A 72,089-nucleotide genomic window follows, 5' to 3' on the forward strand; every position below is an offset into this window, starting at 1 on the left:
TTGGAACTCCATGCATGTTTAGCATAGTTGCCATGTAATGCCTTGTTTATGCCTTAATGTGCCTTAGGTTGTTAGCCTTTGTTAGAGCATGTTTTAGGCTTAGTCTTGTGAAGATTATGTGCTTATTTTGCCATGTTCTAGGTCTGTCCATAAGTATTTGGGTTGATTTTAGCATGCATTATATAGCTCCTTTGTATTTGGGCTTGTTGGCCTTGAGTATGTGCATGTGTAGCATGCCATCTTTGCATTGTTTTGGTGATTTGGGATCATTCTACATGCCATTTCAGTCCCATTTCCATGCTTGTTTGATTGCCTTGCATGCCTCTTTAATGCTTTGGAAGCTTGTGTAGCAATGCTCCAAGTTTCGTTGTTTATGCATGTCTTTGTTTTTTGAGTCACTTAGATGCCATCTAAGTAGTCCTTTAGCTTTGTTTTAACATGCTAAACCTCTGATTTTGGTCCTTCTTTTCATGCCATGTTTGGTCATGTTAAGTGTAGTTCAATGCCTCATTGATTTGCTTTGAACACTTAGGCCATTTGGTGCATGCTTGGCTTGATTTGTTACTTGGTTTGGCACCATGTATTAGCATGATTTCAAGGCTTATAATGCATGCTAATTGTTCATGTTTGTCCCTTTCAAGTGTGTTTGAATGTTGCTTGATTTGTGCTTAAGTGTTGGTCCTTATGTGCATGTGTGTGTGTGTATGCCATTTAGCCCTCACTCTTTAGCACTTATGGCCACTGTTTTAGGTCTATTTTAGAGCTGCCTAATTCATATATAAGTCCATCTTTCCATTTATTTGCATTGCCATATGTATGCTTGTATGCTTGCATAAGTGCTTTGCCATGCCATGTTGCATCCTTAGCTTGTATGCCTAGGTTGCATTGCATCTTGCATGCATTCCTTGTCCCTTGACTTGGGTGATAGGGATTGGGAGTTTTGTTTGTTTGGTTTGCATACATTTGAAATCAAAGTTGCATACTTGGTTCTTTGGGCCATCATGCATGGAAATGCGTGATTGGTGGTCCGAGAACTGAGGCACATGTCCCTTTGAGTCATCACAATGATAAGGGACATGGTTGGTGCATACATGCCTTGAATTGTGTTGCCATGCTTTGTTTTGCCCTCTGTTGCTGTGAGTTGCAGGTTCTGCAGGAACACTCTGCCGACCGGTAGTGTAATGTGCCGACCGGCACCATTTTCTCTGCCGACAGATTCAATTTTGTGCCGATGGCCATACCACACTGCCGGTGGCAATTTCAATCAGCCGGTGGTGATCCTCTCTGTCCAAGGGATCAGTCCTGAGGCTTTGACAGCCTCCAGAGGAGGAAAGGAAGGAAAACAGAGGCAGCCCATGCATGGTGGCGCGCTTCCCGAGGCGTTTTCCTGCTTTAATTAATTTATTTAATTTGTTAATTAAATTAGTTAATTTGTAATATTAATTAGCTTGCGTAGTTAATTAATTTGTAATATTTATTCGGTCCCTCCGAGTGAGGGTAAATCTGTAATAAGTGTGTGTGGGTGGTGTGTATGTCTTCCAACCCCACTTCTTTCTTCCCTTTTATTTACCTGCTTACGGTGGTAGATTAGGGCATGTTTAAATTCAGCATACCTTATGCTATGCATGCGTGCATTCATGCATTTTGTATTACATGCATTAGGCTCGGTACATCATGCTAATTGCATTCGTACTTCAAATCAAAAATTGAATATGTGATAATTGTGCATTTTCACATAACATGTTTAGGATAGCCGAGCCTATTCTAGTAACATTTTGTATGCAATGCATTAGGCACTTCACATGGACTTGGATCATGCATGTTTGCTAACAAGTTCTTTGTTTTGGCACGGAGTACTATGTAAGTATTTTCGCTTTAGCATATCACATGAGTGTGAATATTGCCATGACAGCATGCTTAACATGTGGCTAGATGCTTATGTGTTAAACTGTTTTGAATGCCTGTGGGTGAAGGTTGGATTGTTTGAGTTGGAAAAACTCATTGAAATCCGTATTTTAGCCTACTTGCGAGTAGCAAATTCTAAAGCATTTTCAAACCGAACGGATATGCAATGTTTATTTCCAAATTAGGCAATCTAGTCTATACTTGTTTGCTGTGCGCATAACATAGTAATTCTAGGCTAATAATTGGTTTTAGAACACGTAAAGTTTTCAAAAAAGGATATCACGGTTAGTAGAGGCCGGTCTTCGGACCGGGCGAAAGGGGGTGCTCATAGCTGACCTTCCCCGATCGTACCCAAGCTCTCGAGCCGAGACAACTCCGGTGATGACGGACATGTGGCCTTCGGCACCGAGTCAGGGTTTCCTAAATTCTCCCACAAAAAATATTTAGGTGGCGACTCTGTATCTGGCAAAGCAGTCCATGTTTGGCACTACTTTTTCAAAAATCTGTTTCTCAAAACGATTTGCCAGATTTGGACTCTTTGGTTCAGATTAAGAACCGTGACACAAATCGAGTCCGAACTGTAGCAGCGAGGTCCCCCCCACGGACTTGTTACACCAAGTTACTACAAACATTTCTAAGTGAAGAGCGAGTTTCAATACCTTTTGTAGGGTCACCTAGGATTAAATCCTTAGGGTGATTATGAACAAACTTCCATTCTCTTTTCAAATCATCATTGTTTTCTCCTTCTTCTTGAGGTGGGAAAATAGATTGTTCAATCTCTTTGTTCAACTTACATGGTTGGTTTTCTTCTTTGTAGATACTTGAATCTTCGACATTTGGTTCTAAATCTATATTATCACTAACAATTTGCTTTTGAATAGAGATGTTAATTTCATCAAATGCCACATGTATAGATTCTTCTACAACAAGAGTTCTTTTATTAAAAATACGATAAGCTTTGCTAGTTAAGGAATAACCAAGAAAAATAGCTTCATCAGATTTTGAATCAAATTTACCTAAGTTATCCTTGCCATTATTATGCACAAAACATTTACAACCAAAAACATGCAAGTGACTAATGTTGAGCTTTCTATCATGCCAAAGTTCATAAGGAGTCTTTTTTAGAATAGGTCTAATTAATGCACGATTTAAAATATAGTATGCGGTATGAACGGCTTCGGCCCAAAAATATTTAGGAAAATTATTTTCGTAAAGCATTGTTCTACTCATCTCTTCTAAAGTTCTATTCTTCCTTTCTACTACACCATTTTGTTGAGGAGTTCTAGGTGCTGAAAAATTATGTCCAATACCATGCTCAACACAAGACAATTCAAATTTCGCATTTTCAAGTTCTCTACCATGGTCGGTTCGAATATTAGTAATAAGAAAGCTTTTTTCATTTTGAATTCTACGACAGAGTTTTGTGAAAGAAGAAAAGGTTTCATCTTTGTGTGCTAAAAACATAACCCATGTAAATCTTGAATAATCATCAACAATAACAAGACGTTTACTACCTAGACTAGATGTCCTTGAGGGACCAAATAAATCCATATGCAATAGTTGTAAAGGTCTAATTGTAGAAATATGAGATTTTGATTTAAATGATGTTTTAGTTTGTTTTCCTTGTTGACAAGCACTACAAAGATGATTTTTTTCAAATTTAATTTTTGGAAGTCCAGTGACCAAATCCTTTCTCAAAAGTTTAGCAATTAAATCCATATGAGCATGACCAAGTCTTCTATGCCATAACCAACTATTTTCATTATTAACATATAAACATTTAACATCACTAGTATAGAGATCATTAAGATGAAAAACATAAACATTATCATGGCGATTACCAACGAATAAAGCTTTATGATCATTTGTGTTTTCAATTGTGCAATGTGATTTATCAAAAATAACTCAATTACCTTTATCACATAGTTGACTAATACTAAGTAGGTTATGCTTAAGTCCATCAACAAGTAAAACATTTTCAATAGAAGGGTTAGGAGAAATACCGATGCTACCAATACCGATGATTTTTCCTTTCTTGTTGTCTCCAAAAGTAACAAATCCTCCATCTTTTGATGATAGTTTAGTAAAGAATGATTTATCTCTGGTCATGTGTCTGGAACATCCACTATCAAGGTACCACTTCCCTTCTTTAGCTTTGGACTTAAAACAGACCTACAAGATGACAATCAAGTGTTGGTTTTTGGTACCCATAGTTTCTTGGGTCCTTCTTGGTTAGTTTTGTTAGATCCCTTAACAATCCAAATCTTTTTAATTCTCATGTTTATATTATTTTTGAATGGACAAGAAGATAAATAATGGTCTTTCTTTCTACAATAATGACAAGTAATATGAGGGTGAGTCATGAGAGGTGCCTTTTCAAAAATTGTATTGAGATTCTTTTGTTTTTTAATAGGGTCATATCCAATGCCCGCCTTATTGAAAACATATCTTTGATTTCCAAGAAGCATGTTAAGATTGTCTCTACCTTTTACAAAATTTTTAAGTGTTTTTGTTAAATCATCAACATTGTTTTGTAAAGCAGTTTTCTCATTAGCGATGATGTCAAAATTATTTTTCAAAACAATTTTTTATTTCTTTAATTCTTCTACATTAATAGATAAAGATGCAACAAATTTCTTCAACACATTATTTTTGGCACAAACTTTTCTAAATTCATCTTGTAGTTCATGGAATGCACTTTCAAGTTCTTCATAACGAGTAGTTACCTCATCTTGAGTAGAGTCTTCATCTTCAAGAGCCATGAGATAAGTTGGCTACTTCATTTTCAATTTCATCACTTGAGCTTTCATCTTCACTTCCTCCCCAAGCTACTACAATGGCCTTTTTGTTTCTTTTGTAGTCTTTTCCATGGTTCTTCAATTTTGGACAATCCATCTTCATATGTCCAGGATTTTTGCACTCATAGCAAATTATAGGCTCTTTCTTGTTATGTTTATTGTACTCTTTCTTGAAAGGCTTTCTTTCTCCATAATTGTTTTTCTTGAAGTAATTTTTGAGATTTCTACTAAATATGGCATAGCTTTCATCTTCACTAAAGTTTTCTTCTTCATTTGATGAGGCTTTAAATGCAATTCCACTTTTCTTTTTGTTTTCAACATCCTCATGTCCTTTCATGGTGATCTCATGAGTTATAAGGGAACCCATAAGCTCATCCAATTCAAGTGTGGAGAGATTTTTGACTTCTATAATGGCCATGACCTTTGCTTTCCAATTCTTTGGTAAACACCTAAAAAATTTTCTTACCAACTCACTATTAGTATAAGTTTTGCCAAGAGATTTCAAAGAGTTTACAATTTCAGTAAATCTAGTAAACATACTTGAAGGTGAGTTTGGCTTTAGCATTGGCTTGCAATAATTTATGATCTCTCTCATCACATTCATCTTCAGTTTTAGGTACACTAATATTGTCTACTAATTTGGTAGGAATTTTTGGACCTTTGGTGACAATAATCTACATGACATAATCAGTGGCTTGTAGGTATAGGGTCATTTTATCCTTCCAATGACTATAGTTGTTTCCATCAAACAGTGGTGGCCTATTTGTGGCTTGTCCTTCAGCTAAGGTTGCCATGGATCGAAACTTCTAGGTAGTTAAATCTAAAACAAGAGTCTAGGCTCTGATACCAATTGTTACCCAAAAGACAACCTAAGAGGGGGGTGAATTAAGTTTTTACAATTAAAAATCAATAATACCCTAATAAAAATTATGACTAACACAATAGATAAATATAGTTAATGAAATAAAAATAATTAAAACAAGTGTTCTAACAACTATGTCAGTTAATGATTTTAGCACAGTGAAAATGTGAAATATAGCTACAACAATTTAAATAAAATAAAGAGATAAAGGAGAGAGAGGCAAACAAATTTATAGTGGTTCGGCTTCAACTCGGCCTACATCCACTCCTCAAGCTTCACTTGAGATTTTTCACTATGCTCTAGCTTCACGGGGGTGCTAGCAACCTCTTTACAAATGGAGCAATCATCTACGGATTTTACACAGACTTTCTAAGTCAAGAATACTTAGTGTACTACACTCTTACAAGGTTAAAAAGAATGTATTTTTTCTTTCACAGAAAGCTACAAGAATTATCTCTCAAAGATAGATATAAAAATGAAGTTTTGATTTTTCTATAAACCTCATACAGGAAAGATGGGCTTAAAACTATACGTCTCAGTGTATAATTTTTGAAAGATGATGTAAACTAAAATTGAAGAACACACTTCTCAGAGAATTTCTCAGAGAATAGATGTGAGTGATTATAGATCAAAGAATATTTTCAAGTTTTTTTGTAACTTGTTTACATTAGAGGCTTTGATATATATAATGAAAATTATAACCGTTTATAGCCGTTATATTCATTTGAATTTATAGTCGTTTATAGCCGTTGTAGTCATTTAAATTTATAGTCGTTTATAGTCGTTGTACTCCATCATTACTAATTTGAATATCTTCCACTCCATTTATTACAAATTTGAATATATTCCACTTGAATTTTTTTAACCTTTTGAGTTACTGCTGTGCTGGGCTGTTTGAACCTCTGTTTTTGGGCTGTTTGAACTCCTGATTTAATCAAATATTAAATACATTCTAACAACATTTATGATAAAGGTTTAGGTGAGAAATAATAGAACAAAATAAATTTTGATTTTATTAAAACATAAAATCATCAAAATAAATGTTGATTCTATTTTTCTCTTTCAAATAAATCATCAAAATAAATTTTGATTCTATTTTTCTCTTCCAAATAAATTAAAATATAATTAAATAAATCATCAAAATAAATAAGTCTAACAAGTTGTATGGAGAAATTGATGAGTATAGCATGTTGATATGCTAATATTGAGAATAGAAATGATGGATTGTTGATGGTAAATCCTTGGAATATATATATCTCTTGTGCATGTATATGTTGGATAGGAATGTTATGTTTTATTACAATTGAGAATTGTGTTGTTGATGTTGGGAATTATTGAGAAATTGTGAAAATTAACAACATATATATATATATATATATATTGCATTATCATTTCATTTCATCCTCATCACTTTTTGAATTGGTATTGTTGAGGTTTCATTGTAAAAGAATTGTTTTGTGAAAACAACTATCATTTTGAATCGTGTTGGGGTAAATACGTGTGGTAAATCCAAATAAGGGGTGTAGTTGGTTACAAATTAAGTTGGCATGAGGTCTATAGTGAAAGACCAAAAACTTGCGAGGTAGGTTCCAAACTTCCTTCTGATTAAGAGCCGATAAAGTGGCCTTGGCAGTGCTTGTTATGCCTACTTGCAGATACCAACCTAAGAATTACCTGAGTCATATCCACCACCCCTTATTGATATATTGAAATTATTGAATTAATCATGTTTTTTGAACGAACATCTTGCGTAAGATTTTCAAATGGAAAAAACTTACATTTTTGGCATGGCATATGCATCCATCCCTAGAGATTGCTTAAAATATATATACTTTTTTAAGATTTCTCTCTTGGGCTTTATACTTACCCCTAGTGGAACCATTTGCTGGTAAAGATGATGTGACCTCACCGAAAAGAAGGTGTGGAGGATTATTTTGAAACACGAGGCTCATTTACTTGTGATTCTTTTTGTCAAGACAAGGGCTAATATTTGTGGGTTGTGATAACCACTTAATTGTAACCAGGCTTAAGCCTTAGAACTTGTAGCCCGTGGGGCATTATTTTGTGTTTATATTACTTAACTATTGTCACTACATGTTATGGATTTAGATTCTAGAAAGCAATGAATGTATATTTGCATGTGGTGTGTTTTGTAGCCTCTTGAGCATGTCATGAATACAAATTTGGAGACTTGATGATTAAATGGATGATAGAAATTGTACATCTTGTTCACATGTGAAGTGTGTAACTAATCGAATAGTAGATTGTATTAATGAACTAATATGGGATTATCAAAGGTTCATTAATTTGGGGTGTTACAATTTTTATATTAAAAATAATATAAAATGTTTTATATATATGTGGGTGTTGTGCCTTTTTTCATTTCTAAGGCACATTTCCCACACCAACTCACTTTGACCAACAAAGAGTCACCACTTAATTTTTAAAGGAGAATTAAAAAAGCCTTTAACAATGAAAATTAAGTTAAGGACTAGTTCATCACAACCAAGAAAAATTTCAAGTTCAGGAGCTTAGGTACAAAAAGGGGAAGGTCATTGAATGATAGCACATTTTTTGCCCAATCTGAAGATTGGCCTCTACTAACTTTCTATTTTATGATTTTAGTGGTTAATTATTCATACAAATTCATTTTAAATCCTTAACTAACCTACAACTCTGTGATTTGAAAAATAAATATCACCTAACTTAGATTCTATGAATAAAACCATATAATTTTCCACAAAAAAAAAAAAAAGATTTTATTGCAAAACATGGATTTTTAACGACATTATCATATTCATGAACTAAGTTAAGCAATACTCATGAAAAACATACAAAACACACAATTTTGCATAGATAAACATAGAAACTTACATTATTTAAAAGATTATACAAATAACAAGCACATGCTATGAAGGAATAGAGAACTTACCCGTATGCCCACTTTCAACGTCTTACATGCAATACTTAAAATAAATATGGCCTAATCATGCAACTAATACATACAAAAATGCAACCTAGGCTCGGTTTAAGGGTTCTAACATTACTTAATGCACAAATAACACACAAAATAATGCAAAACTAATGTACATAATGCTTAAATCGGCCCATATGCATGCAGAAATAAAGACTAAAACACCCTAAGCATATTGTTCTAAGAAGAAAAAGAAAACAAAAACATGTGAAACAAAGCGAAAAAACGGATAAAACTAACACCCTACATGATGGAATGACAAATTAACACCCTAGCATGGTTGGATACCAAAATAAAACTAAATGCAGTACTGAAATTAATAAAAAGGGGTTTACCTACTAGACTGCTTAACCCAAAGAACGCGTGAAGATAATAACAAGAAAATGTGAGTTTCTTTCTGACAAGCCTTCCTCAAACTTGAGTTTCTAAACGTGTTCGAGTTCTTCAAGCCTTAGAACGTTTCCATGTGTTGTAGAGTTGTTGTGTGTGTTATTTTCAGAGTCAAGGCACAGAAGGGCGAGGGAAAGAAGGTGTTTTTGCTCTTAAAAGCTCACAAAATGGCTCCAGAATCTTAACCACTTGAAAGGGAGGGGGAGAGGTTTTATTTATAGGCTTGAGGAGGTGTGGGGGGCAAGGTAGGGCAATCTCCATCACTTCCTTTGCTGCGTCCCACTGAAAATGCACTAAGATTGAGTTTCCATATCTGTCTCTGGCACGTTTGGATGTGCGCATTCACAACTAACGTGTGCATTCACATTTTTCCTTGGTACATGTGTCATGCATGCATGCGCAAGTGCGGGGTCCCATGCCCTTGTCTTGCTTGTGGCTTAAGTAAACCCAAATTGCCTTCTAATTGATTTTTGGAGAAAACTGGTCACTAGTTTTGAAAAATATATTTGATCAAAGTATAGCAGGGCCTTTCTCTCTTTCTCGGGGTTAAAGAGTTAGTTTTTGGCTAAAAATTGGTTTAGGAGTAAAATTGTCATTTTGCAAAAATTTGATTTTTGTCCTAAATGAGTTTATACAGCAACTCCATACAACTTTAAATATTCTAAAGATGAAATAATTACCATTTCATCATCGGAAGGCTTGCAAGCACTCGAAATCTTAGGGTCGGTCAAAATGGGATATCTATAATATGTATATTTCATATATAGAATAATATTTAACTAGCCATTTGAGTTTGATTATGAAGCCAAAACGTTTTTTTCATTATTGAGTTTCGAGTTGAACTTGAGCGAAATTAATATTAAATAGCCAAGCTCAAGCTTGTTTTCTGAGTTCAATAAACAAACAAGCCAAGCTTGATCCCTAGAAAACTTGCCTCAATTCGGCTCAATTTATTACCAACCTTACTTATGTTATTTTATCCCTTGAACCATAAATTTAAATTATTATCCCTTTGACCTATTGATATTGGTTTACTTTACCCCAAATGCTTGATATTTTTGATCGAATATTACACTTGTCCGTATACTTGTGATTGATTGAGAGTATTAATTTACTTTGGCTCATAGGAAGGAGAAAAATATTGAGATATCATGAAATAAAGTATAACCAATTATTTTTAAAATATTTAATAAAATATAAAACGCAACTAATTGTAGTAAACTACTACATCTTAATACAATCAAATTAAGAAAATCAACTGCACAAAAAAATTTGTGTGTCCACAAGTGTAATATATTATCAATTTTTATTTTTATTTTTACTTTTATTTTTATTTTTGGATCAAAATTACTAACTCTATTGCTAGTTTAAAATTAATCAAATTAATGTCAATTAAAGGAAGATTGTTCAAATTGATAGTGGTAAAGTAACACAAACAAATAACTCAGTATTCACTTTTCATAAAATTGAAATTTTTTATTTTTCATATTTTTTTATTTTTACTGAATTTTTTTTAATATTTTAAGTAATTTTTTAAATTTTTAGATACACTTAACATAAATATACTTAAAAAATATAATATTTGTGAAAAAAATCTTTAAAAAATTCACTAAATATCAAAAATCTTTAAAAAATATTTTAATATATATTTATATTTTTTAAAATATTTTTTACAAATATTTTACTTTGTAAATACATCTAAGTAAGGTGCATCTAAAAAAATATTTAAAATTTTAAAACTATTAACAAAAAACAAAAAAAAAATGAAAAACAAAAAACCCAAACACAAATTTGAGGGGTGAAAGTATTTTTTTTTTCCCCACTATAAAACGAAAATAAATAAATAAATAAATATATAAACTAGGTACACAATCATACAAGCAAAACTCGAATCACAATTGTATGTATTTTTCCTTGAGAATTGCAATGTCATGTTCCAAAAACATATACTACACGGTAAAAAAATCTGGAAAGTAAGCGAGATTTGTTACTTCAAATGAAAAGGTTGATCTAATGAGAGATTCTTGTATTGAAATTCTTTGTGGTACTATAACTTTAGTTATGATTGGGTTTTTCTTTCCCTCCTAATATATATATATATATATATAAATATAAAGGTTGTAATTGGTAGGTTATAATTGGTATTATGATGTCATAGAATTCTTGTTTTCGAAAATACTCTTGCTGTGTTTGGTTAGGGGATTTGGGGAGGGATTTGGAAAAGGAAAGGAAAAAGGTGTGTGAAATTATGTGAAATATAGGCATGATTTATTCACATTTCACCTACTTTTTTCATTTCCCTTTTCAAATCCTTCCTCGAATCCTCCAACTAAACACAGCATTAAGAGCAGTTACCTTTTTCTATAAATGTACATCTATACATTATTTTGTAATTATACAACCATATGGATATGCACACCATGTAGGTATTCATCTATCTATCTATCTATCTATATATCATATACAAAGTGAAGTCTAAAAATAATGTGAACGTCACATATTTTATATTCTAAAAATGCCCATGACAGTTTGAAAATTGTCACGAAGAAAAAATTATTCAAATATTCAAAATTTCAATCATTCATCGTATTTTTTTCTCAATCACATGTATTTGCACATGCATCACATGTGTATTATCCACTAGTTAATATATAAAGCAAACACATCTATTGGTGTAGACGTTGCATAATTTTTTTGTTTTTCCAAAAATGCCTCCAAAACATGATAATTGCCAGAAACTGGTTCAATTCTCTCCAAATATTTCGAATAAAGTTATTCGATCCAATTATAAATTGCTCAAACGTAGTCTGCTCATCTCTAGTGTGTATATATATGTATATCATGAGCTCAGCATAAAACATTGATCCTTCAACTTCAACCCAATTAACATCGGGGAAATTTTTGTTTCAAATTTTAATAATTCAATTCAACCTGGATTTCGCAACACTCAATTAATTCTGAATTTATTCTCACCAACGCATGAAATTCATCACATGATAATACCAAAAATCTCAAAACAATAGCAATTTTGACCTCTGTTGTACATGCTCTCATGTTCCATCATTAAGCTAAAGATGTGAGGAGGAGATTTTTCTAAGCTGAAAAATCACAAAACAAGCTAAAAGCATCATTCTTTCAACTTCTAATAACCAGTTTTTTCAATTTATTTAAATTATTTTAGCTTCGTAATTTAAAAGTTGCACCAAATATACCAACACAAATTCTCACAATATTTATAAAAAAAAATATAAAATAAAAACCTGTAAGTAACCCAATAAGCTGCACCAATCAAGGGATGATAATGTCTGGTTGCATATGAAAACAAACATGAATAAACTAATTCTCATTTCATTGAATGAAAACTTCAGAAGGGGGAGATTCCTTACTGGTCAATAGGGAAAAGGCAAACATGGAATTACAAATTTATCTTTCTCCCTCTTTCCCAAATACCAGAATTTCAATGGCCAACTATACAACCTCTACTTCCCTACAAGGACAAAACCTACAACATTATTATCCATCCAGGGAGAGAGAAGAAAGTGACTCGTGATCATCTTGACACCTCTCATCTCTTTCTTCCCTTTCTTTGTTCTGTTCTATGCAACAATATAGTCTCCTCAATATCTATTTACCTGCAAAATAGCAGAGTTCTATACAACGTCAAAAAACTAATAAAATTTTCACAAAGTATTAACAATGTGGCAGTGCAAAGAAAAAGGAATTTAGCATACCAATTGATCTTTTACAATGCAGAACTGCCTCATATATCGAGCTCTCAGAATCACACGACTTTCGCCAATTATCAACAGAGTAAGCTACACTACTCCGCGGAGATGCTGCAGGCGAAGGATATATCCAGTTTTGCATTCTTGATTCAGCAGCTCCAGCTCTAGACCCAGATCTTTGTCCTCGTAGTTTTTGACACAATGGCCTAATAAATTCCAAGTATTTCTGAAAAATTCGGTTTGATAATCTCCGACACCTTCTTAATGATGAACACCGAATCTTACTAGCTGAAAGGACATTGTTCTTCTGGACATGTGAAGAAGAGATCGGTGTCGTTGGATTGGAGTAAGCTTCCATCTTCAATGGCTTAACAAAAAGAGGCATGACGAAGCCGTTGGAGATGAGCTCATCGGCATGAACAAGAGTTAGAGGAGACTCTGAGATAGGAAAATCAAAGTTGATGTCTTGGGATGCTCTGAAGAATCTCTTTGAGGCTGTCAATTTTGGGTCCATGTCGATGAAGGAAGAGGCTTCATCGGATGCATCGTCTAGGCTTTCGAAAGATGGTTTTAGGTTCACTAACCAACTATATGAGAAGCTTTCAATGGAAAGAGGTTGGGAAGCATCCATGGCTGCCAATAGATCAGATCAGGGTATGCACAGAATGAGAGGTATAGTTTGAAGCTATGCAAGGTGGGTATAGGAAAGGACCTCCTATCATGGCAGATATGCCTATATATGTACCTATATATACACATAATAATAAATAATAGCTTACCACAATCATCCCCCATAACAATTGTATATGTGGTTGTCTTGACTAGAGACAATTATGTGAGAAAAATGTTTGAGACGTTCAAAAATCTCTCACAATTCAACCTACAATGATGTGATCTGACAGGTATCAGTTTTTTTGTTAATTATACACTCAATTATATGGGACCTACCATTTTTGTCACATCATTGTAGTGTAAATTGTAAGTCCCTAGCATTGTTGATTATGTTACTAGTTCAAAAAGAAAAGAGGAGGAAAGCAACAGAATTGTAAGCCCCACAAACGAAGATGGTGTCCCTTCACAACTTCATTACACTACTTTGTAAAAAATAATATAGGGTAAATTATACTCACCTCCTTTAAGGTTTGAAGAAAATACAGTTAATTTCACACTTTTGACATAATTATATTACCTTCTTTTTAGTATAAAACAACTTGAAAATAGATGACAATATCAATTTTTTATTCATATATAATTAACAAATTATTGATGAAAAAAAAAATAATTGTTATCTAAATTAAAACTTCAAAAAAAAAAAAAAAAAAACTAATATAATTATCTCAAAATATATTATTAACTATATTTTCTTTAAATATCAAGAAAGACGAGTGTAATTTATCCAAAACAGTAACAAACAATCAAAAGCAAAAAGCTCACGAGTGGGGTTATGGGGAAAAACAGGTTCATGCACCATCCTATAAAATATTCCAAGCCGCTTCCAATAAGTAAATAAATGGAAATGACTAAAATGTAGTCTTGCGCTATCCAACGTTTCTCGTCAACTCTGGAAAAAAAATGTACACTCAACTAGATCATGAATGTTTGGTACTTTTATTTAGTAATTTTTAGTTAGGTACAACCAGGTTTGAAAGGTTGACTTCATTATTATGAAGCTTGCATCGCAACTACTCAACATTGATTATTAATAAGTAATTATTACCACAACGTAGTAAGTAGTACTTGACATGTGATTATATAATGATTTCAAGAGGGAGGAGAAGAAATTATTGAACATGTTGTTGGGGAATTTTCAAAATAAAATTCAATGTTTTTTGAGTATTTCAAAAGCTTCCTTAATTATATTTGAATAGCTTGAAGTATACTTAGGAACTTGTCTTACTTAAGAGAACAAAACATGACATAAGATTTTCATTTGACTATGAAATTATGGAGGATGTTAGTGTGCAATCACAAGCTCACGCGCACAAGTAGTGATCTATGTGGTGCACTTTGCACAAACACATCAGTGCGAGACCTATGTGACATCAATTAGTGTTGACACCGGGCATGTTTGATTGGGTGGATTAGAGCATGGAATTAGGATTATTAATCCGTAGGCCCAATTATCCTATGTTTGTTTTAACATTTTGGTTTAGGATTATTAATTCAATGGATAACTAATCCAACAAATTTGTAGAATTATTAGTAATGGGGTAGGGGTGGGATTATTAATCTAATGGATATTAATCCAATTGGATAATGAATATCACACTAATTTAATAGGATTATTAATATTTCACTATTAATCTTGTGAATGAAACATGACCCAAGTGAATAGTTGTGTAGTTGATCTATTACTATACAACTGAACGGATCAAATGGCACCCGATTGTCATTGGGTCTCTCTCCAAGCAAGTTTTCTATGTTGCTATAACCCGATAGACACCACCTGGTAAGGGCAAATATTATCTTTAAAAAGCTTCGGCTATAATTCTATGATATTCATATTGCAATTTTAATTCAGAAATTCAAGTGCCCCCTTAATCTGTTCAATAAAGGTCATGCCATCAAGAATCATAGTATGCTCAAGCCTGCCCACTGTAATATTCTATGGCAAACTTCAGGGTTCAGACATTTCATCAAACACAAAAATAAATTTTCACATTTTTTCCCAGGATAACTAATAACACATTCCTTTAAAACAAATAAAAATAAAATACAAGAATTGCAGCATCACAACAGAATTGCTAGACATGGAAATTTTCGTTTTCTATATATAAACGAAAGAAAAAATTTAAATGATGCTCATCAACATACATAGCCATATTATTGACCTTGAATCAATAAAACAGATATGTCTGATATCTAAAGGATAAAAACAAAAATCACCAAGTTCTAATAGTAAGGAAATTTCGGGCTTTCATATCCACTAACGGTCTGAGTGGTGGTGAGTTCGACTCTTCTCAAGTTTAAACTCGAAAAAAAATTATGTCCTTTTCAATCAGAACTGGCCTAATTAAAATTTGTGAACAATCTAAAGTAACAAAAATATGGCAGACAAGGGGGTCCCTAGAGTTGTCGGAGAAAGACACCGACGTCAGCAAATGCAGCAGAGACAAGAAGCAGATAGAGAAAGTGACTTGAAACCAATTGGTCCCCCTTGATGTCCTCCACCAAGACAAAAAACAATTTGCAAAAGTATCCAAACATTCATAAAACCAATCATACTCCAAGGAGAATGTTTTTCCTCTCTCTCTCTCTCTCTCTCTCTCTCTCTCTCTCTCTCTCTCTCCATCCTTCCCTTTTTTTTTTTCTTTTTTTTAAATTGTAAAAGATGCATAAACTAGTGGAGAAACACAAATACTTAATCAATATATCAAGAACACCTTGCAATCATCAAAACTTTATCCACATGAAACTAAAATAGCTCTTTTTCACCACTTTTGTTGTCAGTAAGGTGTGAACTAGGATTTACAGAGAGCAGACTACGTGCCATCAGAGAGGGAGTCCTCGGAAATGGCATGAATGCTCTGTACATTGGTGAACTAAAACAGCAGGGTACTCCAGAAGTGTCAGAAGGTTGATCATAGAACTCGGACTTCTCCCCTAGATTCATATGCTTCTAAATACAACCCAAAAAATTCTCCACACCCACCACTGCGAGAGCAGTCCTCAATGAATACAGTCCCTTGGGAAAGAGGGTAGGTGTGTAAAGAATTTTTAAGGGTGTATTTAGAAGCACCCCTAGATTCATCACCTCGAAAATGCGAAATGACAGTAGTATCCTTCATATTAATATGTGGAGAATTGCAGTTGGTAACAAACAAACTGGAGATGGTTATTCAGATGGTTTTCAAAGTTCATCAATGTCTACACATACAAGTTTCAAGTTGCATGAATGGAATGGGGAATGTCTATTCTATAAACTGACACTACAATTATACACATCAAGAGAAGAAATGACAAATAGACCTGATTAATAAATATAAAAATACATAACAAGAATATCATTTCATAAGATCCAGGAATACAAAGGCATTCCAGAGGCTATGCAAGAGCATGGATGCCAAAAGGTTCCTTGACCGAGAAAAAACAGCACCCATCACCACCCCAAGGAATACAAGTGGCAACATCCTCTGCAAATTGAAATGTGCCAAGGCAAAAGCTACTGAACTCACAAGAATTGAGCACCATATGGGCATGTACCTGGTCAAAGAAGGGAGAAGAAACCCACGGAAGACAATCTCCTCCCAAATTGGGGCACAAACTGACACTACAATGGCATAGAGGGCCATCGCCACTGGATCACGTGCAACAATTGATTGCTCGACACTCGAGACAGTGACAGGGGTAGAGGGAAGAACTGGCAACAAATTTAGATTGACCTGTGACAGCCGGTTGACGAAGGGAAACATGAGGCAGCCCAAACCAACATCAAAATGCCAATTCCCTTCAAGGCTAAACCTGAACCAGTCGGATGGTAGGGGACAGAACCTTGCAAGGCAGCGATGGAGAATAGCAATCCCAGCAAGACCTTCAGCCACGTCTGTCAAAAGGCTGTATAAAGCTTGCCCTCTATATGACAAGGATTCCTTTCTGAAGCCTGCTGTCTGGGCCAAGAATGGAATTATCCAAGATCCTACTGACCAGAAGGAGGCAATCCAGAGGAGCATTACCTGCATCACCAGAGAATTTTATTTTTCCAAACATTTGATTGATTTTTATTTATTTATTTATTTTGACAAGCAACCATCTGCTTGAGAAATTAAAGCTTCCAGTTCAGAAAAACGGCATTATTAAGTTTGTTAATCTTCACCTGTTCATAGAATATGGGAATCATAATAAACTATGAAGCATCGATACGCATACAAGACACAAATATGATATAAATATGACGACACGACAAAATCTAAAAAAATAACATATGGGTACAGCCATGATAGGTTCATAAAAAATATATATTTTAATAATTTTTAGTATTATATTATACATAAGCTAAAAGAATGGTGAAAAATTATTCTTAAAGAATTAAGTATTAGTTTAAGAGCTAGTCGATTTACTTTTTTATTTATTTTCAGTAAGTCCTATAAAAATTTCATTTAAATATAAAGTTTAAACTGTTTAGATTGCTTCATGTTTAATTGTTCAAATCCAATTTTAGTATCATTAAATTTTCTTATTTATCCATACTTTCTATAAAATATGGATATGTATCTACACGACACAAGACACATTAAGGATATGCCAATTCGATAAATTCTAAAAAAGTAACTTTAATCTCACTATCATCTTCTTCTCTAAGAAGTAAGCAAAGTATTGAAAAAAGTATTATTGTAATCATTCTAACAACTATACTCTAATGCTATGCAAGAATTATTACAATCTCAATTCATAATAGTTCAAATACATGACTTTAGTATTCAAAAAGTGTCCGATACTTAATAAAATTAAAGAAAATTATGGATACCCTTAGAAGAAAAATGTTTCATCCCTCTAATTGAGATCCCCCAATGCCACCCCCAATGACGTGGACAGACCCATGTAAAGACAGTCCCATGCTCCTCTCTCTCTCCAACGGCGACTCCCACAACCAACACCACCTTTGGCGACCCTCACCAATGCGACCACCCCACCACCGTGACTCCCACCGCCGGCACCCTCCGGCCTTCTCTCTCCCACCGCCTCACCAGCTTCAGCCAACTTAACACCACCCTTCCACCTTCCTCCTCTAGATCTAAAATTTTCAGATCTATTTCTTTTCTTTTTTTTTTTTTTTTTGCACCAGTGGGTTGCTACCGATGGAGGGTCCTCCTTTGCTCCTCTCTACTTTGATTTTCTTTTTATTTTTTCCTAGAGAGATAGGGGATGGGAAGAAGAAGAAGAAGAAGAAGAAGAAGAATGAAGAGGAAGAATGAAGAGGAAGGAGGCGGTGGGTTTGCGACGGTGATGGCAGCATTGGTAGGTGGAGTGTGACAACAAACCTTCCATGCATATGCATATCATGTCATTCATGTAAGTTAATCTCATGTTAAATGTTTACTTGCTTGAACTAGAGCTTGATAGAGAACATACGAGAAGGAGAAATTAGTTTGAAAACCTAAGCTTACAAAATATTGCTTGTTTCATGCTTTAAGTTAGGGGATGTTTTAAACTAGAATTTGAAAACCATAGGATGTTTCTATATCTTAATTGAGGAGCTTAAAGGCATCGGTCTAATGTGCTTGTTCTTTTGGTGTTATTTGTTATTTTTGCTAATTTGGATTAGTACTAATTAAGTAGGATTAATGAACCTTAATTTAGGTTAATTACATTAAGAAATATTAGGATTCAACCTTGTTTAATTAGCCTTAACATAGATTAAGTTAGTAAGTAGATTACCCTACCTCTTTGTCATACATATGTTTGTCTTGTTCCAACTCAATAAAAACAAAAAGAGAGAAGAAAACTTGCTGGAAAATTAGATAACAAGCTAGAGAAAAGGGGAAGAAAGGAGAGGAAGAGTGAAAGAAGAGAGAAGAGAAGAGAGGCTCAAAGATTTGTGCCAAAACTCAATCCTTAACAAGTCTAAGGTAAGATTTCTATCCAAAAAACTTGTAATAGACATCCGTACCATCAAGAATCAAGAAGAAACTAGGATTAATTTGGACTAGAAATGGAAAAGAAGGAAAAGAATGGAACCAAGAGAAAAAACAAGTGAGAGACTTCTAGGTTTGATTGATTTGATCTTGTTCTTGATGTTTTTGTATCATTGAAAGTAATAATTCCACGTTCCCCTTTAGTTTTGATGATTTTTGAGAGTTTGATCCATGTTTGAAAAGATGAAAATGGAGGATTGTAATAAAGGGGAGCGCTGTTGAATTTCTTAACAAAATCAATGAATTGTTTCATGAAACTTTGAATTCAATGTATAGTACTATTTTTCCATGAGTTATGCATTATTTATATATATATATATATATATTTGGACCTTAGACACCATGTTTTGGTACTTGAAAATGAAGAAAATCAAGTTAAAAAGCTTTAGAACTCGAAGAACAGTCCCAGGTTTCATTCCTGCTTGCTGGGCGCTCGAGCGGCCTTCATCGGATGCACGAGCGCGCAAAATACTTTTTGCCTGTCTTGACCCACCACTCAAGTGGCCAAGATGGGCGCACGTGCGGCCTACCTTGTTTCGGCTTATACCTTGCAACTTCAAATGAGCATCTCTCTCTCATCTGGACTCGATTTTCAGTGATTCTTGAGTCTAAATTCAAGTCCCGGAAGTCTAGTTTCCAATGTGGTGGTGGTCTCTCATTCAAAATTCTAAGTACAGAAAAAGATATGTTTAAATTAGTGAAAGCTGACTTTCTTTCTAACTAACCAAACCAAACCAAGCCTTAAGTCCCATCAAATGGGGTCGACTACATGAATCCTTCTTCTCCACGTGGTCCTATCAAAGGCCATTTCATTAGTCAAATTAAGTAAATTCATGTCTCTATTTATAACGCTAGTCAACGTTAATCTAGGCCTACCCCGTCCTCTAACACTTCCATCTACCGTTACAGCATCGCATCTCTTCACTACTGCCTCTGTTGGTCTCCGTTGAATATGACCAAACCATCTCAAACGATTCTCTCTCAACTTATCTTCTATCGGTGCTACTCCTACCCATTCCCGAATACACTCATTCCTAATCCTGTCCTGTCTAGTCTTACCACACATCCACCTTAGCATCCTCATCTCAGCCACACTCATCTTATCTACATGTTGTTTCTTGGTTGCCCAACACTCCGTCCCATACAACATAGCTGGTCTAATAGCCATTTTATAAAACTTACCTTTTAATCTAGTGGATATTCGTTTATCGCACAATACCCCAGACGCAATTCTCCACTTACACCATCCCGCCTTAATCCTATGGGCCACATCTACATCAATCTCTCCCGCTGTTGTGATAATTGACCCTAAATAACGAAAATGTTCACTCTTAGGCAGTTCTTGGTTCTCAATCTTCACTTCTCCTCTGCTTCCATTGTTACTGTTACTAAATTTACACTCCATGTACTCTGTCTTAGTTCTGCTTATCCGAAATCCTTTAGATTCAAGAGCTTTTCTCCAAATCTCCAACTTTGTGTTAACTCCTTCTCTAGTCTCATCCACTAACACAATATCGTCTGCAAAAAGTATACACCATGGCACGTCATCCTGAATATTTATCGTCAACTCGTCCATAACTAAAGCAAAAAGATAAGGACTTAAGGTCGATCCTTGGTGTAACCCTATAGTGATAGAAAATTCATTTGTTTCTCCAGCTGGCGATCTAATAGTGGTCACCACCTCATCATACATGTCCCTAATCACGTCAATGTAGCCTTTTGTCACCCCTTTCTTCTCTAACACCCACCATATTATATCTCGGGGCACTCTGTCATATGCTTTCTCAAGGTCGATAAACACCATATGAATGTCTCTTTTCTTTTCTTTATACTTTTCTATTACTCTCCTCAAAAGATAGATCGCTTCCATTGTTGACCTACCAAGCATAAACCCAAATTGATTCTCTGACACTTCTGTTATGTCTCGCAATCGGCGTTCCATCACCCTCTCCCACACTTTCATTATATGACACATTAGCTTAGTTCCTCTATAATTGTTACAGTTCTGGACATCACCTTTATTCTTATAGATTGGCACTAAAATACTCTTCCTCCACTCATCTGGCATGTTCCTAGTCAACAAAATTTTGCTAAACCTAGTCAACCAAGAAACTCCCTTTTTACCCAAACACTTCCAAGCTTCAATAGGGATATCATCAGGTCCTAAAGCCTTATTTGATTTCATCTTCTTAAGTGCAATCTCCACTTCAAAGTTCCTAATCCGACGATAGAACCTATGTTACATGGACTCTTCAAATTAAATCAAATACCCGTGTCGGACACCCGACACTCGGACAAGGGTATGGGATATGTATCGGATACTTTTCAACGGATACTTCATATATAATTGTATATAACACTATTATTATATGTATATATTGTTATATAATTGCTATAAATGTCATTTTGACACTATAAGTTAAATATAATACCATTTTATCTCACATATTAGATTTAAAATATAAAAATATGACATTTTTTTGCCGAGTCCACGTATCCTTAAATTTATGATTTGATGAGTCCGACCTCTAGATACATACCCGCACCCGACACCCGTACCCGAGTCCATGTAGCATAGGATAGAACTTATAGTCTTGGTTTATCGTATTACTGATTATTTCTTCCCCTATTGTCGTACTTCCATGTTCCTCATTTAACAGTTTCTCAAAATAATTCTTCCATCTTTCTTTAATCTCATCATCCTTCACCAATACCTTAGAATCTTCACTCTTGATGCACTTTACTTGATTAAAATCTCTTGTTTTTCTCTCCCGTATCTTAGTAAGTTTGTATACCCTCTTCTCTCCCTCCTTACTATCTAGTCTAGTGTATAGGTCATCATAAACTTTCAACTTAGTCTCCCTCACTACTTTCTTGACCTCCTTATTAGCCAATTTATAGCTCTTAAGGTTTTCATCAGTTCTATCCTTCTGCCACTTTTTAAAGCACTCTTTTTTTGCCTTAACTACCGCTTGGACCTCTTTCCTCCACCACCAAGTTTCCCTAGAGCTGGGTCCCGTTCCTTTCGACTCTCCAAGCACTTCCCTTGAGATTCTCCTCATACAATTGGTCATCGAATTCCACATAGTGTTAGCATCACCTTCTAAGTCCCAAATACATTCCTTATCCATTCGATTCTTAAATATTTTTAGTTTATCCCCTTTTAAGTCCCACAATCTCGTCCTACGACGCCCACCATCCTTCCTAGCTTGGTATTGCCCTCTAAAACATAAATCTAGTACCAAAATCCTATGTTGAGAGACCAGACTCTCTCCAGGAATCACCTTACAATCATTGCATTTTAGACAGTCCACTTTTCTCATTAAGAAATAATCTATTTGGCTCTTAACTAATCCACTCTTAAAGGTTATCAAATGCTCCTCCCTCTTCTTATACATAGTATTGGCCACCACCAGGTCAGAAGCCAACGCAAAATCTAAGATTCTCTCTCCAGCCTCATTTCTGTCACCAAAACCGTATCCACCATGCACCCTTTCATAACCTACTTTATCTATGCCCACATGGCCATTAAAATCTCCACCTATAACCAGGTTCTCTCCTACGGGTATCTCCTGTAAGATCTCATCCATTTGCTCCCAAAAATCCCTCTTAGTCTGATCATCTAACCCTACTTGAGGGGCGTAAGCGCTAATAATGTTCACTATATTCCCTCCAATAACTAGTTTAACTAGCATAATCCTATCTCCTTTCCTAGTGACCGCCACCACACTTTCCACAAGACCCTTGGCAATTATGATTCCTACCCCATTCCTGCGTCTATCCTTACCACTATAATAAAGTTTAAAACCAGTATCCCCAATTTCCCTAGCTTTCTCTCCCATCCACTTAGTTTCTTGTATGCAAGCTATGCTAACTCTCCTCCTAATCATAACATCTACCAATTCCATCGTCCTACCAGTTAAGGTTCCTATGTTCCAAGTGGCTATCCTAAACCTATAGTCTTGGACTAGCTTCTTTACCCGCGCTCGTCCAAAAAAACGCAGAAACATTTGCCCATTTTTCACCGCACCCAGGCGTCGATGCGGCGCCCCTTGCTCACTTTTCAAAACACCCAGAGGCAGGCGCAACGCGTCACTTGAGGGGAACGACCTAGCATTTAAACGATTGGGTTTGAAGTGATGTGTTAGAGAGGTGATATGACTTAAATAAGATGATGTGACTTAAATAGGATAGTGACTTTTTGGCTTTTTTCAAACATGTCAAACCAGCCCTTAGTTTCCTTTCATTTCTTGCTAAGAAAATAAATAAGAAATATTAAAGTAAGCTAAAGAAAACAATGAAGAGATGAAAGAAATTTAATTAAACAAAGTTAAGCATTCGACTTGTTAAGCTTATTCGAGTAGGCAAGTGCTTCAATATTTGCTAATGTTTTGTGTACATCAAGTCTTGGAGGGAAAACCCTAGTCTAGCCAAGCTATTTCTGAGTAGTAATTCAGTAACACTATATTGTGAAATTATGTTTTCAATGAAAACTTGATTATGTTTACAAGCTTGATATGTTTTACTAAGAATGAACATTCTATACTCTTATATCACGTACCTAGATGGCATTATTGGATCATGTCCCACAATTGGGAGAATATCCAATCATGTATTATGGCCGAGCTCATCTTGTTATGTTTAGATGGTACCCGGGCCGGTTAAGCACCTTGTAATCCTTGAAATGCTCATCACTATATATATTTTATTTGCAAGTCAAGCTATGCTTTGTCTTGTACAAGTGAATATGTTATTTTGAAAGAATGTTTAAAGCTTTCAATGTTCATTCATTTGCTGCATTACTCTATTACTATTCACCGGGCAATGGCTCACCCCTCTCCTTTATATGTATGTAGGTGAAGATATGGACCAAGGACACAAAGAGGAGTCACACTAGAACCCTTTTGCTATTATTTTATTTCTTGAAGAAGTTGTAACTTTGGAACTAAAATTTTGTCTTTATGGTTTTGGTTTTTGTAAGGATGACCTTTAATGTTGCATCTTTTCCCTTTGTTGTTTGGACAAGTAAATATCAAGGTAAATAAATAAAATGTATGCTTGTTTAGACTTCATCATACTTATGCACTTGCTCTGAATGGATGTCAATTATTATAATGAACAGGTTATTCCGCATAAGCCCTAAGGTTTTAGTTCAGTCTTAACTTGTCTTGTTAAGTCTTTGGTAGTCGGACACTACTGACCGGTCATTGTTACTATCTTATTTGGGGCGGGATGGGGTCGTGACATAGAGGGAGAGAGGGGGTGCAACAATGCTGGAGAGGGTTGCCGAGGAGGGTAGCTAGCAATGGTGGTGGGTTTGATAATTTTTAGAGAGAGAAAGCTAGAGAGAGAGAGGAGGCGCTGCAGGAGTGAAAGAGAGAATACTTCACTCCCCCCCCCCCCCCCCCTCCCCAGGCACGCACTATTATTGCAACGCAGATACAAATTCTGATTTTTCATCCACCTCATTAAAGGTAGAATTGGGGGGGATGAAATGGGAGGATGTAGCGGGATTGCCTTTAGAAATTATCAAATACATATTCGTGAGTATCCGAGGAGTATAAATATCTGATACAGATACAATGTCATATGAGACCCTTCTAGCAAGCTTGGATCGTTAATGAACGGTAATTTCCGTCCTTAATGAAACATCTATTTTTCACTTTAATCACATCTTCAGTTTATGTTCCCTTGGGTCATTTTTGTCTATTGTCCATGTGATGGTTTTTTTGTACATTGAACACGTGTGCCACCATTTCTTTTTTTTTCTGTATCACTACATCATCACTCTTTACATAAAAGCTTTCAACAAACATTGTCTCTGAACTGCATTAAATACTCTTCAAATCCCCAATTTTCCCTCCATCAAATCCTAACTCGAAAACCCCATCTGAGAGCATCTCCAACATCAATCCAACAATAGAGGCTTTTTGAGCCATTTTTTAGGCTCAACAAACTTCTTTCATGCCATCTGCAGCTTCTCCAATCCAAGACGTAGACCCATTTGAAGCAGCACCAAATATTGGAAAACTTCTAAGAAAATCAATTATCATCTTCAAGGAACTGGAACTAACCATGTATGAAACTCCAAAACCCTTTACAACTACATATTTACAACTGCATATATTCCCCACCGCAACTCCCTCTCTCTCCCACCCATCTCGTCTTGAGATTCGCTTTGCGAGTTTGCCGTTTTGGCTTCTATTTTTTCTTTTAGCCCCTGGATTTTTGTAGGGTTTTAGATCCTTTGGTAGGATTTCATAGAAAGTGATGGGTATATATACTCAAGATTTGTGCTTTTGATATACCCTTTTCTCTTTTTATGTGTTTGTTAGCAGGTGGTCTTTGATGATCAAGAAGAACTATTCACCTTGTTTGGTTCCAATTTGATAGTGAATATGTTTACCCCCTTCCAAAAAAAAGACATTTGGTATATTGATTATTAATTTATTAGATCAACTTTGATTGGAATATTGTATATATCACTATTACTTTCGTTTTACGTTTTTGAATAATTATGTTTGTCTATGGAACTAACTTCACATTTGTCATGCAACAATTTTAAGAAAGTTTAAAATTTTTTGGATAATTATGTAATCGCTTAGTATGAATTAGTAATATGTTCTCAGTGATGCCTATGATTCCTTCTATTTATGCCAAAGACCTGATCGATGCTTCGAAAAAGAAGCATGCTTCTTGGGCCTTCAAAGTTTCATAAGTTACAACTTTGCGGTCATTTGCTGAATGCTCTTTAACATTAGTCTTTTTGAGATTTAAATATATATATATATATATTACAATTTTAGCTGATGAGGAAATTGAGGCAATGAAAAGCAGATGAATCATTTTTTTCCCTCTTTTTATTTATTTGTGCATTTTTTATGTTCCATAAACCAATTGTTGATCAAATTTACATGCCTTCATTTGCAACTGATCAGATCCATTTTTTATGCCACGTATAAAAGTTACAGGCAACGCCAAGTAAGTTCAATAGGCAATCGTTCACAGAAATGGAAATCACACTGAAACTTCTACTAACGAAGACAAATTAAGTGCCTGTAATCCTGCTATGTGGTTTCCTTTACTTACAAAATAAAAATAAAAATAAACCCTTCCATGTGGTTTCCTATGTTTAGAATTATAAATTAAAGAGCTCAATAATCTATATGATGTCAAAAGTTTGTACATATTGGGATTTTTGTCTTCTTTAAACATCCATAGATACGAAATATGCAATATTCATATGGCATCTTCACTATATTACATGGACTCTTCAAACTAAATCAAATACCCATATTGGACACCCGACACTTGGATGAGAGTGTGGGATGTGTCTTGATACATTCCATTAGACACTTATATATTTGTATAATACTATCATAATATGTATATGTTGATGTATGATTGCTATAAAATTAGTAAAATGTCTTTTTGACTCTATATGTTACATATAACATCATTTTATGTCCATAATAAATTAAAAATATAAAAATATGACATTTTGTTGCCGAATCCGTGTAATCTTAAATTTAAGATTGATGTGTATGACCTCTTAGATACACATCTAGACACGACACCCATACGCGAGTCCATGTGGCAAGGGATCTTCATATTTAATGGTCAAGGCTACAAAAATTGAATTTGATGATCTTTTCTCTCAGCTCATAATGGGATGAATGTGTATTTATTAGGCTCTTACTCTACACAGTCGCAACGTTGCAACATAGTAAAGAGAAACAACATTCTGAATTAATGAATGCAAGTAAGAGATTTTTTTTTTTTGGCAAGTTATTTTTCATTCAACAAGAACAAGCATCAACAAACTTGCTGGACCATACCCCCAGCCAAATGGCAAGCTAACCAACAGAAACAAAACACAAGCACAACTATGTGTTTTGGTGTTGGTGGCAATCCTCTTTATATATAACCCAAACTCATGGAAAGAAAGAGGTAAGAGTAAAAATTGATGGATTCTAAGATTTACAGAGCAGCCCAACTTCATATTTTGAATTGCTATCATGCGAGCTCCATCAGAAATGGGAATCAAAATTTGTCTATCTACATGGAAAAATTATGCTCCTCCCATTGAAGTTGAAAAAACAGTTTATATTCTCAGATATTTACTTCTTAGTTTACTCTTTAACGTGTCATTTGTTACACGGTCTTGGGTAGAACTCAACCCCAAAAGCTCAAGAGGTGAGGGTGCCCTCACGTTTATATGCTTACTATTATTTTAGTACTTGGGGGTGATGTGGGACTTCGCTTCACATCATTATGTACACATAATGGGCATCAATAATGGGCATTAGGGGCTATGCCTTGCAAGCCGCCAACTCACTATTGGCGTGTATAAAGTTAACATCAACTAAAAGCTTCAAAATCTTATATTAAAGTAACAAAAACAATACACATGGTATAAATCATGTCTTCCTCATCATGGGCATCAATAATGGGCATTAGGGGCTATGTCTTGCAAGCCACCAACTCACTATTGGCGTGTATAAAGTTAACATCAACTAAAAGCTTCAAAATCTTATAGAAAAGTAACCAAAACAATCACCAACACATGGTTGAGATCACCTCTGCCATAGTCGCTGCCAACTAAATAATTCATGGCTATATAAATGACCTTGATAAGTTCTAATTGAATAAGAATACGTCAATACCTACATACATAAAAATTTCAAGAAGATATCAATAGAACCTAATCAACATCACCACCGCCAGCAAAACTCACCGCCTCATTGCTACTACCATGACACAGCAACCACAACTATCAACATACTACCCTTGCATTGCAACATTTCATTGAAATTGCCTCAGCGATTATCACCTATAACACCAGGACCACCCTCCCCACAATAACAAAGTAAGTCAAACACATCATATCATTGTGCCACCACAAGCATTACAATCTCTAATTTATTAACTTTCTTCTAGTGTACTAAGACTTTAAAAACAACTTAATCACCCAGCCATCCCACTGCTAAATCAATTATGTCATCATCACCACACCAGTATTAACTCCACCACCTCACCCCCTTGTCTTTTTTCCTTTTTTGGGTCAACACCATCATATTATATAATCACATTTTACTGTTGCTTCCCTCCCACCACCCACATTTCAAGATATTGCCACCACCATGTTTTCCATCATTGCTGCTGCCACTGCCAATGCCAGGCAGTTGGTCGTTACCACCAACCATCATGTTATCAAATCCTCCCTCTCCAAGAAACCATATGGCAAGGAAACAGATTCTGGTTTAGCTCCAATTACAATCTTAATTACTACCTCTGCATTGCCAAACCACACCTCCACAGTCTATCACCTCTAACCATGGCAATCACCTCTTTGATCACAAAACCAACACTGCACTATACACATGCCCCATACCCTAGTATCTTTAAAAAAAAACATAGTTAATAATGTTAACAATAGTATACAAATATACAATCATGTACTAAAGCGCCAACTACTCCAACTTGCCAAATCAAACACAGTAGTGCAATGTTAGATTCCAAAATTTGATCAATAGTAATGTAAATAGTTCAATTTGACATTATTTAAAACATATCCAACACACTTGACCGTTAGGATTTTTTACCTTCTATGCATTTTGGATGAGAATATACTCTAGAATGAGCTACAACAGCATGCATTGTTAATGAAAACTTAGAATTGTCACATCTCTGCTTTAGTTGGATATTTTTGTCAATGAGCAGAGAGCACATGACAGAAAAGTCTGAAATCCACTCACCACTTGTAGATTAGCTTGTTACAAATGATTTTCCGGTTACAATCTAAAAAGCCCGGACACTTTTAGGGTGGTGTGTCCATGTTGGAACTACACATGCCAATGTTTAATAGCAACTATACGATTGGCTATCAGTTCTAGGCCCCACCAACACTTCTAAGCATGGCCACTTCTTATGTTACAATTACTAACTTGATTATAATGGATGTAAGACACATTATTAAAATGTGGTTATCAAACTGACAAAGTTTAATAACAATTATACAATAAATGAAAAAATAATTTACCTGCAGAATGGTCTTTGCTGTCCATGGCACTGTCCAAGGTTCTGCACTAAAAACTGCATCTGCAGCCTGTAACATAAATAGCCGATTAACCACTAATCATGAAGGATTAATTGACAATGATTATGTCTCTAATTACTAAGCTCTTCTTAGAAACTATTTCTTCCACAAAAAATGTCTCCAGGAACCATATTTCCCCTGTTATTCATATAATTGTTCACAAACGATCGCAGTTAAACATGATATGAACTCTTTCGAGAAACTTGATTCTTCTGTAAAAAAAATGTGTAGACTCCACATATCTCTTATTTTCCACTTTATGGTCATTATTATGAATTGTAATATGGTAATTCATACCATTATTTATGATGGGGCATTTTTATACATATGTACGCTAAAAAGGCAATGACAATGAAACATGAATGGACTCAACTACGAGCACAGAATATAAACCAAAGAATAAATAATTAATGCACATTCACATCCAACAAAGGGAAAGTGCAGGATGTTAAGCCAAACCAATCCTGGCACCACCTTGTGAATTTTTTGGCTACACATGAGGGTCAACATAGGAAATTGCAGTTCATTCTCCACCCACATATAGTTTCTAATTTACTCTATACCCAATATACCTAAATTGAATCCATGATTCAAAACCTATGTTGGACAGACCATGTCAAGTAAACAAATCATGTAGCCCGAAAGTGTAAAAGACAAGATTAAATGCATCAATAACTCTCCCACGCCCCAATATCCAAAGATTTGGAAATTAGAGTGACCAAACACCCAACCACACCCCCACAAGCCACAGTCAAGACATTACATAAGTCTATATAATTACTCAATAACCAAGAACCATGATTAGATAATTTTAGATCAGATTTGTATAACATGCCAAAAGCTGATGTAACAAAACAACACACAGTTTAAAATAATTTCAATTTCGAACCTTCCCACTATTTTCTTAGGTCGAACCAAAGTCGTGAACTGCTTGTGATCCCTTTTCTTTTATCAAACCAAACCATACCAATCCTTGTACCCCAATCAAGTAGGATCAGCTACATGAATCTTTTTTCATCATTCCACTCTATCAAGGTTTATGTGCTCAATTAATTAAATAACTTCATGCCATTTTTTTACTACCACATCCCATATTGTTTGTCCCCTCCACCTAACATTTCCATTTATGGAGATCATGTCATTTTATAGTTGACCAACATTTAGTCCCATAAAGTATAGCCAGCCTTAAAGTTGTTTTATAAAAAAATTTCTTTTCAATTTTATTAATATGCATTAATCACATTATATGCCAAAAGCACTCTTCACTTGAGCCAACTTCGTTTGATTCTATGAATCACATCATCTCTAACCTCTCACCCTAATTAATAATCAAACCTAAGTAACGAAATTGTTTGCTCTTTGCTATCTCTTAGTTTTCAATCTCTACTTCTCCACTATTTCTCCTTATATTGTTACTAAAGTTACATTCTATATATTTAGTTTCAATTCTACTTATTTTAAAGATTCAAGTGTAATTTAATGTTAATTCATCCCTCAGTTTCATCCATTAGAACAATATTATATGTGAACAGCATACACAATAACTAAGACAAATTAATAAGGAATCAAGGCAAACCCTTGGTGCAATCTTATAATAATTGAAAATTCACAAAGGATCTTGCATGTAGCTTGTGACTTTGTTTGTTCGTTTAATAGCTTGCTTGGTCTGATTGTTCATGTTGTTGGTCCCATTACCCTTACCTACTCAAATCCCGAAATGAAAAGAGTAGTTCCCGTTCCCTATTCGTCCCAGCCTTTATCATAGAAAGGAGCGTTTTCCTCCTCACTCTAGATAGGAAAGCCAAGCAAGCTCATTAAAATAGGTTAGTAAATAAGCGCCTTTAACACATAGCGCATTCTGTTGTCTAATATCTCTCGCAAGTAATTTAATTCTAATCATGACCCGATCATACATGTCCTTTTTGATAACTCGATATCCAATCCATTAGACCGACTAATCCAGGAAACTAATCCCACCGCCCACTTGTCCATCATACGTGTCCTTATCGCATCAAAATGCCCCTTGGTCACAATTTTTTGTCTAACAACCATCATCTTATATCTCTAGACACCCCACCGCAAACTTTTTCTAAATTTATAAAATCCATATAAAGATCTCTTCTCTTCTCTCTATAATTTTCTAAATCAATTTAGTAAATATAAAACTTCCCTAGTCGATCTACTGAGCATAAGGCCAAATTGGTTCCCTAACACTATTCTTATAATTCTTACACAACGCTCAATTAGTCTCTCCTACACACTGTTGTGATTCTTACACAACGCTCAATCAGTCTCTCCCACAGTTTCATTGTATAACTTATCAACTTAATGCCGCCCCAATAATTGTAGCAATTTTGCACATCTCCTTTACTTTTATATATAGATACTAAATACGTTTTTCCACATGTCAAGCATTTTCCTAGTCATTAGAATCTTATACTCCATCCTTACTTAAGTTAAGCACTTCCGAGCCTTTAATAGAAATGCAATCTGGTAATTAGCCTTCCTTGATTACATCTTTTTCGATGTGGGACAAGATATTAGATAGTTTTATATTTTAGTATTAATATTTTTGATATATTATTTGATTAGGATTATTTTCATCTTGTATAAATATTCTATAATTATTAAGTTTCTAAATTTGGATCCCCCCCCCCCCCCCCGGGCGCTCCTTTTCCCTCCTAATTTTAGGTTTCTTATTTGTCAAAATTCCCTCCTAATTTTAGGTTTCTTATTTGTCAAGAATTAGGCTAGTTAGTTGTGTTTCCTAAATTTGAATTTCTTGGTGTCCAAGTTAGTTTGGTCTCCAAGTATTAATTTATTATAAATAGCTATGTAGCCTTAGGGCAAGAGGATAACTTTTTTTTAATAATATTCAAATATTTTCAATTCCTTGTGGATTCAAGGTTCTATGTTCTCGTGAATTCGAGAGACCATTTCATCTACTAGAACTATATCTAGTCCCCGTATTTTCTACTATGTCAAGTGGTATCACAACAAGGATTCGCCTGGCTCGGTGACATTCATCAGAGTAGGAAGCACAAACCCTATTGATGATGATCGTAGGCTGAAAGCTATATGAGATGCAATTGAGGAACATCAGCTAGAAGTGCATAAACTTCGCAATGAGATTTGTAATGTACTTTCCGAATTGGGACTGATCGCCAATCAAAGACAACCAACAACTGACAGCGTTTGTGTCGAAGGATTTGTTCGAGGTCAACCTGTTAGCTTATGCATTTTTGCAAAAATTGCATATTTTAATGGTTCATGTAAGCTTCAAAAGAAGATTTTCTTGATAGGTTGCTTGATCTTGAAAATTTCTTGCTTCCTACAAAATTGACAAATTTGCATTGAAGTGATGGAATGGATTAAAAGATTATCGAGTCGTGAAAGTAAAGATAGGATTCGTTCATGGTTAGTAATGAAAAACATATTAGCAAAAAAAAAATTACTTTCTTGATCATGAAGATATATTATCATATATAAATCAAGATACTTCAATGGAGTTGATAGAAGTTTGTAATGAAATTGTAGTTGCAAAAGAAAATATTTCACATCCTAATATTGTTTGTGATGAGGTTACTTATAAAAGTAATGAAGAAAATTTAAATAATCAAGAGAAAGTTCTACAAGGAGAAGATGACAATATTGAAGAAGAAATTTCAAAAGTATACCTTAAAGAAATTCAAGATAAGTCCAAAATTGTTAAAAAGGTTGACACTTTTGTGTTGAAATTTGAAATTTCTTCAATGGATGAAACTGCTCAAGTTGAGAATTTTGCCATAAAAAATAAAGATTCATCAAAGGAAAAGATTTTAAAGATTCAAGCACCAAAAAAATCACACAGTTCAGTTCATTCACCGATCGATGTTAAGGAAGGAAGAATTGATTTGATTGGTGTGGAAAGTTTTGATCTGATTTTCAAAATGTATTCAATTGATCTTGTCAATCAATTGAGGATTAGCTTGAAGAAAATTTTGCACATTCAATTCATGGAGATTTCTTTGGGATTACAATTGAAGAAAATGAGATATTCAAAATATTTTTTTATTTGGAAAGTGTATAAGACGGTCTGACAATGTTGCCAAAAAATTCGAAAGTCCTTGAAATCTTCGAATGTCTGCCGGAAAATTCAAATCCTCTAGAAATGATGAGAGGCTTCGATTGTTTAGTGGTTGCAACTAGAAACACAATAGCAAAGAGATGATGGAGATAAGAGATTGGATGAAGAAGATGGCAAAGTAGTTAGAGAGAGAATAATGGCAAGGCTCTCCTATGGATCTCCCACTTTCACTCTCAAAGTAGATAATGGAGAAGGAAAATTAGTTCTTTTCCAAAAATTGTCTCTCCAAAAATCAACTCCTTGTAAAGCTATGGGTGGGTGCTATTTATAGACACCTCATGATATAAGATGGAGTCCACGTGCAAGGCACACAGAGAATATTCTCTATAAGCACTTTATCCGAGGAGATGACATCTCCGAGGACGAGAAAAATTTCCAAGAGGAGATCAACCTGTCGGCAAACCCTTCTTCTTAACCATGCCTAACCAATGATCCCCAATCATTCCAAAAGGCTAGGGATAGTCCCAGAGGACGCCCTGCCGCAGAAGGGTTAGGGGTAGTTCAAGAGAACGCTTTGCTGCAAATATTGCTAAGTCTCAGGGACCTCCTAGATCGAGCCACCTTAACCAGAGTATAGGCTAATTTAACCAAAGAGTGAATTTATCTCTACTCATCATCCTCGGAATCAAGTCCTTTGTTCGGACTCTGTCACGCCCATGATTTTGGTGCGTAGATCCCGTAAAACTCCGAACCTGCAAGTGTTATGGGACTCACTAACAGAGCCTACTTCTAGATTATGTTCGAATCCGTTCGAAACCATGTGCTTCGAATCTCTGGGTTCGTGGATCTGAACCCTTTCGAGTCCGAACTCAAATAGGTCTCTAGGTTCATGGTTCCGAACCTTTTCGAGACTAGGCAAATACCTCGGAGAATGGATCTCCTCGGAGGGTTTCATCTTTTCCGAATGCAACAGTTAACCTTCTCGGATGCCCGTATGATCTCGGCCTCCTCGGATGGACTTGTTGGACTTTTCTTAAAGATATAATCCTGTTGAGCCTCTCCGGCCCAATTGGTTGGCTTTTCTAGCAAGTCCATTCAATAGAATTCATTTGAGGCAACTTCGTGATAATTTCTACGAACCCATTAATTTTTTAGCTTTCCGATTGGACCCAATCAATTTAATGGGCTCGAATTAACCCTTCTTACAGCATGGAAGATAGCAAACATCTAGTTGGAACTCAAAGACAGTTCTTTCAAAGAAAAGTCCGATGTAAGACAAGATATTAGATATTTTTATATTTTTTAGTATTAATATTTTTGATATATTATTTGAATAGGATTTTTTAATTTAGTATAAATATTCTAGAATAATTAAGTTTCTCAATTTGGATTTATTTTCTTTTCCTACTTTTAGGTTTCTTATTTGTCAAGAATTAGGCTAGTTAGCTGTTTCTTAATTTTAGATTTCTTGATGTCCAAGGTTATTTGGTCTCCAAGTATTATTAAAAATAGCTATGTAGCCTTAGGGCAGGAGGATAACATTTTTTTTAAAATATTTAAATATTTTATCTTCCTTATGGATTCAAGGTTTTATTTTCTCGTAGATTCAAGAGTCCCTTTCGTCTAATAGAACAATATCTAGTCCCAACGTATTCCGCTATGTCATTTTTATTGCAAATTATTATTTTTCTTTTCTATTTTTTTCCTGTCATAATCAATGTGTACAAGGTACAACTATGTAACAGGATAATTACTATCTTTGGAGAGCAGCACATCTATAACCTAACTTCTGAGTGAAAATACGCAGTTAATAGTTCCACCTTTTTTCTTAGATAAGGAGTTAATTAGTTTCCAACTTATGAGCAAACATGTAATAATCAACTTTTTGAATTACTTTATCTTTCCCATGTGTAGTATTGGTTCTCATTTGTTTTCCTTGTAGGGAGTAGTTGGAGAAAAAATGCAAGAAACCACAGATTTTTAGAGAATATGACAAGTTAAATGGAGCTAAAGTTGAATCCTTTTTTCCTTTTTGCATAACTGACAACCAAATACTAAACAGCTCGACAACATGACAACATAAACGGTCTCCACAGTTCAAAAAGTAAAATCCCTGCTCATGAAAACCAGAACTTTTCTTTCAAATGGTCATGAATTTTGAATGCAGTTCATATTCAATAAATGAAGTATCAAATGAGATGGTTTGGTGCTAAGAGTCAGAACAATAAATAATTCCCAAGCATGTTCACTGTCCAAACGAAGTAAGTGAAACAAACTATGATACCTTCCTAAGAGTTGAAACCCAATCCTCATTTTCAGCTCGTGATTGATCGAACTCAGGATTCACCAGTAGTTCCGGCAATTTATCCTCTTCATTCTTGGCCTCGAGAAACTCTGAAGAAGTCTCCTCGTGCCTAAAGCATGAAAATTTCCATTTCTACAAGACAATATAAAAACATCAAGGCAATATTCAATATTCCCTTCACTTCCAAAATATCAAGAAAAAAAAAAGAGTTAAAGCTCGATCATTATGCTTAAGCTGATTTGGTTTTCCAATAACACACCTCAGCTACACCCACTAGGGATTTAGCTCAATCGGGTCCTTACATAAGAATGAAAGATCAATTACAATCATTTTTTAAACTATTTTCCAAGCAATGAAACGTAGTGTGAGTGATAGACATAGAAATCAATATTTGCATCGTTTGGTTAACGAGAAAACAAATGAAAAACAAATTGAGGGGTCATATGTTTTCTGTTATTTGTGGTCAATTCATAGAGGGATTACAAAATGAAAATCAAAATAACATTGAAACAACATATAAACAAACACACTTACGGTTTTGGAAGACTTGGGAAGAAAATTGAGGAGGCGTGGAGGCCGATTGAGTGGGAGTGAGGTTGTGGAGAGTTTGGACCTGGAAATGGGAGGAGAGAGAAGGGAGGAGCGAAGAGAGAGCGAAGGGGCTGACATTGTGGCCACACCACCGGATTGGCTACAATCCGGAGATTGGAAACCCTTTGTTCATGCTGCATCACAGAGATCAAACCCTAATTCTGTGTTGTGCATCAGAAGATGAAATGAAGCGAAAAAACCCTAATTGCTGTAGTAGGTCAGCTCCGTCGACGTTGCCACTTGCCCAGTGGAGAGAGAGAGAGAGAAGAGAAGCCAATCCAACCTTTGTTGCACGAGCAAGGATGCTCTAAATTGATTTTTTCCTAAAGTTTTCTAGAGTGCTACATTGTGTGGTTGAGATTTATTGACAAGTCACATCAATTTTTCTGATGTGACTTGCCAGTAAATCTCAACCACACAATGTAGCACTCTAGGAAACTTTAGAGAAATTTCACTCTAGAGGATCCTTGGTGTTGTTGCACAAGTTAAATCAAACGATCTATCAAATTTTTTTATTACATGTAGTTCTATTTTTCTATATATTTTCCCTCAATAAGTGTAGTTTTTAATTTTTTTTTTTTTATAGAAAGATAGTGAGAAAAAAAAAATTATAGTAGAAAAATAAAAACGAAATATTAATTGACGCAACCTATAAAAAGATTAAAAAAATGAATTTATTTAGATTAGGTTTGGCATTCCTTAAAAAAATTAAAAAGTTAAAAAGTCATTATTTAAGTCACATCACCTTTCTACTACATCACTTTAAACCTAACTTATATTTCACAAAAAGTTAAAAAATATACTTATTTAAAATACCCAAACAATCCTTTAGTATATGTCAAACAAGATCTAAATTTTTTATATGATACACATATGTAAATTTCACACTTACTTTTTACTAGCTAAAGCATGAAAAAAGTACATGCTTTTTAGCTATTGTGTTCAACCACACTCTTTATTTTAGTTAATCATTCAAACTAACTTAATTAATTTTTAAAACAAAAAATATTAATTGCTGATATTTTATTAATATAAATTTACAATAATAATAAATTTGTCCATACAAATATACAAAACCTGTAGAATGAGGAAAAAAAATACAAAATATAAAATAAGTTATTCCGTAATTCATCAAATAGAATTGAAAGAACATATAAAATTGTTACATACACATATGCATATATAAAATATATAAAATCCCAAATTCAAGACATAAATATACAAAAATTTAATATATATACATATATATTTGTTTGAAGAGCCTCTAGGACTCTTCAATTGTAACCACCAAAAAAGTAGACTGATAAAATAACTAGCCCAATAATCAACCTATTAAAACTCAAAATTAGAGTTACATTAATTAAAATACCTAACAAATCTTTTTCAACTATCTCCTTTAAGGATACTTTATATAACAAATTTAATAAAATATTTAATAAATTATTTGACATTCATAACAATTTTCTTGTCACCTTAATGAAGCTTCACGACCAAAACAACAGGCTATAAAATCCAACTTCCAAGAGAGAATGACCTCGACGACGACGTATTACTGCTGAAACATTTGCCTGGCTTAAGAAAATTTGGTGCAACTTCTTAATTGGGGTGAAATTTCCTATCAACGATATTTAAAAGGTTATATTTTTAAAAATTATTTTATTTTTAATTTTTTTTTTAAATTTATATTTGAAAAAAAAAAGTTTTTAAAAAATTACTAAAGATAAATATATATATATATATATCTATATAATAAGGCAAGAGGTTTTTTGAAAATATCTTAAAATGTATGTGAGATACATTTTAAATCAAGGGTTTAGATCCATTCTAATAAATATCAATGGTTGAGATGTGTTTGATTCCCGCCCAAATGCTCATCTCTCTCTCACTCCCACGTCTGCCCAAACAGACGCCTCTCTTTACGTATTCTCTCTCTACACATCTGGCCCTCTCTGCACGTTCTCTCTCTACACGTTCGCTCATCGCCGCCATTGAAGGGGAAGATCGAACTTGGCTCATCGACACCTACCCTCCTCGCACTCGCACCCGCTCCCTACAAATGATCTCTTTGAGCCCCACAATTCATTCTCCCAATCCCAATCAGATGGCTGAAGATGACGATCAACCCATTTCCCGGCGAATCCAACGGCTGTCCTTGCACCTAAACCCACCGCCGATTCATCCTGACCGTCAAGTGACCGACGCCCTCGAGCTACAATCGTGCGCGAGCAGGACGAAGCTGAGCGTGAGCACCCAACAGCTGTCAGACTACATCAGAGGAAAGCACAGGGACATACAAGAGAGGGTTTTTGAGTACTTCAATTCTAGGCCCAATCTTCAGACTCCAGTTGAGATCTCCAAGGACGATCATCGAGAGCTGTGTATGAGGCAGCTTCTGGGACTGGTCAGAGAAGCTAGGATTAGGCCTTTTAGGTACGTTGCTGATGACCCTTCCAAGTATTTCGCCATTGCTGAGGCTGTTGGCAGTGTTGACATGCCGCTCGGTATCAAGATGGGGGTTCAGTACAGGTATTTTCTTTTTGGGTTTTTGCTTTTCAAATTTGAATTTTGTGTTTTGTACTTCTATGTGGTATTGGGTTTAAGACTCTCTGATTTCATCTCTTGGGGATTATATTATATTACTGCTGTATTGGATTTTGAGTCGAATGGAAATTGGGTTGTGTGTTATATTAGTACAGGTATTATATTATATTACTGCTATATTACTGCTGTATTGTTCAGGCAATTTGCTCATTTGGTTGCCTCGGGAATACATATTTGGCCTCTTGGTTATGGATTAATTATGCTTATTTGATTTTAAAAAATTGTATCTTTAGTAGTCATATTATACATTGATTTTAAAATATTGCAATCAAGGGTTTAGAATGGATATATATCTATATATATAGATAGAATGGATGTATATAGATAGAATGGATGTATTATATATATTTTAGAATGGATATATATTTTAGAATGGATGTATTATAGAATGGATATATATCTATATGTATATAGAATGGATGGATTATATATAGAATGGATGTATATATATTTAGTTATATATATAATACATCCATTATATATTGATCGTTGATTACTATCTATTATATATATTTTTATAGCAATGGATGTATATATAATGGATAGCAATTGTCCATTCCATATATATATATATATGCATCCATTTTTATTTTAGCAATTGATTAGCTTTTGTGTCTCTCTGTAATTTGTTCCTCATATATTTAGCTGTCTATCCTGAAAGAGATCTTACCCTTTTCCTCTGGTTGCTAACAAACAAATGCAGGGGTTTAGAAAAAAAAGTTTGATATATCTTACTCTTCTTTTAAAATTTTGTTTAGCATTTCTTGAATCTACAATTGAAATTTAATTGCTTGCTTGCTGCTTCTACAGAGAGAACCCTTCATTATTTTTTTTCCCCATCTAATTTGATTCTAAATTTGAGTTAAAAGCTTCATTTGATATGAAATATTCCAATCCTTTTATCAAATTTTTATTAAAATATTTTTAGAAGTTCCACGCTTATCCCAAATTTCTTTTTTCATCAAATTTGATGGAAAAAAAATCACCTCCAATGCTTCATTTTTTAAATTTTCATTAACTTCTAATTTGATGAAGGATTTGATGAATTCCTAATTTGATAAAAATATATATATATCATCTTTGATGAATGGATTGGATGAATGGATTGGAGATGAATTTTGAGCATGTTTTTTTTTTATCATCTTCATACATCTTCATATATCTTCATATACAATACATCTTCATATATCTTCATATATAATACATCTTCATACATCTTCATATACATCTTCATAAAGGATTGAAGATGTATATATATAATACATCCATTACTGATTTGTGATGTGTTTCAAGGTGTGAGTGGCAATTTGGCTAAAATCTTCATATCAGTGAAGCTTCATTCTCAGTTAATGGAGTTGTTTTCAATTTTTAATAACTCAGGAGTTGTCTTGGGTCTTCATTCTCAGTTCTGCTAATTTTTGCTGATGTTGTGTGCTGTTTTGCTGGGATTTTTGCTTTGGTTTTGGGGGGTTTTTTCGCTCTGTTCTGTTTGATTATGTTGCTGCTGGTGTGGTGGTTTTGAGTTTCTGTTGCTGCTGTGGTTGCTGTGCTGCTGTTGGTGGTTCATTAGGCTTTGAGTTGCTGTTGCTGTTGCTGTTGTTGAATTATTTGCTTTTTAGTGCTTTGAGTTTTAATTATATATCAATTTCTATAGCTATCTCTACATCTGTGTAAATTCTTACTATATATAGGTTCAATTTTTTCGAGATTGAAATGTTAGCGTTGCAATCCACGATGAGCGGGACCTTTATTTCTTTTTATTCTGTTAATAAATTTTATTTCTTTTTCAAAAGGAAAAAGAAAAGGCTAAGGTGTCTTAACAAAAAAGAAAATGAAAGCCACGCAGGAATGGGAACACAAAATGTATCACAAATGGTATGGTTCTTCAATCATTACTTTTTGGTTCTTCAATCATTATATTTTGGAGCATGCATAACCTATTTTAGTGTAAAGTTTCTAAAGATGAGCATGGTTCTTTTCTACTAAATGATTTTATAAATTTTATCTATAAATTTTTCTTATAAACTGAAAGTGTATTTTTGTAGTTGCTATGGTCCATTTCTTATTCTCTCTCTCTCTCTCTCTCTCTCTCTCTCTCTATATATATATATATATATATATTTTCTTTTTCTTCAGGACCACTGAATCTCATTTGTGATTGGTAGCAGTAGGCCAATACAGGTGTGCTTTGTTTGGTGTTTATAACTTACTGTGAATATATCTTTGCTTATACTCTACAAAATTGAAGACTCTTATGAAATAGTTTTAATCGAGTGTGACATAGTTTTTAAAATTTCTTATTGTTGACTTAAATTGAAAAACTTCATTTTTTCTATAAAATTTTGTAGTGCTTCCAATATCAGGTAATCCATTATATTGTCATTGTTAACTTAGTTTTAGTTGCCAAATCCTTGGACACATTATTTGGAGTTTGGATTTATAGAAAAACAAGAAGCATGAAGGGAGAAGTGGAGATGAAAATGGGAACATGGTGGATACATCTATTTTGGATTGGAAGAATTAGTTTCTGCTTGCTTAGATGGAAATTGTCATTACTCAGTTTCATTTTGCATGTTCTGATTTGAATTTCTTCAGCAAAATAAGTTTTGAATTTTGGATTTGATTGTTTTAGCCATGAGCACCTTATTACAAACTGTCATAGGCTGCTTCTTTTTCTTCTTCTTCTTTTTTTTTTCTTATTTTTTTTTTTTTTAAAAAAAAAACAGCATGCTCTATTGCTTTTGGTTAACACTCGCTTCTTCTCTCATTCTTTCACATATAAAGCCTATTGGGTTTTTGTCACTTTTTTTTTTTAAACCAGCGTTCTCCTTTTGGTTTGGTTAGCCCTCTGTTTTTCTCATTATTTCACACATGAAGTCTATTGGGTTTTTGTCACTACATGCACAATTGGATGCTGATTTTTAATCAATACATATGCTGATTTTAATGGGTAAATTGTATTGATATTTGATAGCCTGAAGAGTGGTGGTTTTTCTGGGACATATTATTGCTGGGACTAATAAGAAGACTTGGGAGTAGTTGCATTTTACATTGAGGTTGGTCTGAGAATTTTGTTTTGTCAGAGTTATATTTCTTGGGCTATGTTTTATTGAATTGAATTGTTCTTTTATGTAACAGTTACCATAAAGTTACACTCTATCTATAAGGCATTGGTTTAAGTTTGGATTAGAATATATTTGGGAATGGCTTTAGTCACAAGTAAATTATCTATTGGATGGCTCTGGAAGCCTTTTACTTTGGCCATTTTTTAGGAAACAATTTTGATTTCTTTGTCAATATTTTCCATTTAAAGTATATATGGGAGTGCCTTTCTCTCTTTAATAATTAGTTTTCCTAAATTTCAGTTTGTTTCTTTCCGCCATTTTCATGTTGTGTTGTGTCTTTTTGTTGTAGGTCATCAATTTATGGGTTTTCAATATAATCAAAGGTATAAACTCTAAGCGATTTTTTGTTTTTTATTATATCTGTTTCATTACTCAAAATTTTAGAAAATTTATTTTTTTTGGGGTCTATTACTTATTGGGTCTTTTGTTGGATCATTTGGTATTTTGTGCTCTTTTTTTTCCCTCCACCCCTCTCCTTCTCTTCTCTCCTTAATCTTTCTTTCTTTTGAAATTATTTGGGTTTTTGGTTTATATACATTTTATTTACAGAGAAACTATAAATTGCAAACGTTTGTTTCATGGTTGCTCATGGTTGTTTTGATTCAAAATATAGTATAATGATTCTGTTTCTAATTCAAAAAGTGGTAATGTTGTTTTTTTTTTTTTTTAATTTTTTATCCAGTTAAATTCTCAACCTTAGAGCATTCTTTGTTTTTTTAGAAAATTTGTGTTAGAATGTTTGGTGTTGCTTTTGCCAATAACTTAAGATATTTTGCTTAATTCTATTGTATGTGTATTTTTTAATTTTGTTTTGTTGGGAAAGAGTTGTTCGATGTTCCGATTGTTCTCTCACCTTCCCTGACAAGATCGATCTCTCTCTCTCTTTCTCTCATGCAACCAAACCTGAGGCTTCAAGGTTTGATTGTTTATCTGGGTTTAAACTAGGTTTATTGTACAGAGATTGAGGAAGAAGATAGATTATAACATATACATCCATCCAAATTCCAACATATTTAACAACTTTTGTCATTAAAAATAAAGAGCAAAATTGGAGAGAAGTTAACCTTTGAGTTCTGGATGAGGCACAATCTCCAAATAATCATTAAAGAGAAAAAAATAAAAATAAAATAAATTTGGCCAACTACGTGAAGGATGATGATTTAGAATAAGCATTTTTTGATAAACTATTTTGGTTTGAGAATGATTAAGTTGCTAAACTTCGATGTAGTTTTTGGTCTTATAGGTGATAAGAACGCTAATGTTTTTGGATAGAAACATTTGAACAATAATAGATTATGGTGCTGCTGCTGTTTGAGGAAGCTGTTAAAGGAACTCATTGTTGTCGATATGTAAGCGTTGAAGCCCTATTTTGTTGATAGTCTATTACTTTCATTCGTTGTGTAAGCTAATAGTGGTGTTGCAATAATCATGACTTTAGTCTTGAAGAATAGTAGTATGAATTTTTATGTGTACTATTTTTGGCTACCGAGGCACTAAATGTTGATCTGTGTCTCTTCCCCACAGAAACTCTTTCCAATATTTCTTCTTCTATTCAGTAAGGCACTAAATGTTGGCAATGGACCATATTTTCTTATTATTTTATTTTCTTAATCCATTAGAAATTATAGTAGTGTGCTTGCAGCTAGATATTGATAGTGGCATGCAACAAAGGACACCGATTTTATTGTTGTCTAGGGAATTTTGACAAATTCTCTGCTTGAATTAGTATTGTGTTGAAAACTTGGAATACTTTGCTTTAAATTTGTTTTTATTAAATGGATTTTATTGCAATCTTGGTACTAGCAACCAATCCTTAGATTATATATGTGGTTTGGCACAATTAATTATTGGTTTGAATTGTGGTAATTGTGTTCTGCATGCTGCTGAACTTTTTAATTGGTTGGTCTATACAGGTGTTGTATTGGCTTCATGGGCGTACTTTTTTTTATTTAATCAATGCTTGGATATGTTGATATGGGGGTTTTATGTTCTGTTGCTAAGAAGGGGAGTCAAATACTAATATTTGAATTGTCTTGGATGACCAGAGAATGCCGTTACTGGTTTTTAAATTGTTGCAATGATACCAAAATCTATGCGAACTGGACTTGAATTTTTTGGTTTGCAGTGGTTTAGTTGGTGGCATTTAAGCGAGGACCAAGTTTGTTGGAGTCTGAAACAATTTTGTTTCTAATTAAAGTATGGTATGGTGAAATGTAGTGTCAGTTTAAGGTTTACTCTGATGTGGGAAATAATCTCAGGAAAGTGAAAGGTGTCTTTGAAATTTAGCTTGGCTTGGGAAGAGTTGATTTTGCCTATTGGCCTTTTGGCTAATTTAGCCTAGCTAAATTAGTTTTGTTTGGGAAAAGGTTTTTGTTGTTTTTTATTTGAATTAAAGTACTTTTTATTGATTTTATTATTATTATTATTATTATTATTATTATTATTTCCATTTTAGGTTTGATGTTATAGTTATATCTTGAGAGGTACATTATTGTATAGATTTGGGCTGCCATTCTCTCTCTCAATCTGGGTTTATTTCCTGTTCTACAACTGGTTTTCCGCTTGGGGTTTCAATATGTTTCTGCCTTTTCTCTTTTCTCTCTATTTTTTTTAGCTCTGATGGTTGTGTTTGTTTCCCTAGCATTAAGCAATTGTGGTTCTGCTACTGTTGGGAAAATTGTAAAACACATGCTGCTGTTGGGAAAATTGTGGTGTTGTTGCTGTTGGGAAAGAATCGAATTGTTTGAGGGATTTAACCCATGTTAACCAGGTAATTTGATTTCTCTTTCTTTCCTTTTCTCTCTATCTCTATTTCTTTTTGGCTCTCCTTTCTGGAATAGCTATGCTCACATTTTCTGCCAAAAAAAAAAAAAGAGTATGAAGAGTAATTGAGTTATTGAGTAAAAAAGAAGAGTAATTAAGTAATTGTATGTGAAGTCTGACTTTTTCCATTTTTTTTTTTTTTTGAAGTGTTGGTGCTGTGAAATGTTCTATTTTGGGGTTGGAATTGGATTGTTTTACTATGAAGCTTTTGGGTGGGGCTGTTGGCAAAATTGAGGGTTTAGTTGAAGTGCTGGTAAATTGGTGTTGCTGAAGTGCTGAATTTGGAGTTTATTTGGGTTTCTAATAAATTGGTGTTTCATTTGAGTTTCATAGAATTTTGTTTCTTCCTGTGAATTCACTCCCTACTCTTTCAAAAGAAAAAAAAAATTTGTGCTGTGTTGTGTGACTCTTTTGGGTGTCTGTCCACTTCAGATTTCTTTTGCTGTGTTTCTTTACATGTTTGTACAAACTGTTTTTTTTTTTTTTAATGTTATAAAACTTGCAGCTTTCTTGCTATTTTGAGGTTATAAAAATATATAAGCCTTTGGTTGGATTGTAAGGGTTGTGAAAAGAATGGAAATGACACAACACATCACATTGGTTTACTGTATGTAAAGGCATTACTATCATGGACATAAACTGTAAGCTATGAGATTGAGGCCCTTGATCACCCATTTTGATTTATTTTAATTCATTTTGGACCATAATGCATCTTGCAAGTAGTCTGTAGTTTATGGAAAATTTTACTTTCCTGTATGATCCAAAGGTTTAGTCATGGAATTCTTAGGGTTTGTTTAGAATTTCTTGGGTTGTGTCTGTTTGTTTTGCCTCTCCCCTTCTCTCTCTATTTGATTACTAACTATTAAACCTATTTTGCTATCAGTTTCTTCATTTTCATTTTGGTTGTTTTAGAATTCGTTTGAGAGTGGAATGAACAAGAGCCTAATTTCCCCATGCTACGAACAATTAATCAAGCTGTTATGTGCTTGAATGTTTTTGTTGTTTTATTTTATTTAAATTTTGTCCTTCACAAACTTCAATTACATTTTGATCCTAACATTATTTACAATGTTGCTTCATTTGCCTTCATTATTGCTTATAAAATGTTGTTGTCAGGTACATTTTATTGCTTTAGAATTGCCAATTACATTATTGCTTTACTTGCCTTCCCACCCTCTGTTTCTTCCCAGTCCGACAAAGGCAATGGAAACTAAATCTATTCTACTTAGTTTCCTTTGCTATTTTTTAAATAGAACTCTGTGGTGATCGTTCTTGAATATATGCGTGAGTCTATAAAGTTGGATCAAACTGAGTTTTCTCAATTGTGTAGTTGTATAAATTATAATTATAATTATAATTTGATCCTAACATTATTTATACCGTGCCTTCAGGCACGGGCATACGCTAGTATATATATATTAAGACTCTATTTGTTTTGATGTAGTATGTGGAGAAGTGGTTTGGAAATACTCTTTTGATCCTAGGGAGAGCTCGTGATCCGCTGATAGTCACCTGAAAATGAATAAACACTCCGGTCGGAGGTGCCGGAATTAGCACACCAACGGAAAAGTCTGTCTCTACACTCAAGAATGCTTATATTCTAAGTTAAGCACAACAATTCTCACATGCCTTTCTTATTCTATTGCTCCTTTATTTATACTTGTTCCCTTGGCCTCGGGGCCAGGCCCACTTTTCACTCATCATCCTCTTATTTACTCGGCTCCATAGTTCAATATCTATTCGGCCTATCTGTATTATTCGGCATTCTGATCGTGCAGGACAGAGCCGTGTAGTATCTGTCTTCCAGAGTATGCTTCCGACTCTTCCAATTATCTGGCTCCCACAATTGCCCGCCAAACATCCCACTAGCATCAGTTAGTCGGCGTGTTTGGCTTCTAGTCTGGGCAGTCAAAAATTCGGCGGTTAACCCTCTTCCCGATGCGCGTCAGAACGCGTACATGCCTTTTGGTCACTGCAACACTTTCCCGCCTCATTCGTGCTTCTCTCGCATTTATTACGATTTGAAACTTCAGTCCCTTCGAATGCATACTTTTTCGAATATTTGAACCTCCTGGATTGCCGTCGATGTCTCTCCTCCAACGCGTTTTCTGTGACTCCTCTCCGTTTTCTCCTTTGCCTTTCGTAAGTTTTCTTCTCTTCTCTTTGCAACCCTATTTTCCGTATTTATCTTTGATTTTAGAATATCCTTGGGTCCGTACCAGAATGGCTAAGCATTTGAAAGACCTCCTTTCTGAGGGTCGAATTTCTGGGTTCCGAAGACATTTTTCTATCCCCGATGATGTCCATCTATCTCTAGTAACGGACAATACCCTTGATATAGAGAGGGACGACCAAAATACAATTGTCTTTCCTCTCCTATCCATTGCGGAGAGCGGAGTTCGCTTTCTCCTACACCCATTTCTTAGGGTCGTCCTCCACTATTGGGGTTTGATTCCTTCGCAACCCAATGTGAATTTTTTTCGAATTGTAATGGGAATCGTAGAGTTGAACCGGCGTCTCGGGATCAATCTTGGTATTCCGGCGATTCGGCACTACTACGCTTTAACCAAATCCTCCGGTCGACTCGGGCGCTATTTTCTCAGGGCTAAGGACACAGACCATCACTTGGTAACGATGCTTGCCAGCGCTAGCAAACAAGTTGATGATGTAATGGTCAATGTCCGAGGCAACTGGGAATTCGGCGAAGGTGAAGATCGCCTAGACCCTATTCCCAGACGAAGGGGTGAACCAGGTTACCGTATAACTCCTTGTTTGTTGATCTTTCTTTTATTCGGCTTTTTCTCGAAGTCTAACCCTTTGTTTTTACAGGCAATAAGTTGAAAAGGATTCTGACCTCGGCAGACGACGAAGTCCCTGCGGAAATTAAGACTACACTAAAGTACTTTGGCCGTCCAAACGTACATAAGCAAGGGAGAGTTGCCCATATTCTCCTGCGGTACGAGCCTACCTACACTACATTCTCGGCCGTGGACGACATTCCGATCCCAATCGGCGAACAACACCTTACGGCTCTTGTCTTCCCCAGCTTCAAGACCCTCAGGCAAATTGGTCTCGAAGCTTTTGATTCAGAGAAAAACTTAGAGCTGGTGGTCGAAGTAGTTACCGAATCAACAAAGGTGTTCGCTGCGGAGGCCGAAGAGGTTGACGAAGCTCTGAAATCAGCGTTTACGGCAGTTGGTCTTAACCAGCCTAACTCTCCGTCCACTTCAGGTCAGGCGGAGTTTTCCTTCGGAGATATTTTTACAAACTTGGGAGATCTACCCGACGTTTTTCTAAAGGCATGGCTGGGGAAAATCTCACGCAGATGGCGAGAAAGAGAAATGCCGAGCGACTGGCCGCCCGAAAGAAAGCCGAGGCCGCTCATTCTGAGCCTGCCCCGATTGAATCTTTACAACCGGTTACTAGAGTAAAAACGGCTCAAGTTGTTGTGGCCGAGAATGAGGGGGCTGAACAGCAGGTTACGGAAGAACGACTGGTTTCAAAAGAGCGGGGCGAAAAACGTTCCGCCGAGAGAGAGGCCGACTCAGAGGATAGCCCTACTGACAAACGGCCTCGCTTAGAGGAATCCGACGTGGTTGTCCCTTTCGTTGTTCAACCAAAGATCAAAGACACGTCAATCTCCTCTGATGCATCTGCCATGAAGGATTCAGCCGTGGCATTGAGCTTGGTCGCCTCAGTTTTGCTACCGGGTGGCAAGGCCACCTTTCGAGAAGAGCCGGATTTGGTAGCTATAGCGTTCGCTGCCCAGTCGGCCCTTCTGGTATGTATATGATACTTTCTTTTTTGCTCGTTTGGTTTGGTTTGCATATGATATTGCTTGGTGTGGTGATCCAAACTTGTTTTGCAAACGGTTGGAAGGATAGCCGAACTAGGCCGCCGGCAGCGTGATGCCATTGAAAGAATTGGCCGCCTAAAGTTTGAAGCTGAAGGTGAAAGAAGCAGGGCCAAGTTCGAGGCGATGAGAGCTGCAATGGAAAGTGCTTGAGCCGAAGCTGAAAATAAGAGGGCCCGGACTACTGAGCAGCTCAGATTTGAAGCCGAGGATAGGGCGAACGCGAGTGAGGAGTCGCTCAAGTTAGCCCAGGAGACGCTTTCCAAGGCAGAGGCCGAGTTAGAAGAATTGAAGGCGGCCATGGAAAAAGCCGAATCTGAAGCTTCTACAGCGCTAGAGGCTGGGAAGAGCGCCGCCTTGAAGGAATACGTAAATGAAGTCTCCAAATTCGAGAATCGGAGATTCAAACATGGGTGGCTCAAAGCCTTTGCTGCCGCTGGAGTTACATTGGCCTTGCCAATTCCATATGAGCAAGTGGATGTTGAGCCACTTGAGTCTGATCTCGAGGATTGATCTGGGAGACATTCTAGTTTTATTAGGTATCTTCAATTTCAATGTACGTTTTTGTTTAGTGGATTCTTGTTGGTTCAAGGTAATTTTCATGTATAAATTAATTACTATCTGCGCTCAATTTATTAATGAAAATTTCCTTCCCGTTTCACTATTACTTGTACGCAGCTTTTGATATTAATGAAGAGTTTTGCCTTCCACTACTTTGGATAAAATGATTATTGTCCATTGTGCCTTTTAACTATCGATTGGATAGCAGTGTAATCTTGGAAATTATATTAGTTAAACTTTAATTTATCCGAACAAGTAAATCGACTCTTGGTGCCGAATAGGACTAGTAAATCGATTTGTGAAGCGGCTGCGGCACTCAAGCCGAATAGATTGATGAATCTGTCCTTGCCCCAGCTAGTTCATGAACATTAAACGCCGAATCAGACAATATTGATGAGTCAATTCGTGAAACGGCTGTGGTACTCAAGCCGAATAGATTGATGAATCTGCCCTTGCCCCAGCTGGTTCATAAACATTAGACGCCGAATCAGACAATATTGATGAGTCGATTCATGAAGCGGCTGTGGCACTCAAGCCGAATAGATTGATGAATCTGCCCTTGCCCCAGCTGGTTCATGAACATTAAACGCCGAATCAGACAATATTGATGAGTCAATTCATGAAGCGGCTGCGGCACTCAAGCCGAATAGATTGATGAATCTGCCTTTACCCTAGCTAGTTCATGAACATTAAACGCCGAATCAGACAATATTGATGAGTCGATTCGTGAAGCAGCTACGACACTCAAGTCGAATAGATTGATTAATCTGCCCTTGCCACAGCTGGTTCATGAATTTGCCCTTGCGGAAGTTAAGACTGTCGAATAACAGTGTTTGATGGGGGCACGACTCAATCAGCGCCGGGCTGTTGAGGTTTCGATATTAATGAGATTGCCTCGATGGCACTGCCCTCGTAGGGAATAAATGAATGAATGAATGAAGGTTCTATCTATGTTCTCAGTGAGCAACTCAGTCCAGGTCTTTGATGAAGAATAAACAAGTGCGAATGTCGAATAGACTCTTCTTTAACAGCAAAGGGGAGGCGAGGACGCTAGCTGAGCTAGGAGGAGACATGAATCGAAGTAGCGAACCTTCGCGCGCGGGAGGTAGGATTTCGAGGGATCGGGAGAGACGTGAATCTCCTTGTCGTCGAAGTAGGTCGCCTAGGAGGGACAAGGAGCCACAGGGCAAATCCCCGTAACCCCGTTCTGGAAGGGAGCCCGGTACGAACCCACGCCCATTGAGTTTTGCAGTCTTCGTCAGGAATAAACCCATGACAGATGCAGACTCGATCGTTCGAGATTCAAGTGTGGCAGTCAAATTTGCTCGACAGATTTTTCCTCCCGAGGTCCAGCAGTCGATGGTAGGTTGGCAGGACTTCGAAGTGTTTTGTGAAGGCATTCACTGTGCGGTGAAGGGGCTCTACACCGCCTACGAAATCGGCATGCGTCTCCGTGCTGCTCGCCGAGAAATAGAGAAGAGAGATGAACGCATCCGAAGCTTGGAGGCTCGCGCGGAGGCGGCTGAGCGTGAGCTAAGGAAGGTCAAGGCCGTTCAAGCACAACCCGTCGGATAGGCTAACCTAATCGTGGAAGAACGGGTCACCCAACGGCTTATCAGTATCGCGCTCACCGATCACGATACAGCGAGCATGTTCGCGATGGAATCTGCGAAGGGGAGCGTCTATGAAAAAGGCTTCCACGAAAGCCGGAAAGTAAGCATACAGAAGACCAAGGAACAGCTCGCCGAGGAAGTTTGCCAATGCAAAAATCGTGGATTTAAGCATGGTTGGATCAAGGCGCTTCAGGCCGAAGAAGCTCTCCGAGTAGCCGGCGTCGACTCAGTATTGCCACTGTACCAAACGTAACCATTTTTCATTTTTCCCCTTTGAAGTCGAGCAGAGTGAGGATGAGGGCAACGTCGTGTAAAAACACTCAAATGTAACGTTCGAATGCAGATCGCGTTCATAACTATGTAATTATTGCCTGATTGAATAAAATGTTTCATTCTAAAAGTTTATCTTATTCTGAATTTTTGTATGCTTAATTAAGCATTTTATTTTGAATGCTAGCACATTTTGTCTTGTTCATGCGGTTGTACTGGCTCAACCAATATATCCCTGCCTTGATGTGTAAATGTTTTCATTCTGGGGGGCGCTCCAAATTCGGAATATTACTCGACCCTTGAGCGTCGCCCGGTGGCACTATCTAGTTAGCTGAATTTGGAAGCTTTATCGGCTAAAGACGTCTTGCGCCGATGGGGCTCCGAATCCAGAGGCTTTTTTAGCCCAAAAACGTCATGCGCCGATGGGGCTCCAAATCCGGAGTCTTTTGGGCCAAAGACGTCATGCGCCAATGGGGCTCCGAATCCGGAATCTTTTTGGCCAATCGTGATATCCACGAAGGGCGCTCCGAATTCGGAGACTTATTTTGGCCAATCGTGATATCCACGAAGGGCGCTCTGAATCCGGAGGCTTAATCGGCCCAAAGACGGCATGCGCCGATGGGGCTCCGAATCCGGAGACTTTGTGGCCAATTGTGATATCCACGAAGGGCGTTCCGAATCCGGAGGCTTAATCGGCCCAAAGATGGCATACGTTGATAGGGCTCCGAACACGGAGACTTTTTGGCCAATCGCGATATCCACGAAGGGCGCTCCAAATTCGGAGATTTATTTTGGCCAATCGTGATATCCACGAAGGGCACTCCGAATCCGGAGGCTTAATCGGCCCAAAGACGTCATGCGCCGATGGGGCTCCGAATCCGGAGACTTTTTGGCCCAAAGACGTCATATGCTGATGGGGCTCCGAATCCGGAGACTTAGTTTGGTCAATCGTGATATCCACGAAGAGCGCTCCGAATCCGGAGGCTTAATCGGCCCAAAGACGTCATGCGCCGATGGGGCTCCGAATCCGGAGACTTTTTGGCCAATCGTGATATCCATAAAGGGCGCTCCAAATTCGGAGGTTTTTTCGGCCCAAAGACGTTATGCGCCAATGGGGCTCCGAATCCGGAGACTTTTTGGCCAATCGTGATATCCACGAAGGGCGCTCGGAACTTGAAGACTTATTTTGGCCAATCGTGATATCCACGAAGGGCGCTCCGAATCCGGAGGCTTAATCGGCCTAAAGACGGCAGGCCCCGATGGGGCTTCGAATCCGGAGACTTTTTGGCCAATCGTGATATCCACGAAGGGTGCTCCGAATCGGGAGGCTTAATCAACCCAAAGACGACATGCGCCGATGGGGCTCCAAATCCGGAGACATTTTGGCCAATCGTGATATCCACAAAGGGTGCTCTAAATTTAGAGATTTATTTTGGCCAATCGTGATATCCACGAAGGGCGCTTCGAATCCGGAGGCTTAATCAGCCCAAAGACATCATGCGCCGATGGGGCTCTAAATTCGGAGACTTTTTGGCCAATCGTGATATCCACGAAGGGCGCTCCGAATCTGGAGGCTTTTTCGGCCCAAAGACGTCATGCACTAATAGGGCGCTGAATCCAGAGACTTAGTTTGGCGAATCGTGATATCCACGAAGGGAGCTCCGAATCCGGAGGTTTAATCGGTCCAAAGATGTCATACGTCGATGGGGCTCCGAATCCGGAGACTTTTTGGCCAATCGTGATATCCACGAAGGGCGCTTCGAATTTGGAGGCTTTTTAAGCCTAAAGACGTTATGCTCCTGTAGACACCCCATTTTTGACCGACCTTAAGACTCAGACGTCACTGATTGAGCGCTTGGTGATGTTGCATAATGTGCTCGTTCAGAAGTTTCAGAGTCACGGCCGCGAGCCCTGCCTCCGGACTTCCGAACCCTCTTTTGTGCCTTGCCTCGGTTTGCGAACCAGACTCGGTTTTCTCTGTTTCTTTTCCTGAGGGGAGGGAGAGGTCCCGTAGACCATCTCTCAGTGGCCGTGGGCTACATTTTGTGGCCGTAGGCCATTTTGCCCATTTCGGGGCCCAGTTCTCGGTTTTCGGGACCGTTGGCCGTGTGCCTCGGTTCGGGACCACTTAACCATCTCCGTTTACTCTAAATTTTGGCATACATCTTATTTACTCCCTTTTGAGGGACACTGGGGTCTGAGAAACCCACTTCGTGGCCGAATGCCACTTTCGGTGCTTAACAGCCCGTTTTCGGGACCCCGAACTGCGTGTTTTGGTCCTCGAACTTTCGTTTTGCATCGGTTTTTGTTCATTTTTGGCGGGTACCTCTGTTTCATCACCAGGAAGGTCACTTAAGGGTGGGAGGCCAGCAATTATCTTGGCAACCAGTTATATTCCATTTTCGCCCTCCGACACCCGTTTTTCTCACTTCCGAGCCAATGTTGAACACCTTGGGGCCACTTTCTTCAACCCCAAACCACATATTTGTGTTGTACACACATGGGAGGATCCTAATATCATATGGCCAGCCAGAAATTCCATTTGACCCTTTTGAACCCCTCTTAAAAATGGCTTGTTCTCTCTCCTGTTTTAGAGTTTCCAAATTCGAATCACAGGGTTGTGATGAGGAGGCATGGGAGGACATCTTTATGTGGTGGCCGGCCACTAACTGAACCTGACCCTTTTGACCCCTAGCCGGCCGGCTAGGGGGGGTGGCCGGCCGGCCACCTGCAACTCCAAAAGGTGGCCGGCCATGATCCTCTCAATTGGCACTTTACAGCTGTATAGCTGTTGTTCCCCAGAAACATCTGTATCCGGGGGATATTTTGTGGGGGAAAGCCTTGGTCCTTTTCCCCCACCCTTTCCTTCCATGCTCCCCCTCCTTTTGGTCCTTATAACCAGCTGCAAGCATTGGTATTAGAGGTTAGAAAAATTGGTCTTCAAGCCTTGATACACAAATCTCCCTCCATCTCTCTTATTTCCTTGAAAAACCTCCAAGTCCTACACCACCATTTCTTCTACACCACCAACCCCCACCTTTCCATCCTCCATTCCAGAAGTTTGAAGGTGTTCTCCAAGGCCTAAGGAACCACAAACTCAAGCCAAGAGGCAACCAAAGTCAAGCCTTCAAGGGTAAGTAGTGTTTTTCCTTTTTTGAGCTTATTTTGGTATCTTTTCTTAGCCATACGTGCTTACTGATTTGAGCTCCGACCAAAACTGAAAAGGTCATTTTTTTGAGCTCATTTTCTTGTTTCATTAAGGGCTCAACCCTGTTTGAGCCCCCCATCTTGCACTTGCTTCAATATCTTCCTTGAATGCTATTTTCTTGCATGCTTTGGCAGCCCATTATGCTTCCATTTTTGGGCGTTTTACAGAACTAAAAATAGTCTTATTTTGAGCCCCTCTTCAACATTGAAGGAGGGCTCATCAGTGTTTGGGACCTCCATGTGCCACTTCATGTTATATCCCCTATTTGGTCCCTATTTTTGCATGCTTTGGCAGTCCATTGTGCTTCTGTTTTTGGCCTTTTTATAGAACTAAAAATAGTCTTATTTTGGCCCATTATTCATGTTTCATTAAGGGTCTTTGGCTGTTTGATGAATATTTTGTATACTTTGTGTTATAGCCACTTTTGAGCCTCATTTTGCATTGCATTTCTAGCATGTTTGTATACTGATTTCGGGGCTGCCATAAACTGTAAATGTGCATATTTTTGGTCCCGCTTCAATGTTGTAGAAGGGAATTTTTCATTTTGGGCTTTTCATATACCACTTGCCTCTTTGGCCACCTTTTGGCCCTTTTTCTTGCATAAGAGCTTAGCCATATCTATGTTTGTTTTTAGAGTTTTTACAGTTCTGTAAAGTGACTTATTTTTGGTCCCTCTTCAATGTTGTAGAAGGGAATTTTTCAGTTTGGGCTTTGCATATACCACTTGCCTCTTTGGCCACCTTTTGACCCTTTTTCTTGCATAAGAGCTGAGCCATATCTATGTTTGTTTTTAGAGTTTTTATAGTTCTGTAAAGTGGCTTATTTTGGGTCCCTCTTCAATGTTGTTGAAGGGCCCTAACCTGTTTGGGGTCAGCAACTGTGAGTTGCTTCTTTACCTCATGTTTAGGGCCATTTTTGCATGCCATTGTTGCCCTATCTTTGTTTGCTGTTTGGCCATGCCATAAACTGAAAAAATGCTTATTTTGAGGCTTCCTTGCTTCTGTCTTTTCATCTCATGTACCAACTATGCATGCTTTGTATAGCTGTAGTTCATTCTATGCGCCAAATTTGCATTTCGGGAGAGATTCCATGCATCGGGTGTGTTTTCGCCTTATTTCGGGGCTGTTTTCCCCACATTTCAGTGTTGAAATTCCATTAGCATGTTTGCATATCATTTTCCATGCCATTGCATTGCATATGCCATTGCCTCGATTTGGGTGCCCGTGTGCACGCGTTTCGAGGCACTTCATTTTCATCCATCGGCCTCTTATGTGAGTGTGGCTGAGGCTCTCTCATGTTGGTGTAAGTCCATTATTGCATTGCATATGCCATTGCCTCGATTTGCGTGCCCGTGTGCACGCGTTTCGAGGCACTTCATTTTCATCCATCGGCATCCTATGTGAGTGTGGCTGAGGCTCTCTCATGTTGGTATAAGCCCATGTCATATTTTCATGTCATTTGCATTGCGTATGCCATTGCCTCGATTTGCATGCCCGTGTGCACGCGTTTCGAGGCACTTCATTTTCATCCATCGGCCTCTTATGTGAGCGTGGCTGAGGCTCTCTTATGTTAGTATAAGTCCATGTTGCATTCTATATGCCATTTTAGCCATATTGCATTGCATATGCCATTGCCTCGATTTGCGTGCCCGTGTGCACGCGTTTCGAGGCACTTCATTTTCATCCATCGGCCTCTTATGTGAGTGTGGCTGAGGCTCTCTCATGTTGATGTAAGCCCATTATTGCATTGCATATGCCATTGCCTCGATTTGCGTGCCCGTGTGCACGCGTTTCGAGGCACTTCATTTTCATCCATCGGCCTCTTATGTGAGTGTGGCTGAGGCTCTCTCAAGTTGGTGTAAGCCCATTATTACATTGCATATGCCATTGTCTCGATTTGCGTGCCCGTGTGCACGCGTTTCGAGGCACTTCATTTTCATCCATCGGCATCCTATGTGAGTGTGGCTGAGGCTCTCTCATGTTGGTATAAGCCCATATCATATTTTCATGTCATTTGCATTGCGTATGCCATTGCCTCGATTTGTGTGCCCGTGTGCACGCGTTTCGAGGCACTACATTTTCATCCATCGGCCTCTTATGTGAGTGTGGCTGAGGCTCTCTTATGTTAGTATAAGTCCATGTTGCATTCTATATGCCATTTTAGCCATATTGCATTGCGTATGCCATTGCCTCAATTTGCGTGCCCGTGTGCACGCGTTTCGAGGCACTTCATTTTCATCCATCGGCCTCTTATGTGAGTGTGGCTGAGGTTCTCTCATGTTGGTGTAAGCCCATTATTGCATTGCATATGCCATTGCCTCGATTTGCGTGCCCGTGTGCACGCATTTCGAGGCACTTCATTTTCATCCATCGGTCTCTTATGTGAGTGTGGCTGAGGCTCTCTCATGTTGGTGTAAGCCCATTATTGCATTGCATATGCCATTGCCTCGATTTGCGTGCCTATGTGCACGCGTTTCGAGGCCCTTCATTTTCATCCATCGGCCTCTTATGTGAGTGTGGCTGAGGCTCTCTCATGTTGGTGTAAGCCCATTATTGCATTGCGTATGCCATTGCCTCGATTTGCGTGCCCGTGTGCATGCGTTTCGAGGCACTTCATTTTCATCCATCGGCCTCTTATGTGAGGTGGCTGAGGCTCTCTCATGTTGGTGTAAGCCCATTATTGCATTGCATATGCCATTGCCTCGATTTGCGTGCCCGTGTGCACGCGTTTCGAGGCACTTCATTTTCATCCATTGGCCTCCTATGTGAGTGTGGCTGAGGCTCTCTCATGTTGGTGTAAGCCCATTATTGCATTGCGTATGCCATTTCATCCATAGCATTGTGTATGCCCGGTTATGTATTACCTTATTGCATTGCGTATGCCATTCCATAATATTGTGTATGTTAGGATTGTATCTTAGTCGCATTCATGCATATCATGCATATTGCATCGTGTTCGGGATAGGAGTTAGCCCGGGCACGGGAAACGAGGTGCGTTCCGTACTCCGAGTGACGAAATGCATCTCAATTCCCAGTCACCGACACTCCGGATCATCCATGATGGAGCTAGATTCTTGTTGTGTTTACACGTGCATTCATTCTATATTGAGTTGCGCATTTCGACTCCTCGGCCATCATGCATCGATATGCGTGATTGGTGGCACGAGGATCGAGGCATGCATATATCTGTGAAAATACATTGCTATACCCCTTTCCTGCTCTCTGTTGCAGCAAATGAAGAATCAGCAAACTTCCGGAGTTTGGCGCGCTTTCCAAGAAAAATCACAAAACAGAGGCTAATTGGGGCATCCCAGTGGATTTCCGCGCAAGGCAGCCCAAACATCCATCATTCATCAGGAGCAAGGCAGTCCCTGGCTTGCACGCCAGTTTTACAGTTTTCTTATTTAATTTGTTAATTAATTAGGAATTTGTATATTATTTGGACTGTAATATTTGAACTGTAATATTCTTTTATTCGGGACTGTATATTTATTCGGACCCTCTACGCGAGGGCATAACTGTAATAAGTGTGCGTGTGCGTGTGCGTGTTGTATGTCTTCCAACCCCACGTCTTTTTTCCTTTATTTACCTGCTTATGATGGTTAGATTAAGGCATATTTCAATTAGCATACAGTATGACAGCATGTTTGCATCATTCATCTGTTTTGCATGCACCGGGCTCGGCGCATCATACTAACTGCATTTGTATTTCAATTCCAAATTGAATACATGTTAGTTGTAGCATTTCATATGCCATGTTTAAAATAGCCGAGCCTGCTATAGTTGCATTTTGCATGCGCTGCATTGGGCATTTCTGTATACTTAGGATTCATGCATAATTTCTAACGAGTTTTTATTTTGGCATGGAGTACTCGGTGAGTTTTATGCTTTAACACCCTTGCATGCGTGTGAGTGACTGCCATGAATAGCATGCTTACCATGAGGCTATTTGCTTATGTGATATAACTGCCTGAATGCCTGTGGGTGAAGGTTGGGTTACTTGGATTGGAATAAATCATCAAATGTTTGTTTTAAGCCCACCAGATAGTGGCAAAACCATTTTTTCTAAAGCCCACCTGCGGGTGGCAAAATCTGCATTTTAAGCCTACTTGCGAGTAGCAAACCATCTTTCAAAAACAAAATATGAAATGTTTTCTTCCAATTCGGGCGATCCAGTCTGTACTTGTATGCTGTGCGCATCACATAGTAACCTAGGCTAATAACCAGAATAAGAACATACAATATTTCAAAAATAGATATCATGGTTAGTAGAGGCCGGTCTCTGACCAGGCGAGCGGGGGTGCTCACGAAGTGACCTTCCCCAATCGTACCCAAGTTCCCGAGCCGAGGCAACTTTGGTGATGACGGACACGTGGCCTTTGGCACCGAGTCAGGGTTTCCTAAATTTTCCCAAAAATAAAATATTTAGGTGGCGACTCTGTATCTGGCAAAGTAGTCCATGTTTGGCACTTCTTTCAAAAAATCTGTTTTCTCAAAACGATTTGCCAGATTTGGACTCTTTGGTTCAGACTTAGAACCGTGACAAATTTGAGAGTCCTGAGCTGTAGTGACCCCAAAAATGAACGGAACGGGAGCTCGTTCCTCCCGGGGCGTTCGGGGACGTCTACAGCGCCGATGGGGCTCCGAATCCGGAGACTTTTTGGCCAATCGTAATATCTACGAAGGGCGCTCCGAATCCGGAGGCTTAATCAGCCCAAAGACGTCATGTGCCGATGGGGCTCCGAATCGAGAGACTTTTTGGCCAATCGTGATATCCACGAAGGGCGCTCCGAATTCGGAGGCTTTTTCGTCGGAGCGCTATTTTAAATAAGAATCCAACTTCTGAACAAGAATCCTTCCATTACAAAGGTGGAATGTGTACATGGCGAATCATTTAGAACTAGGATAATTCCCCACAAGTTGGGTTTGATGACAGAATTTTCGTGAGTGCTTCAGGAGCAATGCTGCGTACCCAATTTTCCATCAAGCGGTCTCTTATCATCCAGAAATACCTTCAGGAGTAACTTTCCCGGTGTGTAGCGGCGCGGCTGAATGCGTTGATCATACGTCCTGGCAAGCTGCCGCTGGTATCGCCTAGAGCTTCCGTCGTCGAGGCTATTTCGATTCGGGACTTCAGTGGAGTTGACCTGCGACTCCGTTGGGTCTTTCCAAAAAGGAGATGACATGCTTGTGCGGATTGTCGGGAACCACGGATCTTCTCAATGCCGTGTTCGGTCAGGAAGCGTAGCAGTTGATGATAGGTGCTTAGCACGGCCTGAATACGATGCAACCAAGTTCGCCCCATGATAAGATTATACGGTGAAGGGAGTTTGACGACCAAGAGTTCCACATCCACTGTTTGGGAGCCTGCTCGAACGGGAAGTGTGATTTTCCCCAACGGGTACTTTGGATTTGCGTTGAAGCTGAATAATGGATGAGGAGCCGGAGACAGGTCTGATTTGTTGAAGCCGAGTTTGATGAAGGTCTCGTAATAGATAACATCCGAGGTGCTCCCCTGGTCTATGAGGACGTGTTCAACTGTAAATCGGTTTACGTGTAGTTCAATGACCAATGGATCAATATGGGGGAGTGTTATGCCGATAAGATTGAAATCGTCGAAGATAATACTCGGAGCTTCGTGGGGCTGTTTCGTTGGTGTGCGTTGCCTCTGGGGGGCTGACTGAATTGCGTGTACGGTACGTGGCGTTGGAAGGCTGTATATCATATGAATAACGCCGAGCGGAGGTGAGTCCCGTTGAAGGGCAACTGTTTTGATTGCGCTCTTTCGGACATGTTACTGGAGCCTACCATCTTGGACCAATTCCTCAATGTGGTCTTTCAAAGCATAGCAACTGTCCGTATCATGACCGTGATCTTTATGATATTCACACTGCCTGTCCCGCCTTCTCGTGTCAGGGGGTTCAACCATTTTGGACAGCCATTTGAAGAACCGAAGATGTTGGATTTTGGACATAACCGAGCTGATTGGCTCTGACAGCTCCGTATATTTCTTGTCGGCACGCTTTGTGCGCCTGCTATCGACCTCCAGATGCTCATTTGCTCAGTGTGAGCATTGATCGCTTGATCGACGAGAATCCTGTTTCTTGTCTCGTTTAGTTCGTTGTCGTGGTTCAGGACTCTGAGGTGGTACGGAACGTATTGGGTGAGCAATTTCAGGAGAGGCCGTTTTGTTGGCCATTTGTCCGGCTTTAACCCGCGAGGCGTCGCTTCCATTTTGCAGTATTTCTCAACTTTCTTCATCAATGCCCAGACTTTTTTGGGGGGCCTTCTTGTCAAGGAACTGCGGAGGGCGCTGTCTGGGTGTAATCCCATTTTGAAGGCGGCGATGGCCATTGAGTCGTTGCAGGTGTCATCAACAAGATTAAAGCACTCCCAATATCATACCGAATACGCCCTTAGTGTTTTTTCTAGCTAGATCTGCATTGCCCAGAGAGAGTCAGCTTGTTTCGGCAGGACCTCGTTAGTGATGAATCTGGCCCTGAAGGATTTCTATAATTGGTGGAAAGTTTTGATCAAAGCCGACTCCAGTTTATAATACCACCTGACAGCCAATGGTCCCAAACTGCTGGGAAATATTCGGCACATGAGGGCCTCGTCATCTGCATGAAATGTCATGGCTTGCTTGTAGTGGCAGATGTGGTCGGTGGGGTCTGATTTGCCGTCGTACAAGGTGAATGACCGTGCTTTGAATTTCTTGGATAGCACCGCCTTTGCAATCCGTCATACGAAGGGATCGTGTTGATCTTCTTCACTTATGCCTTATACGGGGACTTTCTTCAGAAGAATTGGTAGTTTCAGGTTGCCCTTCTTCTTGGGCTCCGGGGATAACGAGTCGGAGCCGCTATCAGTGTCGTCTTAGCGGGCTCGAGGTCGTCGACCACCTGCCTTCGGAGATCGATCTGGATTTAGGCGTATAGCTTGTTTGGACTTCGCCACTTCCAAGGCCAAATCTTCACGAAGACGTTCGTTCTCCGCGATTATGTTCTCCAATCTTTGTTCGTTTTGCTTTGCTTGTTCCATGATCGCTTGCATTGCTTCATGCTCAGAAGTCGAGGGTGAGGCGAAGTTCAAAACGCGTCTTACAAGAATGGTGTCCGGTCCAATCATGTTTGATGGAGTGAGGTCGTCTCTTTGCGTCATTTTCATTAGTGGCTATCGGAGGGTCTTCTGTTGCGCCCGCCATGGATGTGTTTGAGTATTCTCACAGACGGCGCCAATTGTGGAGAAGTGGTTTGGAAATACTCTTTTGATCGTAGGAGGAGCTCGTGATCCGCTGATAGTTACCTAAAAATGAATAAACACTTCGGTCGGGGGTGCCGGAATTAGCACTCCGACGGACAAGCAGTCTCTACACTCAAGAATGCTTGTATTCTAAGTTAAGCACTACAATTCTCACATGCCTCTCTTATTCTGTCGCTCCTTTATTTATACTTGTTCCCTTGGCCTCGGGGCCAGGCCCACTTTTCACTCATCATCCTCTTATTTACTCGGCTCCATAGTTCAATATCTATTCGGCCTATCTGTATTATTCGGCATTCTGATCGTGCAGGATAGAGCCGTGTAGTATCTGTCTTCCAGAGTACGCTTCCGACTCTTCCAATTATCCGGCTCCCACATAGTATTTTACTCATTTTTTATTATTTAGTTGAACAAAAAGTAAATAAAATATTTTCCTTAAAAAATATTTTTGTATCGTTTTTTTTAAACTGACTTACTTTTCAAAAATTCCTAAGCCATTTTTTACAAAATTGACTTTCACTCACTATTTTTTCAACACATTTAGCCTTTTCAAATAACTATCTACTCACTAAAAAGTTATAAATGACACTTTATTGAATTAAAATTCATCTTTTAGGCAATAAAATATTTTTGTTTCAAGTGTCAAACAAACGCCGAAAAATAAAAATAAAAATAATTTTTTGTGTAAAATTAATTTGCAAGAGAAAAAAAAATGTAAAATATTTTATATCAAAACAAACAGAGCCTAAAAGGTAAAAAAAATTAAATTAAATTTTTTAAGAGAAAATTAGGCCTAGTTTGGTATAATCTGAAAAAATCAAAAAGTCACTATCATATTTACATCACATTATCTCTATACCATATCACTTCAAACACAACCCATATTTCACGTTTTTTCGTAAAAAGGCAAAAAGTATACTTATTTAGATCATTCTAAACAACTCCTAATAAATCCATATTTCCACCCCTATAAGTCATAAAGGACAAGGTTAAACTATTGGGGCCATAAGGACATTCATTGGACATTTGTTGGAAATTTATTGGTCAAAAGAACATTACCACTTATCTGTTGACATTTGTATTTTAACCTATCTGTTCAAATCTTTTTTTATCTGTTTAATTTTTGAACCTATCTATTCAAATTTGTATTTATTTGTTGAAATTCACCAAGCCTAATGTAGCTTGCTTTTTGTGTTCCTATGAGGGGTTTAGTCTCTTTGGATACAATAGCCTTACAGTTCGGACTCCTGTGGTTCTGAATCTGGTTTCACAAGTGTAATGTGAAATAGATTAAACAAATAACAGTCCACATCTGGCAAATCTTAGAAAATCCATTTATCATTAGAGATGCCAAAAATATACTGCATTGCCAAATTTCAGAGTCACCACCTAAATATTTTTGAAAAATTTAGAAAACCCGTGACTCATACCAAAGACCACTTGTCTGTCATAACCAAAGTGTTTTGGCTCGGAAACTTAGGTATAAGAGGGGAAAGTCATGAATAGAGCACCCCCTCACCCGATCACATATCGGCCTCTACTAATCACGATGTGATTTTTATGTACAATATATGTTCTTGTTCTGATTATTAATTGTCACAACCCAACTCCAGGGGTTTAGGGCTGGAATCGCAACTTACTAATTAATTATAATCTTAACAAATTAAATGGCGCAGGCGGAGGTAGAATGGAAGTAAAAAATAATTAAACAGAAAATTTACTTCATTAATAATTGAAAATACATCATTGAGGCTTTTATTATTTTATTATGTGGCGACAAAATTTTAGAAAAAGAAGAAAAAGAAAAGTAAAACAAAATGTAACAGGTCGGCATCAAATTTCGTGCGAGTCCCACTATACAAGGTTACAATTCTTCTTTACATCTCATCACCTGAAAAGGGTAACAGCTAGAAGCACACAGCAGTGTGAGAAATATTATACCAATAGTATAGGGGACACAAAATAACCATGGATAGTTATTTAAGTTAAAATATTAACATAACGTAATTTGAATAAACAAATTATTTAAAGTGACAAAAACTGAAATACAGAAATTATGTAAATAAATAAACATAACCACGGTACAAAACATAATAGAACAGAAGTCACTGGAGTGACAATCAGAACAGAGGTCAATAGATCCATGACAAACAGAGGGTCACAAGGTAACCAATCAATGGCCAATGGTTTATTTAAGTCCCCCAATGCGTAAGACTCCAGTGGTGGTACTTGCAGAAAATAATTGCTTATAAAATCATTTACAAATAATTTCTAAAATTTAAGCAAATATATCCATGGGTTTCAATTTAAGTAAAGAGAGTTCAGAAAATAATCAACATAATCGAAATATTAATATAATTTATAAAACACAAATGGCGTAAAATAAATTATGGTAACTCAAAGCATACATAAAATATATTATGATGACTCAAAGTATAATATAACTCACCTTAATAGTGATTCCTCACTCTTACATTTTACTGTCAAAGACCGTCTTACCTAATAGTTGCCTTCAGCCAGTATATTTTCCCTTTGTTTTTTTTTTTTTCTTCTTGATCTTGAGCACATCCTAAGCAAATCCTCCATTTATATAAAGAGGCAACTGTGGGCACCAAGCCACACAGCTGCCCACGCATCTAATCCCTATTTCTTAGCCATTAATTCATTAATTCATGTTTATCTTTCATGCTTATCTGAAATGCTCCACTTTAGGTTAAATTCTACTATGACCCAATTTTTAACCTAATTATATACTATTTTATTTTTCTGATATACCATTATAAAGTTAATTATTTTATTTTACTATTACTACCACTATTATTATTATCATGATTGGTTGTGATATTAATTAAATATTTAAGGTGTCACATTAATGCTAACTTTACTATGTGAAACACACAAATATAGACTAAGTTACTCGTTTTGGATTGCTTTGATTTCATGGTTGCTTGAAAAGAGTTTCGAATGTACTACTTGAAAAGCGAGTTCATAGATGCATTAATCAAATCATCCCAATTTAAGCAAAATAACCTTCATCTACTGGTATTCAAAGAGATTCACATAAGCACTTATCCTCATGGTAGTATGTTTGATATGACAACACAAACACTCATGCAACATGCTAAAGCAAAAATACTCACCTAGTACTCAACCGAGGCAAGTCAAAAATAGGAGAAAATAGTTTAAAAAATGCATGTTCTAATATGCAACTGACTAATGCAACACATACAAAATGCAACTACTAGGATTCGGCTTTTTGACATGGCATGTGGGTTAATTCAAGGCATATGATAGCACATGTATTCAAGCAAGAAATAATTGATGCTTATTAAAGGTGATGAGCCAAATCCTTATGCATACCAAATTGGATTCAAGTCACGGTAATGATATGGGACCAAAAAAATGATATTACATGCAACCATCATATGCAAATAAATAAAAGGGCGGAAGAATGAGGGTTGGAAGACATATACAATATTACAAGTTTGCCCTCACTCGGGAGGGTTTGAATGAATGTCCTAATTAAACTAATTATTACAACACCAAATTAACTAATTTAACTAGCTATTACAAATTCGAACGAATCTAATTAATTAAACATACTACTATCAAAGCATTAATTTTGAAGGACCACGGGAAGTGAAGCGTCGCACACGCATAAACGAGAATATGCTCTCGGAAAACTCTCTATTTTGCTGCCAGAATTTGTCATGTTTGTAGTCATAAATTATTCTATTTTTGCCCTAGCTTCTGCTCTGTTTTGCTATAAAAATGACACTACTTGCATAAACAATAGTGGTCGGCCGGCCTTGAGAAGTGGTCGGCCGAATAGAAAGGTGACCGGCCGGCCGGCCACTATTTTTAGGTACTGCCCTAATGCCACATAATTGAAACAGAGCAAAAACAGAGTGTTTCCAAGGGATGTTTATCCTTTCTGCCTCTCTCTATCATGAAACTGATCAAGGGAGGAGTAAACTTGATTCACAAACCATCAATTGTCTCAAAGTTGTTGCATTATGATCTATGAATCGATAGGACAAAAAATCAATAAATGGAAATAAAAGACTAACAACACCTCCTCCTTATCATGTAGTTACCTCAAGGGAAGTGGTAGACATTGCTTCTTGACTCATTAATATCACTAAAGAGCATGTAATGATTCAAGAATCAATGGATTCAATATAATGTCTGATGAACCCAACTCAATTTTATTACCCTTTTTTTTACCACTTTTATTCAAATTTTAACCTCCTATACATTACCTTGCTATTCTTAATCCATTTTTGTCCAAGAGTGATGACTATGTCCACTAAGTGCAAAAAATGATAAAGAGAAGTGTCCAACAAAAAGTTGTGCTTAGCATGAGAGAGATGCAATGCCTTGGTAATGAATCTCAAAAAAAAATAAACCATTAAGCATGGAAAGTCTCTATCTCAAGCCTTGAGCCTTGAGCAACAATTTAGTGTTGGATACACCTCTTAATCAAAGGGAAAAAAAGAAAGGATGGAGGTTGCAGAGATGATTATACAAATGTGATTACAAGTGTGAGTATTTATACAAAAATAATAAATGAAAAGCTATCAACTCAAATGGATTGGTGTCTAAGGCTTAAACCCCCAAATTCTTGAAGACTTTACAACATCACAAGCATAGCATTCAAGGCATAACTTAAATAAACAATTAAAATAGCCCCAAAATAGCAAAAGCAGTGCTAGAATCATGTTAAAAAGCTAGGAAAAGTAAACCAAAAAGAGAGGAGAATAAATCTAGTAAGTAAGCCAAAGAAAGGGTGGCCAACCCTTCTATTTTTTTGACCTTAGAATCACATGTTTTAGCCTCTGAAAACTCTGAAAATCAGTAGCTAAAAGTAAAGAAACAAGTGGGAAACACAAGGATATATGCTATGGAATAAGGTTCAAGAAAGAGTGGTTAACCCCTCCACCTTTGGTTGTTTTTAAATCACAAGTTTCAGCCCTTGAAAACAGTCCAAAACAGTGTGAAAAAGAGGGGAAAAGAGTAGCACAATCAAAAAAGAAGATGACAAAAGTTATACCTCTTGAAGAGAGGATGTTCTTTGGTTCACAAACCACAAAGTGTTCACCCTCAAGAGCTGGAATTTTGGCTCAATAATCTTAGCAAGAAGCCTTAAGATTTTGGTTTAGGAAGTGTATGTATAGTGTATGTATATTGCAAGATAAAGAGGGAGAGTGTTTGGCAAGTTTTTTGTCTCTTTGCAAATTTTTCTAACCTCAAACCATGAGGGATGGTCATCTATTCAAAGAAAAATAGGTTCCTCTATCGGAAGTATCTATATTGAGCCAACTGGTGCAAGGTATGCACATGGGGGGACAGCTGGCAGCAAAATATCTGATGGCCGCTGGACATGGCCAGCCGGACATGGAGAGGGATGGTTGGCCAATAAAAGTTCTCTTGTCGTCCACTTTTTGGCCAATAGGCCTCTGAGTGGTTAGGCTAGAAAAAATTAGGTTTTGGTCCGAAGGAGGTGTAAGGTTTGGGCTCTGAAGCTTGAAAATCGAAGCCTTTTGCTGAAGAAATTGAACGATTTAGACATCGTAACCATTCATCATTGAGTGTTCACCATGAGGTACCGAAGTCTTAAGAGTGGTCAAAATGGGGTGTCTGTAGTTGTTCCTCTTTGACAGAGCTCGAAGTCATGAAATGACGTGAGTGAATATCAAAGTTCAAAGACGACCCATTTGACAAAGCCGTAAGACTTGAGCAGGCAATCAAAATGTAAATGCAAGTGGTTGAACTCGAAAGTTGCCTACGTATCCCTTTGCAAGGAATCAAACCAACGTAGTTCATGGGCAAGATGCAAATGACATGCACAAAGAATATACTTGAATACTGGACTTACACGCTTTGCGAAGCCAGTTATTTTGAAAACCAATGATCATGCAAGACAATGCAATAAAGAATAACAAGATGGCAGCATATGAATAAAACAAGCCTCAAACTTAAATCAAAACAAATCCAACCATGCCTCATATGGAAAGGAGTAAACAAACAACAATTCCAAACATGTTTCACGTAAAATGAGAAAAAATGGTGTAACCAACAGGCGTATCTCACCATACTTCAAACGGAGAGAGGGAAGGTTGTAACCAAGGAAAACAACATCCTAACGCGTTTCACACTAAAAGGCGAAAGGGTGGTGTAACCAACATGCATATCTCACTGTATTTCATATGGAGAGAGGGAATGTTTTAACTAGGCGAAACAAGGGTAGTATAAGCAACAGGTGTATCTCATTGTATTTCATACGGAGAGAGGAAAGGTTTTAACTATGAGAAACAAGGGTAGTGTAACTAACAGACATCTCTCGAAGTATTTCATACGGAAAGAGGGAATGTCTTAACCGAAGTGGAAAAAATGATGGTGTAACCAATAGGCGTATCTCTCTGTATTTCATACGGAGAAAGAGAAGGTTTTAACTGAAGTGTAACAAGAAAGGTGGTGTAACCAAAAGGCATATTTCTCTGTATTTCATACGGAGAGACGAAAGATTTTATCAAAGTGTAATAAGAAAGATGGTGTAACCAATATGCATATCTCTCTATATTTCATACGGAGAGAGGAAAGGTTTTAACTGAAGTGTAACAAGAAAGGTGTAACCAATAGGCATATCTCTCTATATTTCATATGGAGAAAGAGAAAGTTTTAACCGAAGTGTAACAAGAAATGTGTAACCAACAGGTGTATCTCTCTGTATTTCATACAGAGATATGGAAGGTTTTAACCAGGAGAAGATGCGAGGCCAAACTACGTTTCACGCAAAGAGGAGGTGAGACAAAAGTTACAAGCCAAACTATGCTGAGCACAGAAAAGGAAAGGGGGTACAAGCCAAATCACACTCGTGTGACAAGGGTGATGACAATAAAATGAAAAGCATAATGCAAATGGATGTGACATCATTGCAATATAATTACTGTAATTGATGCGACGCATGTTCTATGCAATATAACATATACCATAATTGAAAAGATAAACAAAAAACGGTATTTTGAAAATACCTCATAAAGATCTTCGACTTACAGTCCGGAGGTCCTATGCTCAAAAACGATATAACTTGCTCAAGCTATTGAGGCACTTTCCCACTTTGGAGAAATGACAGGACTTGAAGCGGTGCATCTGGAATCACATTTCGGATTTGTCTGAAGCCAAAACAAACCAAAATTCTTCAATTCTTCACTTTTGGATGAATACAGAACTCTCCATGCATAAAATAAGCAAGGCTTCAGCAAAAATCACACCTAGGGCACTTGAACAGTCGGTCGGCCAAAAGAATTGGACAACCGGCCACCTAATGCGTCAGCGGGGCAATTTAGGGTTTTCGGCTTCGTTGGTCTTTAAAACATAACAAGGGCTCATTTTTTCATATCTATAACATCTGAAAACACTCATCTTCTCTCTCTAGGCGTTCTCTCTCTCTAGATTTGTGCTTTATTCGCATTACCCAACGCCCCACGCAAACTTTATTTGCAAAACACTCATAATCCTCTACATTTTGAACCAATTGAAATTTTATTTGGTTGAGTTTTGTGGTTTCTCATTGCTTTGGGCTCATTCCTCACAGGTTTTCCTTGGTTTCCATGCACTCTCCTGAGTTTTGACTTTTTCTCTCTTTTTCTCTCTTTTAAGGTTTGACTTTTGGCATTCTCCACCTATTTTCCTCATTTTACCTCATTTTCTCTCACCACCCACTGCATTTCTCATGGCAGATGACATTCCACATGATGGTGTCCCTCTCGAGGTGCCATTGCTAGATGAGGCTGCCAGAGAGATGAAGGACATCGCCGCCGACATCACAGCGGAGGAGATCTACCTTCCAAAGCACGAGCCTGAGCTGCCACCACTGAGGGTGAGGCCGTTCAACCCAGCCACTAACCATCCACGGACACATGCGATGGCCCCCGGTGGTATGTTATGGTTTGAGGACTTCACCATGGGCATGCCCAAGGATCTTCTTTTGAGGAAGCATGCCTCTCATATTTCCCACGACGCCACTGAGGTAAGAAAATTTGCTTCTTTTGTGCATTTTGCTTGCTTTGTTATTTTATTACATTCTTTCACTGTGTTATGCACCTGACACATTCTTCTATTATTTCATCACAGGGCGATGCTCTCACCTAGAGAGGCTACAGAGCGGTGACTGCCAGGGATTGGTACCAGGAGCTCCATGCTCGAGTTTGACAACTAGTTGATGAGGCAGGCTTTGAGCTATTCTACTCAAGGCTTGCGTGACTCCAGGCTAGCCGGGCCTTGTTTGGCACTTTAGTGTAGAGGTAGTGGGACACCACCAACTCCTTCCACTTCTCATCCACAGGGGAGATGACGATGACCCCATATGATTTCTCCATGATTATAGGGCTACGGGTAGGGGTGATCCGATCCCCTTTGACATAGATATAGGCTAGTGGGAGGCTGCTTGGATTCATCTGCTTGGGGCATGCCTTCCTCTTGACTGATCGGCTATGGTAAGAAACAACTAGTTTTACTACCACTTCAACGAGATGCAGCCTAAGACTCAGGAGGAGGTCAAGCAGTACACCTGGGCTTCTTGACATATCTTCTCAGTACCACATTGTTTATGAACATATGGAATATTATAGGCCTGTACGTGTTGAGTGCTCTGGTGGTCTTCCCCAGGTCCGGTTCTATGACTGGGACAATGCTATCCTCGCCACCTTATATGGGTATATAAGCTCCGGTTCCCGCAAGAAGAGGAACAAGGTCAGGGTTTACTGGAGAGCCTAGAAGGTGCACACTGCACTTTTACTTTCAAATTTTGTTTATTTCCATTTGTTCATGTCTTTATCTCTATTTCTGTCTGTTGACTCATGACTGATCTTTTCTTGCAACTCTCGGTGTATGCATATTTCCCTGCTCTCACCTTGGTTCCACGAGACGAGGTAGAGGCCATTATGCCCTACTCTCGGCGATATGATGGCAGGTGCCACCCTCGGCGTCGTGGTGATTTGTATTTGCTTACTACCACCAGTTCTTTGATACGGTGGTGGCTCGCGAGGTAATTCGAAACCCATACTCACTTCTGCTTCATTTTCATTGCTACTGCTTTGATCTATTCTTTGACAACTGAGACAACTGACAATTGTGAATTCTCTATTTGCAGATTACGTGGCAGCTGTAGGTGGTGATGCCAGCTGGGACACGGGATGAGTATGTAGGATCCTAGGATACCTCCTGGCTATGGATCTTGCTGGAGGGCCCCTTCTGCTGGACATGGTACCTAGGGGAGAGATTTGTCCTCCAGATGCTGGGTTCGCTTGCCCCTGTTGTTCCTGCTTCGCCTCTACCATTTATGAGGACAGCTGATGGTCTACAAGTTGAGGCCATCGTACAGTTTATAGCGGGGCAGGACGCTGACCTATTCCGTAGGGTTGGGGATTATGCTGTTCATCCAGACGTATCTGATACCACCCTTGACCAAAGCTCCGGCTGGAGACGCTACAGGTGCACCCACTATTCGAGGTGTTGTTCACGCTTCCAAGCCTGCTGCTGGAGGGGTTCCCCCTGTTGCTCATGTAACTGGTCTACTCATGATTCTGACTGCGATCCCATGTTGGTGGCCGAGTGGGATAATCTACGTGATTCTGATTGAGCCGCCAGCAGAGGAGCATGGGTACGACAAGGACCCTAACGTGCAGCAGGTATGCACTTTGCCTCGCAGTTTGCATTTCATACTCCTTTTTCTAGATACTGATGTTCCAAACTCGTTTGCAGGTACTAGTGGATTATGTAGACAGCCTCCTTCAGTTGGTCGCCTCCTTGGTTTAGATGATGCGGAGGAGAGAGACATTGCTTGCTCTCCATGCTTATCAGGTAATTTACCTGAACCACACTGTACTGATTTGCCCATATTCATGTTGATTCTGCACTGATACTGTACTGATACTCTGCTTCTTGCTTTCAGCCTCCACCTGCACCTATGTCGGCTGCACTAGCGGCCCCAGTAACGCCTCTTCCGACAGCGGGGGGAAGGAGAGACAGACAGACTCCTAGACGTGGCAAGGGTGAGTGCTCACATCACTTGGTGCTCACTCTTTATTTTCTCTCAAAACCCTTTCTTACTTTTTCCTTTCAACATGCATCTCTCTATTCTTTAATCTCTCTTATTTTTCATCCCTTCCTAGGTGTGGTTGATGGATAAGCTGAAAGTGGTGGACCCTTGCCCGAGTATTCGACCAGATCCTACTTCTTTTGCCCATGGCTAGTGGACTTTTCCACAGAGGGACTGTAGTGTGATTAGATGTGCAGCAGACCTACGACTGACATTGCTTGGCGTTAACCTTGGTTAAACTTGATCGAGATGAGTTACAACATGTCTTTCCAGTCGGGTGTACAGTTGATTAGCCTCACACGTTGTGTCTTCTACTTCTCGTTCCAG

At 37.7% G+C, this 72,089-nt stretch overlaps 2 protein-coding genes and 1 long non-coding RNA gene across 4 annotated transcripts; 1 reads left to right on the forward strand and 2 right to left on the reverse strand.

The window, feature by feature from the left end:
• Positions 1 to 12,257: 12,257 nt before the first annotated feature.
• Positions 12,258 to 13,733, reverse strand: LOC114292517 (putative membrane-associated kinase regulator 6). Of its 2 annotated transcripts, none has more exons than XM_028236503.2 (2): positions 12,661 to 13,733; positions 12,258 to 12,561 (listed from the first exon to the last, which is right to left on the reverse strand). In XM_028236503.2, the coding sequence occupies exons 1-2, from the start codon at positions 13,283 to 13,285 to the stop codon at positions 12,554 to 12,556; spliced, it is 633 nt and encodes a 210-aa protein (XP_028092304.2). In that variant the 5' UTR covers positions 13,286 to 13,733; the 3' UTR covers positions 12,258 to 12,553. The 2 variants fall into 2 exon arrangements, with proteins under 2 accessions (XP_028092304.2, XP_082739235.1); XM_082883109.1 differs by having other exon boundaries at positions 12,258 to 12,579; positions 12,661 to 13,413.
• Positions 13,734 to 16,464: 2,731 nt separating this feature from the next.
• LOC114292518 (uncharacterized) lies at positions 16,465 to 36,733 on the reverse strand. Its single transcript, XM_028236504.2, has 4 exons — positions 36,291 to 36,733; positions 35,736 to 35,888; positions 29,329 to 29,394; positions 16,465 to 17,327 (listed from the first exon to the last, which is right to left on the reverse strand). The coding sequence occupies exons 1-4, from the start codon at positions 36,423 to 36,425 to the stop codon at positions 16,659 to 16,661; spliced, it is 1,023 nt and encodes a 340-aa protein (XP_028092305.2). The 5' UTR covers positions 36,426 to 36,733; the 3' UTR covers positions 16,465 to 16,658.
• A 3,942-nt stretch (positions 36,734 to 40,675) lies between these two features.
• Positions 40,676 to 42,414, forward strand: LOC145797038 (uncharacterized). Its single transcript, XR_014337993.1, has 3 exons — positions 40,676 to 40,823; positions 41,923 to 42,004; positions 42,363 to 42,414. It is a non-coding gene; the product is annotated as an uncharacterized LOC145797038 (long non-coding RNA).
• Positions 42,415 to 72,089: the final 29,675 nt, after the last annotated feature.

Source organism: Camellia sinensis, chromosome 1, assembly GCF_055761805.1.
Source record: "Camellia sinensis isolate YWXY chromosome 1, ASM5576180v1, whole genome shotgun sequence".
Taxonomy (NCBI): domain Eukaryota; kingdom Viridiplantae; phylum Streptophyta; class Magnoliopsida; order Ericales; family Theaceae; genus Camellia; species Camellia sinensis.

Excerpts from the sequence above, each read along its gene's own strand:
- LOC114292517 (XM_082883109.1), bottom strand. The coding sequence starts at position 13,285 with ATGGATGCTTCCCAACCTCTTTCCATTGAAAGCTTCTCATATAGTTGG. Across the intron at positions 12,580-12,660 it reads GCATTGTAAAAGATCAATTG|AACTCTGCTATTTTGCAGGT; the intron begins GTATGCTAAATT and ends GACGTTGTATAG.
- LOC114292518 (XM_028236504.2), bottom strand. The coding sequence starts at position 36,425 with ATGTCAGCCCCTTCGCTCTCTCTTCGCTCCTCCCTTCTCTCTCCTCCC. Across the intron at positions 35,889-36,290 it reads TTCCCAAGTCTTCCAAAACC|AAATGGAAATTTTCATGCTT; the intron begins GTAAGTGTGTTT and ends ATTGTCTTGTAG. Across the intron at positions 17,328-29,328 it reads CAGCAAAGACCATTCTGCAG|GTAATGCTCCTCTGGATTGC; the intron begins GTAAATTATTTT and ends CTGGTGATGCAG.